General features: G+C 38.9%; 3 protein-coding genes across 3 annotated transcripts; all 3 read right to left on the bottom strand.

Annotated features, from left to right (window-relative positions):
- Positions 1-24,663: 24,663 nt before the first annotated feature.
- Positions 24,664-25,701, bottom strand: LOC137406707 (uncharacterized). Its single transcript, XM_068093324.1, has one exon. The coding sequence runs from the start codon at positions 25,699-25,701 to the stop codon at positions 24,664-24,666; it is 1,038 nt and encodes a 345-aa protein (XP_067949425.1).
- Positions 25,702-25,726: 25 nt separating this feature from the next.
- Positions 25,727-26,245, bottom strand: LOC137406706 (uncharacterized). The gene has a single exon (XM_068093322.1). It carries the CDS (start codon positions 26,243-26,245, stop codon positions 25,727-25,729), a length of 519 nt encoding a protein of 172 aa, XP_067949423.1.
- Positions 26,246-26,372: 127 nt separating this feature from the next.
- Positions 26,373-27,422, bottom strand: LOC137406705 (uncharacterized). The gene has a single exon (XM_068093321.1). It carries the CDS (start codon positions 27,420-27,422, stop codon positions 26,373-26,375), a length of 1,050 nt encoding a protein of 349 aa, XP_067949422.1.
- Positions 27,423-60,948: the final 33,526 nt, after the last annotated feature.

Genomic DNA, 60,948 nt, shown 5'->3' with positions numbered 1-60,948 from the left:
GATGGAGTGTTTTGGTAACCCCACCTCACAGGAGAAAAAAAAATATATCATGGGATATGGAGAAAACATGTGCTTTAATTTCAAATGAAATGAACAAAAGCATTACAACAAAAGATCTGTCTTTAAAGCCCCACAGTATTTAGCTATTTATTGAATTTAGTCTTCAAACACTGAAAATTAAATGAATAAAAAATAATTTTTTGTTACTAACAATTTCTATTTTAAAGCACTGCAAGTTCTGTTACCTTCTGGATATCATCATCACTCTCCTGACTGTATTTATTTCAAAAACAGTAAGAGATTCAGATGTACTTATCCTGCTCCTATTCAGTTTGTGTCTCCAGTGCCAAAAGTCAACAATGATCAGCGCAAGGATGGAACATTGATAACGCGCCACTGCAGAGCGCGTTATATTTGATCTGGTGCACATTGTTTGTTTTGAGAACATGCGTTCATTTGCGCACCACTTATGTGCGCTCCTTAACAGAAATGACATGTAACATATAAGGCTTACTGATAAATTAATTTCCAAAGCATTTTTTACATAATACAAAGGAGAAACCTTTACTTTCAGTGGGAACAGTGCTGTTGGTCCCCCTTTTTAGCCAGCGCATCAAAGTCTGGAGTGAGTTTAGTTGTAGCAATTCTCAGGATGGATCTGAGGTGTTGGTCTGTTAATTGGGATCTGTGGCTGGCCTTGTTGATGTTCATGATGCTGAACGTCTGTTCACACACGTAGGTTGAGCCGAACAACGCCAGCATCTTCTGCGCTGTCCTCCGGAGATTTGGAAATGCGGCTTCATTGAGTGAAGCATAAAAGTCATTCAGTTTCAGAGAGTTGAACTTCTCTTTTAAGACTGGGTCGAACTGAAGGTCAATCAGTTCGAGCTGCAACTCCTCTGGAGCTGTTTCGGGGTCTTGTGACAGGGGACAGGCCACCAATTGAAGTGACTTGTCAATTTTTTCAAAATCAGAAAACCAACGGCAGAATTCTCCGTGCAGCGCATCTAGTGACTCGCTGTATTTCTTCACTTTTGCACCGGCCTCTTTCAGTGTGGCTAGTGTGGGAAAATGTGTGAACTACTTATTTAAAATTTGCCTGGAGAATAAAACCAGCTTGGATTTGAAGGCTTTCACGTTTGTGTACATGTCCTGCACAAACTGATCGTTTGTGTAGTTTCAAACTGATCGAACCCTGTAGTTTCATGTTGAGCTCATTCATGTGTGAAAATACATTCGCAGCAAACGCAAAGTCACACAGCCAGCTTTTGTTGCTCAGCTCAGGAATTTCGTCAGCCTTTTCCTGTAACTCTAAAAATGCAACAATCTCCTCTTTGAGCTCCCGCACTCGTTGAAACACTTTGCCCAAACTTAACCAGCGGACTCGGGAGTGATAAAGCAGGTTCTGGTGATTCGCATCAGTTTCCTCCAGAAACGTAATGAACTGACGGTGCTGAAGTCCCCTTGCGTGAATAAAGTTGACGGATTTCATGACAGGATTCACAACATGATTCAGCTGTAATACCGATTTACATAGAGATTCCTGGTGGATGATGCAGTGGAGAAAAATAACATCCTGGTCAGGATTTTCATCTTTGACTTTATTATTCTGGATTCTCCTCAGCAGGCCAACGTTTTTCCCCGTTAAATTCGGAGATCCATCTGTGGTAACGTTGATAAGCTTACTCCAAGGGAACTTCATATTTTCGATGACAGCAGACACCCGGTCATACAAGCCTTTTCCCCGTGTTTGTCCTTTCAGAGACTTCATTGTCAAAAACTCCTCTGTTATTTCAAAAGTGTCATTAATCCCTCGGATAAAGATGAGGAGCTGAGCAGTGTCTTTGACATCATTGCTTTTATCCAGTGCTAATGAATATAACGTGAATGACTCCGCCTTTTTATTTAAGTTGCTGGTGATATCTTCATCTATTAGTTCCACACGGCGAGTCACTGTTCTGCGCGATAAACTGATTTTTTCCCATTTGTCTTTGCTCTCTGGGCACAAGACACTTGCTGTCTCCACCATACATTCTTTTAAAAACTCGCCTTCAGAAAGAGGTTTGCTGGCCTTTGCCAGTTAGAATGAAAGCATAAAACTGGCCTTGGTACTTGACTCCTGAATGGCAGTTTGGTGGTGAAAAAAGTTTTGTTGAGCCAGTAAATTAGCCGCCAACTTCGGAGCAGTAGCTTCCCGTTCTTTCGTTGATAGCTTGCTAGCATAGTTAGCATGCTTTGTAGTAAAGTGACGGCTAATATTATATTCTTTAAAAACCGCCAGTTTCCTGACGTATCAGGCATACAGCAGACGATCGGTGTTCAGTGAAAAAATATTTAGTTGTCCACTCCTTATTGAACACTCGACATTCTCTGTCCACTTTCCTTTTCTTAGGTCCGCTCATCTTTACAGAAGGACTGAGGGGTCAAAGCAAACGTGGAGTACCGTAATATGCGGAACCTCAACAAAGTCAATGTATCTAGAGTGCACCATCTAGTGGGAACACATTAGAATTGCAGGGTAAATAAAACATTAAACCATAACTGTCACGAACAACTTTTATCGTATTTTCCAGGTAAATCAGACACGCTGATTCCGATTTTGTACTCAAAATAAAGATTAGGCCACTAACCTTCAAAGTCATTTAGGCTTTTTTAAAGCGTTTCAATATCCGTTTCGAAAACAACACAATCGGCATTACAAGCTCCGCCCATTTAGAATTACAAGTCCGATTGAGAATAATAGAGATGGGTGTCTTAAAACACATTATTATCTAAATCTAGCCTGTAAAATAATTTCATTTTTTTATGAAAGGTATATAAACTATTTAAAATTGCTTGTTACATGGCATTTAAATGGGCTGAACACCGAGAAAAATGAGCTCAAGAAGCGCGGTTTTATCACAAGCTAGCGTTGTTATCGCGCTTTTTAAAATATGCAATGCTAAATAGCTTATCTACCTTTCAGAACAGACTGATATTATTTTTAAGGCTGAATTTAGATATTAATGGATTTTAAAACACCCATCTCTATTATTCTAAATCGGTCTAAACATCCCTACGTAACTTCTGTTCCTAAAAAGCTAGGTTACGTCACGTATTTATGGGCGGAGCTTGTTATGGCGATCGTGTTGTTTTCGAGACCGATACTGAAATGCTGTAAAAAAGCCTTCACTACTCTGAAAGTAAGTAGACTAGTCTTTATTTTGAGTACAAAATCGGAATCAGCGTGTTTGATTTACCTAATAAATACGGTAAAAGTTGTTCGTTACAGTTATGGTTTAACAAAGTTTATTTATTTATTTTCTTCAAGTTCGGCGGGCCGGATTAAAAAGTTTAACGGGCCACATGTGTCCCCCGGGCCGAAGTTTGCCCATGCCTGTACTAGAATCTACTAGTAGTTGGTGCGCGTAACTAGCTAGTAATAGAGTAGTATCCCTAACAACGAGAATCTTTGACATCACAGATAACTCATTTTACGAGCGATAACATTTAACATGACCTATATAAAAATTTCATCCTGATGATTGGCTAAAGAAGAGATTTTATATTTATCGCTCGTGGACTCTTTTTACATGTATCACTCATTAATTTCATTAAATCGACCTTTTTGACGCAACCACATTTTTAATGCTTTCATCAGTGAGCTGTGAGGAGAAGCGGTAATGATGTGCAACACATCTGATTTAATCAGACACCGCATCATTTGTAGCCTTTCTCTTGTCAGTTAAATATTTATCAAGGGTACCCCAATAATAACATGTAGTGATTCTAAAGATGGATTTAAATGAGCTCCAAGAAGGAGTTTGAGGTGAAAATGCAGTGAGACTTTTCCAGTCAAGTTCCAAAGAGAACATGCATGTAGAGCCTTGGGAAGAATTGCATCAGGGAGAATCTTTTTTGTTGTTTGACAGCTCATTCCTGAATACGGAAACGGCTTTAACATGTTCATTTTTGTATTCAGGGATTTAACGCTGCTGCTAATCTGTTTCTCAAATTCTAGACTTTTATCTACTTAAATTTCAAGTACTTTTGTGGAGTCTACGATTTTAATGTTGTCGTTTCCAATGACTGGGGTTTGAAGATGACCATGGAAAACTACTAATTCTGTTTTTTGGTAGGTAATTTTTAATTTCTATTTTGTCATCCATTCGTGGATAATAGTGCAATTTTGGTTGCATGTGTTTTGAAGCTATGATGAAGAATGATCTGACATCAGTATGGTACAATCGTCGGCGAATTGCAGACCAGTGCCTTCTACTTGTATTAGCATATCATGTATGTATATAATGAAAAGCAATAGAGACAAAACACTGCCTTGGGGAAGTCCTATTGTACCTTTTGTGGTGTGTGTATCTAGCTGTTTACCTTCAGTTGAATATTGCTTGTGGTGAGAAATGATTCAATGGTCCTCACGAAAGCACCAGAGACCCTAAGGTTAGATAATCTGGATATCATTCCTTGATGCCATACAGTATCGAAGGCCTTTTGAAGGTCAAAGAACATGGCTGCAGTGTGTCGTTTATTTTTAAGGCATTGTTGTGTCTCTGATATCAGTTGAAGAAGGTACATCAAAGGTTCTCTGTTTTTTCTGAAGCCAAAATGTGAGTTAAGTAATAATGTATTATTTTCTGTGTTATCTTTTAATTTGTGTTCTAGAATCCTTTCTAGTGTTTTTCCCACATGGGAGCTGATGGTTTTTAAACGGTATAATCCTACATCAGTGTAGTTTGCTTTACCGGTTTTCCTAAGGAATATTACCCAGTTTGACTGGTCCCATGGACATATTTGTGTATTGATAACAGCATCGAATAAGCAGTGTAAAGCTATGAAAGGAAATGGACTCGATTGTTTTAACATCTTTGGGTGAATGCCATCGAAGTCTGCACTTTTTCTTGATGCTTTCGGCTTTCTAAGAGCAAGTTGTATCTCTGCCATTGTGATGGGTTCATTAAGTGAAACAAGTTTTTCTAAATTTTCAGCTAGAATACCTTGATTTGTTTTTGTTGGGAATGGCATTGCATTCATATTTAGGTGACCACCTCCAAATGTATGGTCAAAGAGATATTTTGCCTTGCGTTCATCACCGTGTAGAATATTGTCATGGTTATCTTTCAGGTCGCCTATTAAACGATCCTCCTGTTGATGGAAAACATTTCTGAATGTTTTCCAAAATTTGGAATTGTCTGCCAAGTTTAGTTCATTAGCTTGTTTTTCAACATAATCATTTTTAGCTTTGTTCAGTTCGAGATTGAATTGCTCCTTAAGACAATCCATTTTTGATCCATTAGCAAAGGAAGAACGATATTTAAATTCTTTCCTTGCTGCTCTCAGCTGTTTGGATAATTCTGACAATGTGGGGTTCCAATACGGTTTATTGTGAGAGTCTGTTTTACCTTTAGGGACCCAATTGTCTTTGCACATCAGTAGTATGTCTTTGAGAGTTTTCCATATTTCATAGAGATTTTCCTCCGTTGTAAAGGCTTGCATACTTTTTTCGCATTCTTTTTCCAGCATACTACCGAATGCATTCCAATCTGTTGTAGTTCATTTTTGATACGCTGAGTTTGATTTAGTCTAGAGAGTTTTAGAACTGTTGCAACTGGTATGTGACCTTTTTGAGGGTCGCCACTGATCAGCTCCATAGTGTCATCGGAATATTGCTTAGAAACCAGTCTGAGTATATTTGTAGGAACAATCATAAGATCGATATATATGCTGTCATTACTACAAAGGAATGTGGGTTTTTTGCTGGCACACTACGTGAGGGTTGTTATGGACTAAGTCAGACTTCCGCACCAGCAGAATTTAGAGAGTGATCCCCAAAGCTCAATGGCATGCTGTGAAATCTCGTACTAGTCTAAGTCCACTTGCATTCATGGTACTTTGCAATTGTTTGAGCTTTTGCATAGCTTGGCATATCTCTTTTAATTGTGCTATGCAATTGGTTGGTAAGCATATTGAGCAGATGATATATTTTTGAATACCAACTCTTACTGTAAAAACCAAAATGTTTGCATTATTAGTTTCAAGATCAGGGTATCGAGTAATTTCAATTTCCCTTCTGACCATTATAGCCACTCCTATTTGTATTGGATTAACTGATTTGAGCTTGAAAATATGTTCAAAATTTGTTAACGTACTTTCAGGTAGCATTTCTGTTTTTGTACACACTATATTTACATTAAGAGGCTGAAAGTATTTATCTAGTACCATTATTGAATGTGATGAGAGCCAATTGACATTGAGTTGTAGTATTTTTATTTTACGCATCTTGTTCATTATGGCGACTGGAAAGGAGATTATATGTGACCTCTCATGAAAATCAACCAAAATGAGGGATTTTCAGATTTTGAGTTAGTAACACAGCCAGATGCAGAATTTTGTGGAGAATTCAAAGCATTTTGAATTTTTGAGTTAGCTTAAGTAGTTCATGAAATATCGTGAATTTTTGGAAGGCATGTCAGCCAAAACTCAAAATCTGAAACGGAGAAAATCGTGAATAAAGATACGACGCACAGAAATAAGTTGTTTACGTTAGGTTCTCTTTGAATACGGCCATTTGTATTTCACTGACTGAGGTGAAACTTTGTCTATAGGGTAAGTAAGCATGCTGAAACAGCTGGTGTACACCATTTTAAGGTCAGGACAACAAAAGACTGGTAAACCCTGCTCTCAAATTGAAAAAAAACTGGACATTTTTACGCATCCATACTTTACACTAACCGCACATTAGGAATAAGATGAGAAGCTCCTAGGTATATCACCACTAATTGATAGGCTTCAGGATTTAACATCACATCTGAAATTCATACTGAGGTTTATTTTGCCAAAACAGTGAGTCTAAAAAACACAAGGGGTACCAGACCCAAAACCACGATTACATTCCTACTCACATCTGACTCAGGAAAAGGCTAAAATTCATGCTATAGTCACGTCGTTTACCATGAGGCTTCGGGCAAACTAAATCCTCACTGCCAGGGCGACAAAATTCTCGAATGTTAGTATACAAGTATTCTTGTCGGTCATAGTCTAAACCTTCAGGTTTTATCACATTCGGCAATCCATTGATACCTTCAAGTCTTACATCATACATCACAGCAGGGGAGTCTAGATACGTTTGAACTTTTACTTTTCCTAAGCAAAACAAAAGCATGGCTGTGCATCAAAGTGACCCTGGTAGCATGGTTAGCAAACAGTACACACAACAATCTATGAGAATAACCTGTCATCGTACCGGGGTAAGCTTGGCTGAATTAAAACTTGTGAAAGCTCTTAATTCCAGTAATCTTTTTAGCACTGGAAGTATAAGGCCCAGTCATAGATGGGTACAATTTTCTCACCACTCTGTGAGCTGACAAGCTGCGCCAAATTAGACAGAGCAGACTTCTCCACTACCTAAAAGTATCAGCCATGTATCTCCAGGCTACAAGTTCTTCTCCCAATATTGTGTGAACGAAAATTAAAAACAGTCCCATAATTATACTCACCTGCATCAAATCATCCAATGATGAAACCATTGTTCGTCGGTAGGTCTTCTTTACGGCACCGAAAAGAGCATCGCAAGCAAACTTTGTGTGGTCCGCAACCAAGAAGTTCATTTTCACCTCTGCATTTAGATTCTGCTGACATCTCCAAGCAAAATAAAACATAAAGTTGTTTTTGTTCTGTCCCCTGAAAAGATAAAGGGAGCTGTGATAATAGGAGTCTGACTCAGTCGAGAGTATTGCCCTCCGGTGGGGAGGTCTCAGGGGCACACTTAGTGAGAGGATAAAAATCATTAATGAAACTTAAAAAGCTTAACAAGAAGTCAAACTAAAGAAAAAGAGCACTTCTACCAATCAGCAGTTGTCAGCATGAAGAATAAGCTTTTTCTCTCCCAGGCCATAATGTTCCAAAAAGTGATGGACATATGAAATAACAGCGTTAGCTCCCTTAGTGGTCAGGGATGTCTCGTCTATTAGATAGTTAACTTGTTGTGGCACCGACTCATTGCGGACTCCAAACAAGCCACACTTTTTTGGGGTTTTAAAATAGATGGGACCCGGTTGCTGGGATCATTAGGGTAGTGGACCTGCAACATGCATGAAAGAAAAAGTTATATTTACTGAATGGAGAGGGTACTCTTTATCAAAGATTCCGCAAGGTGTCACAGTGGGCTCGAAAAGAAAGCTGTTTAAAGCCACTCGTATGTGAGTGCATTTGTATGTCTGACAAACGCTAATCCCAGCAATTAGCCGCTAATCGTGTTTTTAAAAAGCACATAATACACTCCACACCACAGGAAAATCATGAGTAAGCAATACTGGCATTATTAAAAGCGTAATCTCCCATATAGCTACACATGTGCACACAAAGTGGTAGGATAAACCCACGAATGATTATAGAGGCTGAAAGAGTAGGTATTACGCTTGTATGAGAACCATGTACTAAGGAAAATCAAAAAGAGTGACATTACTGACATTAAGGATGGACTGCTATCTAACACGACTACATACTTGCTGAGCAAAGTCTAAACTGTAGTGAGCGATTGCTAGACCAGACAATGATTGGTTGCACCCAAGAACTCTATTAGCAGGAAGTTGACTCTTACAGTCTCGCAAGCACCGATTCATGTATTCTCGAGCAGCCTTAGCATGGCGCAAATGGTCAGAATGATCTTGCAGTAACTTTAGCTTCTCCTCATCAGTGTATGTCACAGATCTAAAAAGTTGGTTCAAAGAATTCAATCACTCTCCTTCAATATTTTGAACTGAGGTTTTTAGAGTGTCAACTGGGCAAGGTGATGTTGGAATCCTTACCTAGAAATGTACGTAAGTGTTGCTTCAATGGCATGTCCAGCAGAGATCTGTACTGGTCTTGGAGATCAAGAGGAATGGAAGAACTTCCACCCACACCTTGCGGAATGTGGTGATACCACGGGCTACTACACCATCTTCAGTACATACTTTTGTATAGTCATCGTGCAAGGAAGTTATAGTAAGACAACTAGGCAGGACTTTGACTTCCTCTTTTTTGAAACCTAAAACAGAATTACCATCCACTTTATTTTGACAGTCAGCTACATGTTCAGACAAGTTAAAATTGCCCTTGGACTGGACGGGAAAAGCCAACATGGATTGGTTACCTACCTGGAACATGGCCTGGTAGAGCCAGAGCGTTAGCCTTCGCTGTGTTATTCAGAAAGTCAACAATACTCTGAGATTCTTCCTGTAAAATGGACCTGTGAGCACCACCTTTGTAAAAAAAGTCTCTTGGAGTCATACCAGGATTCGACTCATAGGCCGCTTTCAGTGCCTTGAATCTACTGCTTTTGATAGAATTTACAAAGAGAAAAAATTCTCTGCACACAACAGTGTCTGAAAAAAAACAACCAGAATGGAACGTATTTTGATGGGGAAAATCTAAAGAATGAGCTAATGAGATGATTGGCAATAGATTCTGACTCTGAGACACCTTTACGAGTAATAGTCTTAGTGGCCTAGTGATCGTGTGACCAAGGGATTGATTGCTCATGCCATAGGGTTGATGTCAGCAGGCAAAAAAATAAACACAAAAGCATTGGCGTATTGAATAATTCATGTAGCAACTGGCAATCAATTATGAGTGAAGACACAGCTAACTCAGGCCAGTGAGTACGACTGATCACTGAGTCGTGTATTGTAAGATGTAATTTTATGACTCAGGGAGGCATACACTGGACCAGCAACTAGTAGGTTACTACACCCTTTCTATTACTACCAAAAATAAGCAGGGTAGATCAGAAAAATTTCAATAAGACTCACCATGATATTTAAAGTTGTATCTTGCCCTTTTTCTAATCTTCTTATGTTTGAAAGGTTTTGTGGTGTTCCCATCATCCACACAAGTAAAAATTCGGCCTATGATAACCAAATCTAACTCTGTCTTTGACATTTCTTTATTGTAAGTCAGCTGACTGGAAATCTGAGTTCTGTCCATTTTGTTGATGCAGTCGCACTTGCAACTGAAGCTAATAGGTTCATCAGACACCATAAGATGAGTTGGTAAGCTGGCAGCAGGTGATTCTGAGTCATTACCTGGAGTACTATACGAGTGAGTAACAGTTAATCCTTCGGTAGGCTCAACATTGTCTTCTTCATCGTCAATAAATTTGGGCATCTGAGCTTGCAGGTCATCAGTAACATGAAAATCTGGATCTCTATACATTGTTTCTCTATATTCTGTATCAATTTCATCGAGCAATGTGCCAAGTTCCTCAGATTCATCCAGATTAAAAAAGTTTTTTGAAGTTTTGGATTCTTTACGAGTCGCCATTTTGATGACGTCACGATCGCATAGCAATGACTTCGATCGCAAAATTTTGGCATAAGGAGCCAATTAAATCACTTTTTGACTTCAGAAATGAATTCCTCTCACTCTGAATAGTCTAGGGTGAAAGTATAAACAAAGTGGCCATGTGCTCCCCAATAAACCTAATGCAAACTGCGAAGCTCCATTACTAACAGTAGTGAATGCCGACTTTTGGTCGATTTTCATGCGAGAAGTCACATATCTATTTATATATGCTTTGCAATTGTTTGTAGCGTTTACTCTGTGTGGAATTTTGCAGTTTTTGCACATTGGATTCTCAGAGCATGTCATATGCGCACTTTCAGCTACGAATTTCTTACAGTAAACACAGGCTTCTTCACTTCTACATTTATTGGCAGCGTGGCTAAGTGTCCAACAATTTTTACATAATCGTATTTATGGTGTCCAGACCAACTTTTCAACACTGACATTGATGAAAGCAGTGCAATTTTATGCCCTCATTGTTTTGTTGAGATCTTCTGATCGTTTAATGTCAATCTTGGCTACACTTAAGTTTTTTTCCTATTTGGACTTTTTGTAAGCCTCTGAAATGTTGCATCAGGGTATGCTTTATGGAGTTCTGTTTCAAAATCTGTGTCCTCCAAATCAAGACGTACAGCTTTGGCTATGCCAATTGAGATGAAAAGATTTTTTGTAGGTTTTCTTATTTTTGATTAACCTAAGATGGTGTTTTTTTAAATTAAGGATGGTTTTATCTTTCATCTCAACTGTTTTGAGCTGTACCATTATCTTAGAAGAGTTTTTACTATAATGCTTAATTAGGTCAATTATAACATTACTTACATTCTTTCCTATCTCTCTTATGAGATCATCTTAGGCTGTATTAAATGTATTAGAAATTTGCTCAATAATAGCAACATTCTCTACATCAAATTGCTTCCCATTTTTGTTCTCAGCATGGTTATTGACCCGCGTCTGAGTATTACTTGTGGCTCTACGTTTGCGTACAGTACTCCATATGCCACCTTCAGAAGTACTGTTTTGCATTTCTGGCATTGTTGGTGGATATTGGTCAAGTGGTGTGTTTGTGTCAGTCATATTGCTTGCAGCATTAGTAGAGCTGGTTTTCTTAAAGCACATACATTTTATAATTTTTTTATTATATAGTTCAATACATCAGAGTCTTGGCTTTCGAATGAGCCTATATTCAATACACAAAGAATAATATAACTATGAAAAACAGGGTGTCAAAAGTATGTCCTGCAATAAAAAAACACTTGGTTGCGGTTCCTACAATGTGATGTCATAATTATCATTTAGCCTTAAATCGTAGATCCCTTTTGCTGTCATTGAGGCTGCGCTCTTCTGTGACAATCGGTGCTGTTAAACACAAAGAGCGCTAATAATAAACTAGGATTATAGATCATCAATAATGCTCGGGGATCATGCTAATGCCCGACCAATACAAACATATGTTCTGGGTTAATAGATTTTGGATGATTTCCACAACTTAGAACCATAAGTTGTGGAAGTAGTTGTTGTTGTAGTAGTAGTTTTATTACCTGAAAAATTCGTATCGCTTTCCATGTTGCTTTCTAAATATAATTATGCTTCAATAAATATACTGTCATCGATAAAGGTAATGAAATCACATCGATTAAATTGTGACCTGCAGTGGCGTAGCTCTAGGACTATATGTAAATTGCACTCTCGCGAGATCACGCAATGCTTAAAATTAAGTAGCCTCAGTCATGCCCCTCAAAATCACAATAAAAAGAGAGGACTAGTGCATAATATCATCGGGAAAACATACTATGGTGCTTGGAATCTGAATTATTTATCATAAAAATAATCTGTACATGGAGAGCTAATGACACTAATTCCTTTGTCATCTTTATTGGTTATCTGGAGTTGTCCTACCTTCGCCTGCCATTAACGTCATTATCGTAGTTGACAAATATAAGCAGTAAGTAATAAAATAAGCGGTAAGAGCACACAACACCAAATATGAAAATTGTGGCGTCACAATTTTCAAGCCTATGCCATTGAAGATTTCTGCGATAGAGCTCTAGGGTAATCCTATAAACACCAACCAATGTTTGTCTCACCATGTCAAACAATGGCTCATTCGAAAGCCAAGATTTTGATGTATTGAAATATATGATAAAAAAATTATGTAATTGATGCGCTTCTAGTATATAGCTTATTTTTGGACCCAGAGTGCATTTGATTTGATGGTTTTCACTACCTGATTTTTCTAGTTCTGTGATGGTATTCTCTTTGTAATCTGTAAACTGATGCTCTATATCTCCTACTTTCTTTTCTAATGCATCAATTTTTGCCAAAATTAGGGAGAGTAAATCTCTGAGATTGTCTTCATATTACGGGGTGTTTGTTTTTGGGCATTTATTCTCTTTTGGTGATTATGTGTTTTGATCAACTACATTATTTTCTGACATTGTTGATTCACTAGGTAGCTCTGCAGTAGTTTGTTTTTTTGCTAATTTTGGTGACCAGCTGCTGTCTCGGATGCTTTGATAGCTGCTGCAAAAGCAACTAGTTGCAGCCGATTGCAACAGTTGCTTTGCAGGTTTTGTGGGGTATATAAAGAGAAGCTATAAACCCCTTTGAAGAGCTTTATAGCTTCTCTGAAAGGTTTTGATCTTCCCTTTGTTGGTAGGTTTCCTTCACACTTCACGCTCCATATTAGAGAATCTGTGTTTTCTGAAGCATATTGAAGTGCCATTATTCCCTGGATGTGTACTGTATACTGTACAGTATCACTATCATACACAATGATATATAGAGACTTATTTGCGTCTCCCAATTGCACCCCAGCATTTGATCTAGGTAGATATTTGGGTACTTGATGCCATTCTGATTTGAGAAGGGAAGTTTATTTAGCCACATATTCTGGATGGCTGTATACTTCAAATCTTCGTGATGCTGCCATGCAATTACTTCTTCGGCAACATTTGTATAGATTTTCCCAATTGCTTTGGAGTCATGCTTGTTTTGATTGATGTCCAACATTGTGAAAATGATTTCGGTGTATACTTTATTAAATAAAGTCATAGCTTTTGTTCATAGTGAATATTGTTCCAATTTGTTTTTATCTGGGTGGAACTTTTCTGCAAGAATGAGAAAGTGTTTTTTACCAGTTTCATATAGTCAACAGTGCTTCTTAGTATTTTTGCTGCTAGAAGTAGTTCAAAGAGGTCAACTTGTGACTCCAAATAGGTGTCCACTTCGTATGATTGGAATCCCTCTTCTGAGATTTCACAGGATCATGTTGTTGAGTAATGTTTAATAATGTAAAAAGATACATCATTTAATTTTAATTTAGTTATTTGGAGCTGTAAAACACAGATGGTTCAACCTAGATACTGCACTATTCACAGCAGTTTAATCATTCTAGTTAGGATGACACGGCACAGAACTCACAGGTGCTCTAGCTCACATGGAGCCAGCCTGCTGTGTAGTATAGCTACCAAAGCAAATTCTGCTACAGGATTGACTCTATTGTAAGAATAAGTATTTAAATATATAATGAATTGATTATCAATTAATTATAAGAGTTTATATAGGAGGCAGAAGGCACTGAGACAAGCTCGCTGCTGAGTTTTTGCTATGCCCTGATGACTGTCGTGTAGCTAATCAATAAGCCTAGACTACTTTTCATAAGAAATTATCAGACAATCTTCATAGAATAAGAGATTGTCAAAAACTCTTATCTGGTTGCGATATAGCCAGAATGATTTTGTCAGTGGATGGCACTGCCTTCTTTGCTTTGGGCAACCATTCAATGTATGCCTTAAGACTAATTGTTAGAAATGCCCCGATTCTAAATTCACCAGCCGATTCAGATACCGATCCGATATACCGATCCGATATACCGATCCTAATTGAAAAATAATCCGATTCAGATATTTTGTGTTGCATAGATGGTTGTTCATTTTATTATGTAAATACAAACATAATGCAAAGAAAACATGAATATTATTGTATTTATTTGTTTGCATTTATGGAAAAAATATATATACATATTCACATACTGACATACCGTGCATGTAGTAACAAAACAGTCCATGTTTCTTGTAATTTGTAAATAAAGGTAATTACTGTTAGTGGTACAGTTCTATCTGTGATAACGAAGTCCCTCTTCTATTGTTGGATGAACTGCTGTGCCTGTACAAGTTTAGAGCAAATCAATGTTTCTTTTAATTACCGTTAGGGATTCAATTATCTCAGTAAGACGTCTCTTTCTTCCATCATTATCATTGTAGCCAAGCGTACTGAAGGGGGATTCACTTGCCACAGATGTTGGAGGACAGGCTACATACTGATACGCCACTGGGGTTACCATTTTTTGTACAATACAAACAATCCATTGTATCGTCAGGATCAAGAGAGTGATAGATAACTTTATGTGTCGACTGTTTAAATTACTTTCGTAATGCTAGTAAATAGAAATATTACTCTGCGTTCTTGTCTCCCATTTTTGTTATCTTGTTTGTGATTGCCTGCAATAAATCCTATCGCTGTAATTGGGAAATACCACACTTTTTGTTTACGTTCTGGCCAAAAAGTTTCCTTCGCTGTGTTGATCAGGCTATAGACATGAAATAAATTGTGTGGCAGGCCTGAAATTCATTAAGTAAAAGTAAAAAGCTTACAGCTGATGATTTTTTATTAGTATAGCAGGCTAAAATACAGTTTTTTGCTAAATGGTTGATCTGTAAAAAGTATCGGAAGGTTCAGATTTTTTAAGAAAAGATCGGCCGATGCCGATTCAGATACTTGACACCCATATCGGCACCGATACCGATTCCGATACCAAAATCGGGGAAACTCTACTAATTGTTGAGTAGTATCTTTGACAGTTGACTCACCATAGTCATTTACATCAGAGACAGTTCGGAGAAGGACTGGACAGATTTCAGGTTGGGGATTGTCTGTATTCAAATCTTCCACTATGATATTTACACGGCTTGAACGTAATAGATAGTCTGACAAGTACATAACTCTGCCTGTTACATGAACTACTTCGTAGTCATACAGCTGCATTCGCATTTTCATCCTCTGTATGCGAGACTTCAGCTCATTTAGAGGCTTTTTGGTAATATTGACCAAAGGAATATGGTCTGATTCAACATGCACAGTACGACCATAGATATACTGATGGAAATGAGTCAGCTCAAACTGAATAGCTAGTAGTTCTTTCTCTATTTGAGCATAAAGAGTCTGTGTCAGTGTTAGTGATTGAGCAGCAGACTATGGATTTGCCCTCGTGAGTCCAACTGCTCCCAGACTATAGGAGCTGGCATCAACATTGACAACCACAGCTTTTGTGGGATCAAAATGAGCCAAAGTTGGTACTAGTCCAGTGCCTGTGATGCTGAATTGTTGAATTTTTTTAGTTTAAGAAACCAAAAGCGGAGCAGGATTTGATTGTTCCAAAAAATAGCTGTAATGTATGTCTTTAGAAATTCATTTTGTCGGAATGGCCAACCTTACCAATACTCAATCAGCATCAAATTTATTGGCGGCGACATTTGCCATTTACACCTGTACTGTGTGCGTGGCAGTCTAAGGTGACCTAAAGGCTTTTAAACAACTATTTAACTTTGTTTTATATACAAGGTGATTATATCAATGTATTTCATACCTAGTCACTGAATTATTAAACAAGTGAATAGATCCATAATGCTATTAAATGTATTTTCTACAGACACAAGGGAGACAACTTCAACAAATAATTGTGGTTTTCATTGAGATTTGATAAATAACAATACATACATATTCATAACTTAATAGAATTTAGCTCTCATCTTCCTCATCATCATCCTCCTCATCCTCTTCCACACCCCTGTTAGTGCATTCTGTATTGGTGCAGGCACAAAGGTCGCAGCATGGTAAGTTGGCCATCTTCCATGAGCATCTTTGGCAGCAGCCATTTTTGTCGCCCTTGCAATGCATCGTCTTGAGAACTTGTGGTGGTATGACAGGCTTCTGATACCAAGTTGTTTTTAGTGTGTCTTCTTTAGTCATGTGCCAGCCATTACCTTGAGGTGGAGGAATGTTGGGCTTGGCATCCAGGCAGCGGAGCCATATTGCAGCTTGGTAGCAGGCCCTTTTGTTGTGCTGTTGAAGACAATCATCATTTGGTGGTAGCATTTATTCAGCATTTCAGCTTTTTGAATAGGTGATAGAGAGCATCATTAACAGTGGGACACTTGGTGTTATACATTAAGCAGACCAGCTTTTCAATTACAGTTATTAGCGTGTTGAGTAGTGTGGTTGTAAGAGTGCTGAAGGTAGCAAGCTATTCGTTATTGTCCTTGACAATTTTACAAGCTTTTTTCTTCCCTTTTCGGAAAAATGCGCTGGTTGAATCACAGCCGGTGACTGCATGTATATATGGTAATGATTTGCAAAACAAATGCCCAAAATATGAATATATAGCTGTTAGATCTACGATCCTTTTGTTATTAGCTGTCCCAGTTGAGCGGCCAACTGTGCAGTTGAACTGACCCATCACTCCTAAAGCTATGATAGCCACATCTGTATCTGGGGATGTGATGATCAATTTCTCAAATTCTCCTCCGAGCCCACGCATCCCATCAGCATGCTTGCAGTGAAGAAGCAGCCTGGTATCAGCCTCTTCTTGGGTGGTTTCTAAATTGGAAATCTCCATTGTGGATTGGGTGGAATGGTGAGAGGGAAGAAGTATACAGCTGTGTTTGTTAGTCACATAAACACTCAGACGTTCAGTGCTCTTCTTTGTGAGTTTGCTATATAGGAATTCCAGCAGTTCTCCTTTATTTGTTGAGTTTGCAAAGTAGGCTGGCATTCCGACAGGTATTTTTTGGGTGCCAGATGTCAACTTGATGTGTTGCTGGGTTGAACCTCGCTTGGCTCTCAACATCTTTGATGCTAAGATTTAGATATGAATCAACAACCCAGTCAACCCTTGAGGCACTATGCAAACTTGCAATGCTGATAATCCTTTCCCAGACCTTATCCCCAAGCTGATCAAATGTCTTTACATCAGTGAATGACAGAGAACGTATTAAAGCCATGGCATCAATGAACACAGCTATATTGCCAGTCAGTTGTAGATTTGGGTATCCTGCTTCTTGTTCCAGGTAGTGCAGCAGTTCAGCTTTATTCGTCTTTACCAGGAAACCGTTTGACGAAGCGATGATGGGGTTTTCTCACTCAATGAATAGCTGAGAATATCTTTGAGATTGATGTTTCTTGATTGGATTGCTACTAAAATTCTAAAAAAGATTTGTTGCTGCTGTGGAGCGGTCATCTCTGCAGCTGCAGCTTTACTTGGTTTGGCCTTGGTTGAGAAGTCTTTGAGATTGATCTTTGGGATTGGCATGAACAAATCCTTGCTGTATTCATTGAGTCGCTCTTTACAGAATGCTTGATACTGTTCAGCTTCTTTTTTATGGGCTGTAATCATATCCGACATTGCGGCAGCAGTAGCCACTGTGTCATTACTGATGTTGAGCAGCTCTGTTCCTTCTATTGTGGGATCGAATGGGTTCATCATTGTGTCAATAGTTGTGAGCAAGCACTTAATATCCTCTTCACTTGAGGTGTAATCAGCGTGTCTTACAGCTTGATCAGGCATAGATAGCCCTGCCATTTCCTCTGCCAACTCTGCAACTGCAGCTTTGTATATCTGAGCCATGATCCATCGTTGAATGGCACCTGTCGAAAAGATTTGTATGCACTGAAAACCAAACATAAAAGGCTTATATCTATGGCAATTTACAAAGTAGGTTTTCATAATATATATCTATAGTTTTCTTACATAAGCAGCATGTTTTTTTCTAGTAACTTGTACCCATATATTATTCTATGTTATACTAATCTTTGTAAGCAATGCATACCTGGGTGTAATGTAATGCCTTTCATTCCACCAGATGTCTTGCAGGATTTGTTTAGGGTCTGCTCAATTGTCTGGTCTACAGCTGTTCCCGAGAAGGGGAGACAAGTTCTCTGAGTTGTGAAAGTAGCTTTTACAATGTCAGTGTCAACATCTGACAATGCCATCATCTCCGCATAATAAGCTGGTAGAAACCTTTAAAATAAGCGGCAAATGGAAATTCATCAGTACAAAAGTCTATGTAAACGCAGCAAAGCCTCTTGAAATAACACTCATGGTTTGCAGGTTAGCAGCATGTACATCAACATCACATTCATACAGACCTGCTATAGTTAGTATGGTTGTAGGCAAAGAACCGCGAGAGCATCTCAGGAATAACAGCCAAGTTGAGGTCTCAGTTGGAGCTTCTAGTTCCTCTGATAAATAGAAGTAGTAGTTGGGTCTTGTTGATGAAGCTGGACCAGAAATTGAAGGTCACACTTTGCTTCCTTCAGTCAGCAACAAAGCTATTGAACTCTACAGCAAACTGTTGTAGGACAACATTGTCAAGCATGCCAGGCTGAGTGAATGTTTCAGACAGTACCTGTCCTAGTTGCCTATATTTGCTGGCTTTATCTTCATCAAGAGTCTCTAAGAATACATTGATTTGTGACCTGGTGAGAGCTTCATAGACAAGTCTGTAGGCTCGAAACGCCCTGTTATAGTGTTTTCCAGATAAAACCCCATTAATTAAGCCAGGGGCAACAACTCCTCCTTCTATAAGCAGATCTGATAGGCCAGCAGCACCAAATCGTTTTCCGATAATTCCCATGTATGACATGGCTGTGTAAAACTCACCAAGCCTCACAATGAATCTCTCAGGATATTCTTTGTTGCGCCAGCGTAGCTCTTGTATTTTGGCATAGGTGGCCTGATCAAACACCAATGTAATTTTGGTAAGCTTTTGCTTGTTTGAAATTTGAAAAGCATTGGTGAAGATAGTGTTAATAGTATTTATTTCTGTGGCTGGGGCCATTATGGGATTTAGGTAATGAATAGCTGTCTTGGAATGTCTTTTTTTAGATGATGAACTTGGCGACTTAGGCATCGACATAGGGTTTACATTTTTGGCTAAGACATAACCAAGATCTAGGAGATTGCCATCTTTCATTATCTGAGTGTTATTTATGGTAGGCTGATAATCTAATCCTGTCAGACCATGACGATCTTTGGTTTTATGTGTTGTTGGAGTGATATTATTTTCTTGTTCAGGCAACTTTTTCACCATCTTGGGAATATTTTTTTGACTAATACTTTCCTCTCTCTGTGTGAAATCTGGGCCTGCATTTTGAATCATGATACCTTGACGAAGTGGCTATTCCTGCACCTGTTTTAGTCTCCTCGCTAAAGTCAAGGTTATCCATGCAGATCACAGTTGGGACATCTTTCCTGAATCCAGATGGTACTTCAACATCTATATTTGCCATAGCTGCAGCAGTTTCTAGACCAACAAGTGTTTTATAACCCGCTGCTTGAACATATCCATAAATGAGATTAGCAGTAGTCGTGCTGATGTTGTAGTGGCGTAGGGTCAAACCACAAAGGTAAGACTTTGGTGTCATAACTTTCCCTTTTGTAGCAGAAGTGGCGATATCCTGGCAGAAAGGAAGAATCTGTTTGTCTTGTTTGAAAGATTGAACTGACACCCGAGTATTAGGCTGAGGAACATCTCTTGTTGCACCAACAATGAGGGCAATGATGTTATACAGGGACTCTGGGACATGTTTTCTTGAAGCATCAACCACCAGCTCTGAAAAAGAGGGTGGCCAGCCCATCATGTTTTGAGGGAGTTGCTTAATGTCATGGCGTATGGTTTGGGCTAGATGATATCATTCTTTCCATCGAGTCACCTAACCTTAGGTTTCTTGAGAGATCAATTTCATCCATATCTGAATTAGAGCTGTCGCTAAAATTCATACTCGCTAGTGGTTGGCTAAACTGAGGCTCAGAATCTGATGCACAAATATAGTGTGACCTTGTTTCATCAATAACCTTGAATCTGAGGTTTGGAATGGATTTGCACAGTCTCTCTTTCAATCTGTTTGACCTAACAAAATGACATTAAGTTACAATCAGACCTCATGACATAGCAATCACTTGCTGTTGTGCTGATAACAACAATGCATTGCCAGCCATAAGCTCATCAGCGTTTTCACCCCGCACAAAAGAGCAAAACATGTTCTGCGGTGGTAGTTAATATTTTGTACTAGCCAAATGATATAAAATGGTCTAGTCATACTAACCTCTGGCATACTTCATCTGGGTAATCATCCATCATTGTGTCATATTCTTCAAATAGATCAGTCCACTTTATCACCATGTGGTTCATGATCACTCGTGTGCGCACAATATCAACAAACTTTTCATATCCTTCTGATTTTGACTGTTCAGAAGGGTGATTCGGGTTGTTTATTTTACTACCAGCTAAACTGCAGAAATAAAGTCTATATATGTGCAATGTTAGTTCATATCATAAACAGCAATGGCATTATATCAAATTCTTAGACAAGCATGTGAAAGCTCTTTATTAGCAGTCATAGGGTGTGTATATATTAGCAGGATAATAATGAATCCATGTTGAAGAATTATATAACACAAATCAACTGTTTTTTCTACTAAGATTACATTGCACTGATAGGTTTATGTTAGAAATGAGTTATTTCCCCCTGCCGAATAATTATGATCCTTAACCATATTAAAGAGTCTCAAATTGAGATTTATTAATAATCTAGTTCAGCGCCACTATGTTTGGGGTTGTTGTTTTGCCTCAAACTACAACTGAAATAGATTGTCAATCTCTATAGCGGAAGGCCACACAAATCACAACATATACCATGCACCTTTTATACCTATTATTCTACACACTCTATACATACCACATCATCTTTCCTGCATAATCTGTTAAATAAAATCGTGCTTTGCAGTGTTGAGTGTTTCACATGACAAACAAATATCAAAGATAGAATACCTGTTCACACAGAGACTATAAAGCACTAACAACAATAATATTCTTAAAAAGAAATAGAATAGGAAATTTACCTCTCGGCATCATATACATATTTATCATAGCAGGATTTATGGTATTTCAGCTCTCGAGCGACAGCATCACTCCAGCTAAACTCCCGCAAAATACGTTCATCTCCAAGGATCTTTGCACAGTCCTAGAGTTTATCTTTGAAAAATAGCACAACCAATGGCACAACTCAAACATACCATAAATCACAGGTTACCTTTAGTAGGTCAAAATCGGATGATATCGCCATAATAATACTATGCCATCAAACCAACTAGATCAAATCAGCCATCACAGGTTATTTAAACATTTTTCACTGACATACCTGGAGTTTTGGACTGGGTTTTTCAGAGTTTATCAATAGTAGTGGTTACACATCCAGTCTTGTACTTGCATTCCTTCTCACACAGAATACATATTGGAGGTAAGATTGGTCGCTGGTTTGCCACTTGTAAGTTCTGAATCTTGGTCTACTAATTTTACTAAATGCCTCTCAACATCAGCTCTGTTGTGATACTCTTCTTTATTGATCAAGCATACGTAGTTTACTGACTCCAGCAACACAATGCTCTTAGCATAACTCATCAACAGCAAAAACAGCTACAAAAACCACAGCATAATTGCTTTATAATAACATACCATAACATACCTTAGGCAAGACTAACTAATGACGAAAACATATCGTGATTACTTTGATAGATGGAGTGTGAGTCAGTGCTAAAACAATTATAAATGACATGCCTAATGACAGACCTAATCCTACTATGCCTATGATTTGTATTCCAATTCACATTCTCCCCTGATCTCTAGATCATATAAATGTACCTGCAACGTCAGTAAAGAACAAAATCATTCAAGTAAGGAGGTAACCTTCTATCCCTCCTTAGGGGTAAAGTATCGTTCTCACGTGAATCACTGTCACTATTGCTCTCACTATTGCCAGTGTCATTGCTGGGCTAACTAACATCAAAGTCACTTATTTGGTCATCACTATTCTCTACGCAATATTCTACAGTTCCATTGGTCACCAGGCAGTCACAACTCTGTGATATTTGCGAGTCAGCTATAACAGGTCTTACATTGACCACGTGTCTATTTATACCCTCCACTTCAACTACATGATCTGCTACCACTCTTGTCACTTTAGCTTGCTTCCATGTCGTATCAGTTCGCATGTTCCTCGGTATCACATAAACCACATCGCCCGCCTGATAGGGATTGGCTTTTGTATCCTGCAATTCTCTTGATAACCCAATAGCCTTGGATGCTCCTAATAGCCTGGCCTCATACTGATAAACATTAGCTGCAGGAATTATATCGTCAAAGTTGGGTGAGTTGTTGTACCAGTAGACCATGTTTTCCACCCGACCACCAGTTCGGGCAACCATTCTTTTAATTGTACGGTGGTTGCGCTCTATTATGCCGTTTCCTGAATGTTTATATGCACAACAGAGCACCTGCATTATCCCCCACTCCTTGAAAAATTAAGTCATCTCAGAGCTTTTGAAGCATGGCCCATTGTCACATAGCACCTCGTCTGGAGCTCCTCGTTCCAAGAATATTCTATGCAACTCCTTGGCTACTACGGAAGCAGTTTCATTTGGCAGTCTTCTCCACATAGCAAAGCGACTTGGTCCACAGTCAATCAGAGTCAGGAAAGCTTTTTTATTAACATACGCAATGTCCATTGCCACCCTCTGCCATACTTTGTCAACCTACAGCCGTCCGTGATTCCATTTAATTGAGACGGAATCCACTCCCCGACACTGATTGCAAGAATCTACCACCTGCTTCACGACCTTCTCATCCACATCTTGTCCACACATCCTCTTGGCCAAATACAGGGTCTTCTTGACTCCCAAATGATGCTTACCGAGAAGCTTTGTTATTTCCTTGGTTTTATCACCGAATGTCACTACAGCTAGGCACGGGCTGTTCAGCCACTTCTGTGGTACCCTGGTTAGCACATCTGCCTTGTTAGATGTTGAAGATACCAACTAAATAGTCATTTTAATGTGACACTCCATTACCAATTGGGAAATGATCCCAAGTCTTCTCTTGATCACCATCTCATTCAGGCCACTGACCTTAGGTCTTTTACTATCCACTAATATTGACCACACACATCCGAACTATCCACTAGATTGATTGCACTGGTTTGCCATTGTAGGTTCACCATTTTCCCATTTCCACTCCATCGTCCACTTTACGACACTAGCAGAATCAGTTATAATTTTCAGTTTAGCAATCCCCCCAGCGCAGGGCAATATTCAGCCCTTTTATCACTGCTTCCAACTCAGCAACATTGATATGTGACCCATCAACTTTCCTGAGCCATGTAGCATCTTCTACGAAACTTCAATCTATTTCCAAACAACAACCAACTGCCAAACTGCTTGCATCACACCACACAACGTTACGGCTTCACTCCCAAATATTCAAAGGAATTCAAACTGATGTCCACTTATGAGATTTATTGAACAACGTGAAAACTAAAATAACATAAAGCGTATTATGAGTAGATATAATGAAAGATTGAATCTCTCAATTAGCACAATATGCATTCTAGACATGAATATAAATGCACTAATAGTAACATTAAACTCAAAAATAGTAAATGATAAAACACAAGATTAATACATGAAATAAAAGTAATCATTGTTACCTTGAACGACCTTCTGGGGATTCCGTAATAACTTGATTCCAAACTTGTATTTGATAAGTATAGAATATGTGAATGTAGATATAATAATAAAGCAGTAGATGCTGCTTAGCAGATATATATTTGAGAGTTCAACAATTTCACATGTTGCTTGTGCAGTAGCTAAATTTAAAGTGATAGTTGTTGGAAGGCAAAAAGATATACCATGAATCAGTTGTTTTGCAAAATTAGGCAGTGAAATCATAAGGCAGCCGGATGGCAACAGCTTGGTTGACAAAGAAAATGATTGTTGCAATTGGCAAACGATGCCATTAGATGCCCATTACCAAATTTTGCCATGCAAACAAGACAGTCATAATGCACCAAAACTGAAGTGGTGAGATCTCACCAATGCCAATCCTACACTCCCACCTGAAATTTCACCCGGTGTTGTCTCATACCAATCTACTAATCTTGATATGCCCTTACCAGTGTAACTAATTTTGATACAGGTCGAATCAGATATTGTCTTTTGTTTTTATCTATAGGGTATTGTTTGCTGGCAACAAGAAGTTTCACAGATCGCACTTGTTGATCATGAGACTTGAAACATTCGGTAACACGAGCCATTTTCCACTCATTCCTAGCTACATCATCATCACACATAATGACTATGTCACTTACATTGATTTCTGGAGTTTTGTTTGGCCATTTTTGGCGTGATTGTAAGTCTAGAAGGTAATGCTTGCGCCAGCATTTCCAAAATTCATTAGCTATTTACTGTACTGCTCTCCAGCGCTTGCGAGAGTAGAAATCAGTATCTGAAAAGTCACTAGGTGGTGGAAGCACCACATCGGACTTCATTGTTAGTAGCATGTTTGGGGATAGAGGAAGATCATCACTGCACACTTGGCGCTCCCAGACACCTCCCATGTTGCTTGAATGAGGAGGGTTAAATTTCATTGTGATATTCATTCTGGTCAGCAAGTTACCTTGAAGGTCTTTTGATGCACCAGTAAAGTTAGTGCCCTGATCACACTGTATAGATTGGATTGGTCCTCGGATGGCAGTTACAGTTCGTATAGCGTTTATGAAACTGTCAGTCGACGTGTCTTCAAGTAGCTCGATATGGACAGCTCTTGAAGCCATACATGTCACAATCAAGCCATAGCGCTTTTGCTCTTTTCTACCATCCTTAACTAAAAAGGGACCAAAGCAATCTAAACCACAATGTGTAAAGGGAGGTGCTTCGTTAACCCTAACAGAAGGTAATGTGGCCATCTGTGGATTACATGGCTGACCACGAATTCTCTTGCATGTGACACAGCCTCGAATTCTAGATGAGACAGCGGATCGTCCATTTGGGATCCAATAACCGTGAGTACAGAGCAGTGCAAGAGTTTTTTCAGCACCTTGATGTGCTGCCTTGCGATGAAAGTAGTCGATTATCAGATTTGTGAGATGGCTTTTTTTTGGAAGAAGTAATGGGTGCCTTTCTCCAAATGATTGAAGCTCACTGCTTTGGAGCCTGCCTCCTACTCTCAGAAAGCCTTTCTGATCTAGAAAAGGGTCAAGTTTGGAGATTGAGCTTTGCATCGCTACACATTTTGCGCCTTTTAGTTTCTGTATGTCAACTGAGAAATTTTCAGACTGAGCAGACTTAACCAGAGCATTAATAGCATCCTGCCTAGACTGTGCTGGTTTCCGTTGGCTTCCCTTTGTGAGGCAACCTTGAATTCTAGAAATGATTCGCACTGCTTGGTCTAGGTGAGAGAAACGAGTTATTCGTTCATCAATGCTCGCATATGCTTGCATATGGTGGGTTGAAAGCGAGATTGCTTTAATCTCTGTCACTCGACGATATCTGACGTTTTGGTTGCCTAGGCAGCTTGATTGGTTCATTCCAGAGGAATTCTGGTCCTGTGAACCAATTACAAGATTGAAGCCTGCATGGATTTAGCCCACGCGATGCATGATCAGCAGGATTTATGTCAGTTGGCACATGGAACCACTGTTCTGACTTGCTATGATCACGGATTCTTTCCACCCTGTTAGCCACGAAAGTGGGGAATCTAGCCTCTGTATTTGTGATATAGCCAAGCACTGCTTCAGAATCAGTGTAATAGTAGGTTTGTGCATTAAGGAGATGAAGCTCGTTGATTACATTTTGTGTGAGTGTTACAGCGCCATGGGCTGCCTGGAGTTCTAATCTGGGTATTGTGATGGACTTAACTGGAGTAACTCGAGCTTTGCTGCTAATTAGCGTCACGTGCACTTTGCTCGCCGCATTCACAGATCTTAGATAGACACACGGGCCATATCCTTTTGTACTGGCATCACCAAATGTGTGTAATTCCATGTGTTTTGGTTTTACAAAATTGGTTTTTATGTAGCACCTAGGGATGCTGATGTTTTTAAGGTCCTTTAAGCTGTTTTTCCATGCTATCCAGCTCTTTAGGGTAGGTCTATCCAGGGCATCATCCCAGTCAAGCTTTTGTCTGCATTTCTTGCAAAATTGACTTGCCGTGCAGTATTACTGGTGACACCAATCCTAGTGGGTCGAATATTGAGGCAACGTTAGATAGAATTACTCTTCTAGTGTTAGGTTTTTCTATCATGTTAACTTCATACTGGAAGCAATCTTGCTCAGAATTCCATAACATTCCAAGCGTTCGCTCAGTGGGTAGAGCTTCGGTATTCAGGTCTAACTTTTGCAAGGAACTAATCTGTTCGGCTTTTGGAAATGCTTCGACTACTTCCCTGCTGTTCGACAGCACTTTGTGGAGGCGAACATTTCCTCCATGACAGATTTCTATAGCTTTGCTAAGAACCTGCATAGCTGTAGTTGGGTCTGCCACACTGAGAATTCCATCATCAACATAAAAGTTGTCTGTGATGAACTCTACAGCATTTTTACTAATCTGGTCTTCTTTGCTAAGTTGATGTGCTATGTACCGAAGACCATAGGTTGCACATGCAGGTGATGACTTGGCTCCAAACAAATGAACTTTCATCTGATGAAGTGCAGTGCTACCTTGATCATTAAACCAAAGAAATCTGAGATAATCCTGGTCTGTGTTCGCTACTCTGAATTGATGAAACATGCTCTCAATGTCGCATGTTATGGCAACCTGATTCTGTCGAAAGCGTAGGAGAATACCTGTAAGACTATTCATAAAGTCAGGGCCCCGCATCAGGTAGTCATTGATGGACTTGCCATCTGTTGTAGCACTTCCATCGAATACTACTCTGATTTTGCCTGGCTTTTTTGGATGCCAAACCTCAAAGTGAGGAATATACCAAGCATCTTGCTTGTTATCTTCTTCCTCTGGAATTATCTCAGCTTCGCCATTCTGTATTAGATTGCTCATAAATTCATGGTATTGCTTCGATAAGTTTGGATCCTTTTGAAGTTTTCTTTGAAGAGTTTTGAATCGTCTCTCTGCAGTTATCAGGCTCTTGTTTATGGGAGGTTTTTCCTTTAGAGGTGGTGGCATGGTAACATAACCATCCAATATGTGTGTTTCCTTTTTCATAATGCTAAGAAACATTTTGTCTTCAGTTGATGCAGCTTCTTCGTTGTCAGCGAAGTCTTTAAAGTCTTGGCTGAATGCTGCAAGTAGTCTGTTTATTTACTTAGAAGTTTCAGTGGTGCATTTGAATGTAACGACCTTTCTCTTTATATCATGTGGGAGTTTAGGTGTATTGTGCATTATTCTGTGTGTTATTAGAGGCTGCATATTGCCTAATATTGACCATCCAAGATCTGTTCTAACAGCATATAGTTCAGAGTCGCTTCCGGTTTCAATTGATCTGGCGCTGTCTGAACATTTTCTGGAAGTCATAGCCTACGAGGAGTCCCACTGGTATATTAGATTCTTTTGGCATTTCTTTAGATACCTGAAGTAGGTGTGGCCAAGATCCAATCATTTCTGGTTTGGCAATGTGAGTCATTTGAGCCGGTATGTTTTCTCTAGTGTAAGCCATGGGTAAATCATATATATGTTTGTCATTGTAGCCTCTTACGGTTAGTCCTGTTACAATGTTGCAATGTACTGCTGCATCGGTTTCATTAATTGTGGTTAGTTCTAGTTTTGTGGGATGCATTTCAGGCTGTAGCTCATCAACAACTAGATCAGAAATAAAAGTTGCATCAGATTGGGTATCCATGAGCGCGTCATGACCAATACCTCTTTGTCTGAGTGTTTACTTGAGACCCATACTGGTATGGTCCATGACAGAGGTATACTGGCTTGTTTGCTTGGAACTGCATGGTTTGCTTTGTTACATACCTTGTTTCCTGTGGTTTGACTTGGTTGTGTGTTTTTGAATCCGAAGTATTGTCAGACTGCTGGATTGTTGGGCTTGGTGTCAGATTTTTTGTTGATCTCAGAGACATCTTTATCTTTGTGTTTTCCATGCAAAACTGTGGCATGGGCTAGCTTGCACTCTTTGCAAACAGCTTTGGAAGGGCATGACTTGAATCTATGTCCAGTCTCAAAACAGCCAAAGCACAACAATTTTTCAGTTATGAAGTCTTGTATTTCTTTGTGTGTCAATTTTGCTAGAAAGAAACATTCTGCGGTTGGATGTTTAAACCTCTTGCTTTCTTTTGAAATGCAGTATTGACATTGGAGCTCATTGGTGTTTGACTTTGCTTTACAACTGTTAGTAGTAGAAGTTTGTGTTTTTGATTCTGCCTTAAGTGAAACATGCATTTGGTTGTTTACTTTAGTTTATCCTGTGATTGTAACCTTTTGTTCAGAGTTGTCTTGCTTATGGACTTTTGGGTGGCTGTTGTATTCCGCAGATTGCTGCAGGCATACTTAGCTACTTTAGAAATGAACTCTGCATATTTTTGAATTTTGGGAAGGAGCCGGTTTGAGCTTGGGTATCTTCTGCATGTCGTACCCAACTGTCTGAAAGCCAGTCTGGGAGAGCTCGAATAATGTTCCTGTTCTCTCGCTTTTGGTTGAGAGCGTTGAGACCCGGTATACTGTTCATTGCAGTAACACATGCATTCAGGAAATAGCTAGAGTACTTGAGAGCAGAAGAATCTCTTCCTAAAATCTTTGGCCATTGTTCAAGACGGTCTCTAAATTTTTCCTTGACCATCTCGTCTGCTCCATATTCTAAATGAAGCATATCAAGAGCTTCTTGATAAGCATCATTGGAATTGAGGGAGAAAAAGCTGCTTATGGCTTCTCTTGCCTCACCACTGACAAATTCCTTTAGCAATTGCAGCTTTTCTATGGCAGAGTATGGTTTCATATCTATAAGAGCTGCAAAGGATATTCGCCAGTCATTGTATTTCAAAGGACCTCCGTCAAACACCTCTGGTTTAGTGATATGAGCCCTCTCCATTGTCATGGCTTTGGCCTTGGATTCACCGACTGCTTTGGCTATCGTGGTAGACAGATCAACGGTCGGTGAGATGTCTGGCTTTTCTTCAAGCTTGATTGGCTGGTTGGTCAGTGATTGAGTTAGCATTGGTATTCTGCTTACTTGAGCCTGTGATGCTACATCTGGACTTGAACCCAGCACTCATAATTGTGATGCTTTGGATGGAGGATGCAGCAGAGAGTTTCGCATATATGTCTCCTGCTCTTGCTCTAAAGCGTTTTCATAAGCTCTCTGTTGAGCCTTTCCAGCTTCAACCTCGGCCTGAAGCTTCAATTCAGCTATGTGGCGTCTTTTGAGGATCATGTCCTCCTTTTGCTTCAGCTCAAACAAGGCCAGGTCTTCTTCCATTCGCCTGGCTTCAAGTTCAATTTGAAGCTTTGCTTTGGCAGCAGCCACTTTGGCTGCAGCCTTAGTTGTCTGTGCTCTGTAGTATGAAGAGCTGCGTGATCTGTTGGTTTGAGCTGTGTAAAGTGTGTTAGATGATTGTGATTCAGATACACAAGATGGTGACTTGTGAATCTGAGACATGTGGGTCTCAGATCTAAGAGACTGTGGTTTGATTGTGTAAGTTAACTGTGGCTCCAAGATTTGTGAATGAGAAGTGATCAATTTTGACTCATGACTGTACTTAGATGATTTCATTGACTCAGGTTCACCTGCACCAATGGGGTGCAGGGGTAGCTCTGTAGAGTGACCAGTAGATGATTGCACCAAGGGTTGTTTGCCCTTGCGTGACCTACTATCGCAACTACCTTTGCTACTTACTAAGTCAATGCTGTGATCAATTGTGTACTTGATATGGCTATGTGATTCCAACAAATCATGCGCAATGCTTGACATGCTTGCCTGCCTATGGGCATCTTGTCTATCAACACCTGATTGTCTGACAGATGATTGATCTTTGACCTCTGACATGTTACTCAGCAATTGCTCCACTTGTGTAACTATTTTTTCACAATCACCATTCACACGGTCAATCTCTTTCACCAACTTCTTGAGCTTTTGACTACTTGTACCACACTGCCTCACACTTTCAAAATCTTCATTTGCTCGTCTCAAATTGCTACTTTCCACTAATTGTTGCTGTAGTTCTACAAGGCGTGCTCTGCTTACACCAGCTTCAATTTCTCTTAGAATCAGTAAATGAAATTCAGACTGTATTTCAACAGCTACTTCAACATCATTGATTAATAGTTGTGCTCTCACGCGCTGTGACACACGTCTATCATCAGTAGCTGGCAAAGAATTATCAATTTGCTCAGAACTAGTCATGGTTAAAAATAGTTTTTACAAGGACTGGTAAAGCCACTCAGAGCTGTTTCGTAATATGAAATGACAGCACAGATAGCCCATCAGTGAATAGGGAAAGTGCAAGCGCACTGATGACCCGTGACCTCAGCTTCGGCGATATGACTGTCTTGGCATAGTTGAAACTGCAGTGTTTTGAGCAATAACAACAAGCCAAATTTGAGTAAAATAATGAACTTTGCTAATGACTTTGTGAATGGTTTGCGTCACACTGCAATGCAGATGCCTAGGCTATTAATAGGTCGCAAATATTTGGTCACTCAGGCTGCCTTGTATGATATCACTGTCACAATTATACAATAAAGGCTAAAATAATATACTCGTAAAAATATGACTGAAGAATGTAGGAAAGTAAAACACTGAAGTATAACAGCAGTTCACTATTAGTATGAAACAATGATCAGACTGTTCTAGAAATAACAATACAAATTCTAAAGTTGCTGCTTTGGTCCAAATTTCTAAACTCTGTTGAGATCTGACAAGAACTCCTTGTAGGAAATGATGTTGATGTTGTTGCTATTACTATTCTAAACTGTTTGACTCACGAAACCAAAACTGATGCTCCTTAGCTTTGTTTGACTTCATCTGTGCATAGGTGTGGCAACATCTTGTTCCTCATCTAGTCACAAGTTTTCACTGTTACGGCTTCACCTCCAGATATTCGAAGGAATTCAAACTGATGTCCACTTATGAGATTTATTGAACAGCGTGAAAACTAAAATAACATAAAGCGTACTATGAGTAGATATAATGAAAGGTTGAATCTCTCAATTAGCACAATAAGCATTCTAGACATGAATATAAATGCACTAATAGTAACATTAAACTCAAAAATAGTAAATGATAAAACACAAGATTAATACATGAAATAAAAGTAATCGTTGTTACCTTGAACGACCTTCTGGGGATTCCGTAATAGCTTGATTCCAAACTTGTATTTGATAAGTATAGAATATGTGAATGTAGATATAATAATAAAGCAGTAGATGCTGCTTAGCAGATATATATTCGAGAGTTCAACAATTTCACATGTTGCTTGTGCAGTAGCTAAAGTTGAAGTGATAGTTGTTGGAAAGCAAAAAGAAATACCATGAATAAGTTGTTTTGCAAAATTAGGGAGTGAAATCATATGGCAGCCGGATGGCAACAGCTTGGTTTACAAAGTAAATGAATGTTGCAATTGGCAAACGATGCCATTAGATGCCCATTACCAAATTTTGTCATGCAAACAAGACAGTCATAATGCACCAAAACTGAAGTGGTGAGATTTCACCAATGCCGATCCTACACAACACCTTTTAAAACGTTGCTCACACTCCAACGCCCAGTGACTGGATCATGCTGCGAGATTCTGTTCATGACTTCCTTGGCAAACGCTCTGACAGGAACTGGAATCTCTTCATCCTATCTCATTAGTTAGTCGTTTCAGGTAACTGCAGGCAGGTCTCAGCCATCCTGCCACTGGGTAATGAATGACCAATCAACTTCCCAAACACAGAGAATAACTCACATTTTGTTGGAATCTTCTGTAATATGGGAACTACACCATCTCTGTACCATTTGTACTGGTTATCTGGGTCTTTGATTACTCTCAGGCCTAGCACACGGGAGTTGGTCAATGGCACAGGCTCTTTTGTCTTCAAGCCATACTTTGACAAGAGCCGTCTTACTTCTTCAGCTGTAACGACACTTTCATCCACCCAAATGTCATCTATATAGTGATCAGTTCCCTCTGATATGCGGCTGTCTTGGGCGAGAACCTTCGCAATTATCCTTGACATTACTTTAGGGACAACACTCAAGCCAAATCCCATTCTTTTCATCACATAGAGTTGTCCTTTGAACTTCACAAGTTGAAATCTTTGCAATTGTTCTGACACGTGTATTTGTAGCTATGCTTTCCTCAAGTCCAAAATTGAAGCCTGATTGTCTCTTTTACACCATGTCCGTAGTTTTTCTTGGCACACTGCCACATCAATTCCAGGGTTACTCTTTATAAAAGTGTTGAGCTATCGATAATCCTTGACCGATCTGACTTTTTTGGCTTGTTTGGCTGCGGTGCAGCCATTAACGGTATAACACCATCTGCTTTGCCATGAACATAGGGGTTAAAATTTTCAAGCCATTCATTGCTTATCCATTGACTCACTTCCTTATCAAATATCTCTCTACAATCGTTGGGTACTGCATATTCACAACACTAGTTTGCCATTGTAGGTTCACCATTTTCCCATTTCCACTCCATCGTCCACTTTACACCATCAAACACAGCTGTAAAGTCACTTTCATAAATTTTCAATTGCTCTGGATCATTTTCTATCACTGCACCTGCTGCACAGTGTGTCCTCCAAACCGCACATCACTATTATTTCCAACATACACTCCTCCCAGCATGGTTATAATGTCCATTCCAATAATCATCTGGGCATCACACACAAGCTGTGGGGCAACCAGGCATCTAGCTGTTACATTTGTATTATTCACCAACAAATTTACTAATGCTTCACCACAGCATCTTGTACTTTCACCATTTAGCATTTTTACTACCTTTTTTGGTCCGCGTTTTGACAAGCCCAACTCTTGACAAAGCTGACTTATAAGCACAGACTGTTGAAATCCAGTGTCCACTAGAGTTTTTATCATGCAATCGTATATTTTGATGGTGATAAATGGCAGCACCTGACTGATTACTGACGTTGTGGAAGAACATCCGGTGCTGACGCTCCCCCCTGACCATTTCCCTGTTGTGCAGTCTCCTTGCCAACTGCACAGTGCTTTGCCAGATGGCCTGACTCACCACATGTATAACATACCCGGGGCTTTCTTATCTGTTGCCTAGGAGTAGTATTACCAGGACAATCTCGAGCAAAAGGATTTGGGCCTCTACAAGTAAAACAACCTCGTTTGTGTTTCATCATCGCACCTGCTGCACATGCCATCTCAGATGCTTTGGTACTCAGCATCATTCTTCCTCGAGCTACAAGTTCACTCAAGCCTAATTTTTCTACTGATGCCATGGATATTAGCTGAATATAAATATTTATTGGCAGCCCTGCCATGAAAGCACATTTCATAATTGGTTCTGCATCCTTTTTCCCCCACTAACACTACTTACTTTCTGAAGTCAGCCAGATAAACATCAACTGGCTCACCCTCTTGCAGCACTCTTTTTTGCATTTGCTCAACAATTTGCAAGCTGCATAACAATTAACTCCAAAAGCCATCAGCAATGCAAATTTTAGCTTATCAAAATCTTCTTTTTCACTGTCCGGCAGTAGTTTATACACTGCGAAGGCTGGTCCAGCGAGAAACAGGGGCAGAAATGTTTGAAGATCCGTAATCTTTTGTAATTTTCCAACCAGTGCTAGCTTATCTAACCACCCACTGAATTCTCTACTGGAGCTGTCCTCATACTTAGTGATTATATCTGACAGCTTTACTGATGCCATTGTTGAGCCGAAATAGCTTCTAAGTTCTGAATCTTGGTCTACTAATCTTACTAAATGTCTCTCAACTTCAGTTCTGTTGTGACACTCTCCTTTATTGATCAAGCATACGTAGCTTACTGATTCCAGCAACACAATGCTCCTAGCATAACTCATCAACAGCAAAAACAGCTACGAAAACCACAGCATAATTGCTTTATAATAACATACCATAACATACCTTAGGCAAAACTAACTAATGACGAAAGCATATCGTGATTACTTTAAATATGTGGTTGCGTCAAAAAATTCAATTTAATGAAGTTAAGACCCATAAAAGGCTAAAACATCAGCTACAATTTGATGCCATTTTTGTCTTTGTAGACCAACCCTGTCCAGAGATATATGCGTTTGAATGAGGACCTCTTTTAAAAAGCTCACGTTCCAGCGGGTGCTTTTTCCGTGACGTCACAAGCAATACATCTGAAAAGAAACCACGAGCGATAAATATGAGGTCGCTTCCTTAGCCAATCATCGGCGCGAAATTTTTATATAGGCCGTAATAAATGTTATCACTCGTAAAACGCGTTGTCTGTAATCTCAATTTTAGGGATTTTATTCTATTATTAAATCGCACAGACATCGATATTTACTAAATTAATTAACATCGCTACTTTAATGAATTAGTCGATTGACACGTTTTATTGGCGAACAACATAATTGTAAAAATTGTTGCGAAGGTGACTCCGAGTTTTCTTGGCATCAGGTAGTCAAAGTTCTACGGAGGAAGATCGGAGAATGGAGGTAAATTTATCTTTTACTTTGAGTCTCCTATAAAGTTTCCTGTTGAGTTTACATTCAGATTATATTTCCCTGTTTGAGGCTAAAATGTAATTTCCTGCGCGTGCGAGATACATATGTACAGTGAGTTCTTGACGGCTTCTTTTTAATCTTTAGCATCTAGCAATACAATATCTTAGATTGATGAATATACTAAAGGTAATATTTTTGTACTCATTAATAGATGTAGTAATTGATAAAATTACAACTTTTGCTATCACTAATCATCGTTTTATATTTTTTTATCGGTTCACCTAGCTACATTTGCTTCAAGTTTTCTGTGGCAGTTTTATCTAGTAAATTAGATTTATGATTTGACTTTAGATGTTCACTTTTCAATTATAGAAAGTGAAGAAAATCGATTGATCAATGCAAATCTTTAACTTCCAGAACCAAAGCTTCGAATCGTTGGCTTGGCGTACTTGTGCCTTTGTTAAACATTTATTTGTTTTTAAAATTACACTCGCAATCTATCAAACTCCCACTTTGAAAGCTTTCAGTAGATACGCTTTAGAATGACATATCTATGAATGACATATATTTATTGCATATGTTTTACTGATTACACGATGTTTATGTCATCCCACCAACCGAAGCAGCTTTGTCAGTTTGGAAACTGCCATAAATGGGAAAGAGAGACTTGAATGTGTGCTGCATAAACCATGATGTTTTGTTTGAGTTTGTTGCAGTAGATGAATTTGTCTTATTGTATCAGCTAAAACTATGTGAGTGGTCACGACTTGATGAATATTTTTAAGAAAAGCTTTATGCCGAGATGAAAATCTTTTTGCTTGTAAAAATTATATAATAAAATTATATTGTTGAAGATAATGCAGAACAATGTAGGCAATGTAGGTGTTGAAGCCCAATTTGGCTGAAACAGAGTCTGATGGCCCCGCAGAAGAAACTCTGTTCTGCGAGAACCTCAAGATCGGTAGTGTCCACAACCATCCAGGATGGTCAGCTACTATAGAAGTTGATAAGACACCAGTGAAATTCAAGCTCGATTCTGGCGCAGATGCTTCAGATATGAAAATTACGGAACCCATGGTTCAGAGGGTCAATCTAGACCAAGCCCGGTCTCGTCTTCGTGGTCCAGGAAATCACAGCATTAATTGCTTAGGGACTTTTACAGCATGCCTCAGATATGGCAGAAAATCCACCAACGAGACTATATATGTGATAGCTAACCAGAACACCAACCTACTGAGTAGGGAGGCCTGCAAAAACTTCGGGCTGCTAACATGCAATGTGTACCAGGTTGAGACAGACAGAGACAATATATCAGCAATACCCTACAGTCTTCAATGGACTGAGTTTTGTCAAGGGCTACTCTTAGGAAATAAGTCTCAAAGAAGATACTCGACCTATGTGTATATACACCGCCCGCTCTGTACCACAGCCTCTGTTACCGAAGGTTAAAGATAAACTCCAGGAGATTGTAAAAATGGGCGTTATATCCCCGGTAAAGGAAGCCACGGAATGGTGTAGTGGAATGGTGCCAGTACCAAAACCAGATGGATCCGTGCACATATGTGTAGATCTGTCCCACCTAAATCAATCAGTTAGGCGAGAGATTTACCCAACTGCTTGTGTCGAGGACAGCCTGGCCAAACTTGGCAGAGTAAGGTTTTTTCTCGTCTGGGTGCCAATTCTGGGTATCATCAAATCAACCTTACGAAACACTCGATTGCTGACCACTTTCCTTACACCGTCTGGTAGTTATGTATTCAACAGACTGCCATTTGGAATTTCAGCCGCACCAGAGGTTTTTCAGCGATATATGAATGAACTACTAAGTGATATCGAGGGCGTAATAATTCACATGAATGATATTCTGATCCATGCCGCTACTAGGGAAATCCACGACAACCGTTTCAGAAAGGTTCTTAATCGTATCGCTCACTCAGGCATGACTCTAAATAGAAAAAAGTGTCTATTTAGGCAGACATCGGTCAAATTTCTTGGACATATCATAGATGGGGAGGATATACACCCTGACACAGAGAAAACCAAGGCCATTTTAAAATTTCCTGAACCTCAGAACCAATCAGACATCAGACGTTTAAACGGTATGTTGAATCAGCTAATGAAAATGAAATTCATCCCTAATCTAGAGGAGCTCACGGCACCGATTCATCAGTTACTCCAAGAAAACCGAGAGTGGGTCTGGGGCACGGCTCAGCAGGATGCATTCGCAAGACTGAAAGGAATACTGGCTTCTGACAAAGCTCTTGCTCCGTATGACCCAAAACTTGAGACAGTACTTGCCACAGATGCGTGTAACAGCGGAGTAGGAGCAGCCTTGTTTCAGATTCAAACTGATGGTACACGACGACCAGTCAGCTTTGCTTCAAGATCGTTAACGGAGGTTGAAGGAAAATATGCAGTCATCGAGAAAGAGGCTCGGGCCCTTTCTCGCCTCCTAGCGTGGGGCTGTGAACTATTCAACCAGTACTTACACGGGCTAATGTTCACCGTAGAGGTAGACCACAAGCCTCTAGTCACGCTGCTCAATTCAAGGAATCTTGCGGATATGCCGGCTCGTGTTCTTCAATTTCGTCTTCGTCTGATGAAGTATTCTCCCACAGTTACCTATATTCCAGGGTCAAAACACCATGTAGCAGACTATCTATCAAGGGCCAATGGAGTGCCGACTACTGTTAGCGAAGTGCAGTTCATTGATGAAGTGGAATACTTCAATAAGGTGTTCATACCAAAGCACTCATCTGTGAATCGCATATGGGATGCTCAAAATGATGACCGAATCCTGCGGAAGGTAATAGAATTCTGTCAACGTGGCTGGCCAGCATACAAAAGTGAACATCCATCACTTACACCTTATTTTGATCATTAGGGTCATCTGACTGTAGATAAGGAAGTGTTGCTCTTTGATGGGAGACTTGTGATACCTGGCGGTCTTCAGCTGGAGATGCTCAATCTCGTACACGAGGGCCATCAGGGCATAGCGAGATGTAGAGAGAGCAAGGAGAGATATATGGTGGCCAGGTATGAGTGGTGACATAGAAGCGGTAGTTCGTCAATGCAACATCTGCCAACAAGTTCTTCCTACTCCAAGAGAAACACTGGCACCCAGTTCCTTCCCTGATCGCCCATGGGAGAGACTCGGGATGGATCTGTTTGGATTAGATGGGAAGATCTACCTTCTGATTGTAGACTACTATAGTTGTTGGATTGAAGTTCATGAAACCACGAAGAACCAGACTTCTGCTAACACAGTAGCCATCCTAGACAAAGTCTTTGCAACACATGGGTTCCCAGACTACATCGTATCAGACAATGGTCTTCAGTTTACATCACAAAGTTTTGAGCGATATGCAAGAGACAACAATTTTACACTCATTACTTCATCACCCCGCTATCCACAAGCTTACGGTGAGGCTGAACGCGCAGTGGGCACCATGAAATGCCTCATGGTTAAGACAGGGGACCTCTCCACAGCTCTGTTGAATTATCGATCAACCCCCCCTGGAAAATGGATCCTTTCCCTCACAGCTTCTGATGAGCCAACGCCTCAAAACGCGTATACCGGTCCTTCTGGATCACCTTATGCCTGCTCTTGCCAATCAACAAGAGATTTGCAGCCGAGAGAAGAACAGACGAAAGTATGCAGCGGAGCATCACAATAAACGTCATCATGCTAAAGACCTTCCAGAGATGAAACCAGGTCAACAGGTATACATCCGGGATCAGAAAGCCACATGAGTAGTCTTACTACAAGTAGCTCCTCGTTCCTACACTATAACTAATGAAGCAGACAACACAGTATGCCGAAACAGATCAGCCCTCATTTCAATGACTGCCCCCTCAGATACTCAGATGATCACACCAGCTAAGCTACAGTGTAGACCAGTGGATATACCAGAAAAGGGGCAAGACATTCAGTCTCCAAACATTAGCATTAGACCGCGACGTGATCGCAAGCCACCGCCATATCTTGTAAAAAACTACCAAACATCCCTCGAATAATCATGACATATATATCCTATGATGTACTTTTTTGTACTGAGATGAATCTTACTGATAATCATTTTTGTTGTATATCCTATCTTTTGCCGTACACACTTTAAGTTGCATTTGTTGCTTGTTTCAAATCCCAGAAGGGGAGATGTAGTGGAACTGGGCTGGCTATACTCTAAGTGTTGTCTTTCCTTGCTTATGTTATGTTACGTGGTTTTTGACCTTGACATCGGTGATCATTCTGAGCGCAAGTTAACGCAATAAACTCCGAATAAAACCGCAATTCTTCAATTCTACCTTTAGCCAAACGCAATAATATTACAGCTTTCTTTTAAGATCAACTCAAATTTGACGCAACCACATCTTTAATAGATGATGGAGTGTAAAGCAGCGCTAAAACAATTATAAATGACATACCTAACGACCGACCTAGTCCTACTACGCATATGATAGGTATTCCAATTCACACCACTCGTTTTCTCTTAGCAGGCCTAGGTGTCTCCCCTATACCCTCATTTTCCAATTGAGATTCATTAATATTGACAGTTGGGCATGTCTTAGCCTGTCTTGACAAACTGTTGTTTTTGCGGAGTTGTCCCCCGTCGAGCAGGCGAGCAACAACAGCTTGTCACAAGACGTACTGCAGCTGACGTATCAGCTGCACTTATAGGGAGTTGTTCTCTTCCGTCTATGTGGCTTGGTTGCGATGTTATGTCAGTCGCTCCATTGGTAATCATAACGGATTTCGTGCAGAAATTTATGTAGAAAGATTAAGATAAAAACGTTTAACTAGCGACTCGTCTCTGCAGTAAACTTTAGTAGAATTTGAGAACTTACGCAACAACAGCGATTAAACATGTCGTTATTTGTGCGCTCAGTCATTTTATTTCTATTTTTGTATCAGTCAGTTTTATTTGTTCTTATTGATTTTGTTTTCAATTTATTTTATTCTCAAGTTCTACTAAAGTTTACCGCAGAGACTGGTCTTTGGTTAAATGTTGTAATTTTTTTTTCTACATAAATTTTTGCGTGAAATCCGTTATGATTACTAATGGAGCGACCGACATAACATTGCAACCAAGCCACATAGACGGAAGAGAACTACTCCCTATAAGTGCAGCTGATGCATCAGCTGCAGTACGTCTTGTGACAAGCTGTTGTTGCTCGCCCGCTCGACGGGGGACAACTCCGCAAAAACAACAGTTTGTCAAGACAGGCTAGGTCTGTCTCTGGCTGTGGTGATATTACGCAAAGTGTGCAAACTTACTTTCATTTTTGAAAAAAATAGGTTTCTATTATGATGGGATGAAAGGCCAAGCCGGAATGGCCGGTTCTCAACCAAGTAACTTGATAACACTGAGCCAGACCATTTTACACATACACACTAGACTTTTGTGTACTCTGCATAAAACAGTTGCATCTTATATATACATAAGCCTTAATCCTTTTGCGATACTGACGCTGGTTGGCAGAGCGACTATCATGTCACAACGCGAACGTTTTTTATAAACTGACTTCTGGTTAGTTTGTCTTTTTTTATTTAATTTTTTACCAATAGTAAACTACAATAGGTTGGTCGCTGGTAGCAACAAAAAAAGAAGCCGTTTTGAAAAACAAAAACGATCATTTTTGTAATGCTGAATGAACGAAAAATCCGAAATAAAAATGTATTTAAGGTTAGAAGGCACCCTCAAAATAGTTTTTTTTTCAAAAAAATTATTTTCAAGAAAAACATGTTTCCTATATAATTTAAGTGTGCTCTTTCCATTGCTGCCACCAAGGATGTACAGCCCCCAAGGATAGCCGACGGCTATCACAAGGGCGGGGTTTAATGATGGAGCTCTGTCAGGATTGTGCTAGCCTTGGTTTCGGAGCAAACAACTCTCGCGGGGCAGTTGCGTTGCCTTGTTAGGTTTTGGAAAACACGACTCGCTGTTATCGTTTCATTAGCTCATTCAGTCAGTAGACCCCGCGGTTCACAATAGCAAACTTTGAATTTCTACAATGTAGGGGTGATACCTAATCAAAATAATGAATCCATGCAAAATAAAACATTTCAAATTACTTACTTTTAGTAATTTTTAAATTGGAAAAAGTCGTGGTATATGCCTAAAGTTGAATATAATTTACCCGAAATTACCCGAACAGCCTTTTTTTCCAAGTTTTTGATTAATATTTTGCCACCCCTAATATAAAATGACAAAGTCTTTCATCGTTCTCACATTGTTTTACTTGGCTAATTAGATGGGACAGCAGGCAAAGTTGTGCAGTGTAGTTTTCATACTCAAAATCTAAATACCAAACCGAATTTGAGCTATTTTACGATTGTGACTATTAATATCACGAATGCTTGCAAATGGCAACTGACTAATCATAATGGTGACATTATTGGGATACTATATTTATTTGACAACAAAATGAATTCAACAGATAAGTAAAATGACCACTATAGTTCATAATACAGTCAAACATGGATAACTCGTCCACGGATAGCTCGAACACATGGTTAATTCGAACATTTCCTTTGGTCCGTTCCCACGTAATGATAAATTGCTATAGATAACTCGAACTCAACACTGTTAATTCGAACTGTTTTTTTGCCCAACAGCTACCGAAACTGTTGTTTTCGCTTTAGAAAATCACTTTATTCAAAGTCATAGAGGTAAACTTCATCTTTTCGTAATTCATAAGCGTCGTTATTACCACAATCGGCAAAATATTTTTGTCAACGACTTTTCTAAAAGTTTGGTGAAATTTGATTTATACTGCGATACGATGAATAGCACGGGCTAGCCGGGTCACGCGCGCAAGAATTTTCGCCACGCACATACAAAACAAAAATCGCATGTTGTTTTGTATGTGCGTGGCGAAAATCCTTGAGTGCGTGACTCGGCTAGCCCGTGATGAATAGTTTTCCGACGTTGATTCCGTGTTGAATCAACGTCGGAATGTTGAATGTTTAAAACGTCTTAAAAAATGTTGTAATTAAACGTATACGTTGTCTGAGCTACAAAAAACTATTCATCGTTTGACCTAAACACAGAATACGTGTGTACATTCAATAAGTATCTATTAAAAAAACGTGAGTGATATAGAATGTACAGTAAAACCTCGTAAAACTTCTAATTGAACTGCCTCGGAGTGTTGCTCTTAACGAATCCCAGGTAAAGTAAGGTAATCTGCATAAACTTCAAGAAAAAACGGCAAAATTGATCGTGGGTAAAACCCCAAAAGAAAAAACTGTCTTTTCTTTTGAGCATTTCAACAACGATCAAGTTTTGCCAATGTCAATCTGAAAAACGTCCTGGCAATAACATCACCTCAAACAACAAACCAATCTCAAGTGATAGAAAAATCTCTATACTTTTTCATGAAAACGTTTTAAACTTTACATTAGAAGCATTTAATTTGAAACAAGCCATTTGTGCTTTTGATTTATATTATAGTTTGTATATGTACATGTATCTACTAATAAATAAGTAAATATATGGACTAGTGACAGTGCTCTGATAACTTGAATGCTCTGATAATTCGAACACTTTTGCTCGGTCCCTTGAAGTTCGAGTTATCCATGTTTGACTGTATTTGTAAATTTACAAGGGGCTTTATTCAGCATATTTGTTTGTTCGGGTGCCGTGTTTGGGTTCATCCCAACAGAGCTCCATCATTAAACCCTGCCCATATGAGAGCCGTCGGCTATCCTTGGGGGCCTGTATATTATTGCTGCCACTAACAAGTATGTCAAACCACTTTAAAACACTTATAACCTGGACTGAATGTTGGCCACTTCCAGAGATAATATGCCCGAGATATTGATCACTGCTGGGTGGTACGTGGAAACAAGGCAGCTGAACCTGTGGTAATTGCTGCTAGGAAGGCAAACAGAAGGTCAACTGCACCATATGATAATACATATTCAAGTGGAGGGTTTTAATAATACATATTCAAGTGGAGGGTTTTAAAAGTGTATGAGACAATCCAGCTGCCCATAACTATAAAGAAATCATCCGTTTTCTACTCCTAAACATTAGGCAGCGTTTTCTCATTATTTGCTTTTTTTCAGTGTTTTCAATCTTCAAAACGCTGTCATTTTGTCAATTTTAAAGATATCGACTTGAAATTTTGTATGGCTAATCCTTGAAACCTAACTAATGTATTTATGGTCTCAAAATTTTTCTTCTCTGTGTAGGGTTCCGACCCAATATCCAAACTCCAACCTGATTTCGCATATATGACCTTTTGTCTCTTTTTACCTGAATAAAAATGGTAATTGAAAATTCTGCTCCCATATTGTCATCATATACACTGTTAGGCACTATAATAACCACTTTTAAAGTGGATACACTGCATGAGAAGCATGACTTCGAAAATACATTCTAATTCATAAAATGAGAACCATTTGTCTGGTGAACAAACCAAGTATACCATTGGATTTGTCTCCAAAAACTACACCATAACATGAACTTTTCAAGTTTGTAACACTACATATAGAAGGGGGTCTTTCCGAAGGTGCCTTCTAACCTTAAATAAAATTTGAAATTTTGTTTTGTAGTTTGTTTCTGCTTTTGTTTCTGCTTTCTGAATGTATTCCCAGAGTGGCACAATTTTATTTTACTTTCATGGCGTCTTCCTAAGGCTATAAGCAAAGGCAAGACTAGAGAAACAACTATGCGCATAGTGTCAAGACTGCGGTGTAGACCTTTGCAAGGGCAAATGCTTCCAAAAGTACCATAGCTAGAGAAACAGTTATATGAGGAATTGACTTGAAAAATGTTGATTTGTATTTACCTGCGCCATAAAAACATAATACACATATACAATATCATAAATAAGAGTGTATCAATGATTTTTTAATGGATTTGTGAAAAATTAATTTTCCCAGAGGATCTCAAATAGCCCAAAAAACTCGCCCGCAGAAGGTTTAACTAAAACAACAACCATCTGATCCTCTTCTAGTGCAGCAAAACTTACTAAACTGTGCCAGATTGTTGTATGAGATAGTATTACTCACCTCAGTTCTCCTTTGAGCTGATTGTAATGTTTTCTTGTGAGTGAAATGGCTGTAGCATTTCTCATGGCAGCTAAGAGTGATATCTTGAGTTGTGTTGGTAGTGGTAGAAGATGATGGTGCTGCTAGTCTCTTAGAAGATCGTTGCAAATAGAGTCTGGATAAATTCCTTACTGGCTCAAGATAATAGTTAATATATTGCTGAGCATATGACTCAGCAGTGCCGAGCTGCTTTGATTATAAAACAATCATGTTACAGTTGTCATTTTCTGATTTCAGATAGTGAAAAGCACATGAGGTAGCAGCCCTTTTCTCCATTTCAACTTGCAAACATGCATGCGGTTTGCACACTACTTTCTTTAATAATGACAAACCGGATTAATCATAGTAAAGCACATTGTTTAACATAGCGTAGTAATTATAAAATCATGACTGCGCGTTGTGAAATAGTGCAACTATATTTTGTAACATTTTTACTAGAAATGGCAAGTTTTCAGATTCCAAGAGCTTTATTTCAGCTAACTTATGCTACATTAACCATTTTAAAATGATCAAAAAACTTCTGCTGGCCGTTTTCTGATATTTTACGATTCAGCATCACAGGCACTGGACTACACCTTACTGACCACCCAGGGCTGATACTTTGAAAGAAACACCCACCTGGATAGGCCCAGACTTTTATATTGTACCCCCAATCACCTGGTTGGTCAATTTGGATATTGTACTCCCAATCACCTGGTTGGCCAATTTGGATATTGTATCCCCACTCACCTGGTTGGTCAATTTGAAATACACCCCCTAAACACTGGGCGTTCCCTCGAGGGCGCGCAGGTTCCACGCCCCGCTAAACATCCAATATGGTTTATGCAATAATAAAGCAGATAAACGCTACAAACAAAATTCACAATTTTATTTAAATACGTTTTTATTTCAGATTTTTCGTTTGTTTAGTATTGCAAAAATGATCGTTTATTCGTCTGCAAACGGCTTATTTTTTGAGACCCACATTTTGTAGTATTGGTAAAAAATTAGACAGAAAAAGGCAATTAGCTAACCATAAATCAATTTAAATAAACCGTTCGTGTGGCGACATAATAGTCGCTCTGCCCACTAACGTCAGTATCGCAAAACAACAAAATGTCGCCATGCCTGCAAAAGGATTAACAAAGCTGATTTCAAACATCAACCATCATATCATCATTTTCATTTACAAAAGAAAACATAATGAATATCACTGAAATAAATATCATATCATTCATTCTGAGTATGTTGCTAAAGGGTTGCTAAGATGATGCAGTGTCGACTGTCTCTTTTCCCTTAATTTCCCATCAGCAAGCAGCAGCATTGCTGCTGCTTAGCATAGCTGCTGCATAGCAATCTGCATTAAAAAAAAGACTGGAATTTCGGTGCAATTTCTTGGTATTACTGTGCCTGAATAAAACCTTAATGAGCATGGGCCCTTTTACTGGCTTGGTTGTGGAAACCCCCCTAAAGTAGCAAACTCGCTGACAGTGCCCCATGATCTGAAAAAAAACCCTAAAACGTGATTTTGGGCCAAACCTAATGAACCTTTTAAAGGGGGAGTATCAGCCCTGGGACTGACCATACTTTTCACATTGTTGGAAGCCTTTTTTTGAGCCTCATCCAAGTAAAATTCTACATTGTTCTTGGTCAACTATTTTAGAAGTTTTCTGACCTCTGACAAGTTTGAACAAAACTTGGCTAAGTAGGTCACCAAGCCAAGAAGTGACCTTACCTCACCTCACCTTTATTACTGGGTGCAACTGTTTCTTGTATAGCTTTTACCTTGGCAGGTGATAGATTGATGCCGTCTTTTGACACTGTGGCCCAGAAATTGAGCAGCATGTTTGCTGAAATGACACTTCAGGTTTAGCTTGTGACCAGTTTCCTTTAATTTAGTTAGAACTTAACTCAATATGGTATCATGCAACTCCTTAATAGGTGCATGTACCAGCATGTCATCCATATAGATCTCTAACCCTGATATAGACACCTACCATCCCTACCACGATCTTACGAAAGAATTCAGGAGCACTTGTAACTACAAAAGGGAGGTGTTTATATTTGTATTTTCTAAAAGGTGTCAAGAAAGTTGTAACTCTAGAGGACTCTTCGTCAATGTGTATTTGATGAAAGCCAGAGCTCGCACCTAGTGTGGAGAATAGTTTGGAGCCAGACAGTCTAAAATATATGTCCGACACTTTTAGAAGTGTGTGCCTGTCACGCACTGTTGCCCTATTCAAATCCTACGGATCTAAACAAATCCTCAAGGACCCATCTAGTTTAAGCACAGGCACTTTGTGATTTAAATACTCACTATTTTCATTAGTTTTAGCAACAGCATCTAGAGATACTAATCTGTCAAGCTCATTTTTGAGTTTGTTTCTTATGGCATAAGGCACAGTCGTAGTTGAACAAGCAAGAGGCACAGCATTTGGCCCAAGTCTGATTTTGTAAATAGTTTGTAACTTGCCTAGCCCTGTAAACACTTCTGGGAATTGTTTTGCTATCTCCGATTTGTGACAGTCTGGGTCATCTTTGTTAACTAGTGATACAGCAGCCCTTAGTAACCCTAGTTGTTTGATAGAAGGAAAGCCTAGCAAAGTTTTTGTTTTAAACCCCTGTTTTAGCATAAGAAATGGTATTGTATAAGATTTTCCATTGTATCTCAGCTCAATATGCGCCACTCCTATAACGGGCAGTGTGTGACCCGAGTATGCAGTCAAATGGGTTGAACTAGGTGTAATAGATTAGCTATTCACTATCAACACTAGAGACATCACAATCATCATCTTGCAAAAAGCCATTTACAAACGCACTCCTATTAAAACTGCTCAATTGCATGTACTGTATTACTAGACTGTATAAAAATTTATCTGAATATTCGAAATGTTCTCTATCTACGGTTACATCATCCATTTGTTTGAGCTGCTTGCAAACAGCTGCAAAATGATTGGGTTTTTCTTACAGTTTACCATTTTTCCAAGCGTGATACATGAGCAAGGAGCATGTGATCAACCACAATATTGTCAATCACGTATTATGCCTCTTGTCTTCTTATAAGTGCCAGCTTTATTGGATTTTGACATTGATGAACCCAGCTTAGCAACAGCTGTTTTAGTTTCATTTTTCATTTGCATTGAAATAGTTTTCTTAGCTCTAATTTTAGAGGTGACTGTGGCTCGTGAAACATCTTCATTAAGTTAAAGTTCAGAGCTCAATGATGTATCTATCATTTCAGAGAGGAGCCTATCTTTGAACATGTCCGTTTGTGTAAACCGTGTACTAAATCTACATTTACATGCTAAAGCTTGTATGACCCTAATGTACTCTTCAGCGATTTCATCAGCGCCTTGCCTAGGTTGATAAAATTGAGTTCCATAGTGCAAAACATTCCTCCATGCCTGGAAGTACTGAGTAAATGCTTCTGTAACTACGTCGAATGTGCTCTTTTCTTCTTCATCAAACTCTAACTGATCATATGTCATCACTCTCCCGCCCCATAATGTACAAAAGGGTGTCAACCTGCACTTCATTACTTTGATCTGCTAACTCGCCTATATTGCAAAACCTCTTGAAGCGTCTGAGCCAGTCAGACCATTCAGTACCAGCATTAGCAAAATCAAGAGACTTGGGATTATCAACCTTAATTCTCAGTGGAGAAACTGTAGGCTGCTGCACCACTGGTGAGTCAGTTTGTGCCTCTTTCAACCTGTTTGAAAAGCTCCTTACAATAAAAAGCAAAAAGAAAATTTGCCAATATCACAAATAAAATATTCACTAAATATAATGCATCTATAAGCCACGCAACTAAACAGCATCATAGATTCACATTGTCACAATGATATATCAGAGATCGTGAAACAGATAAGTCGGTTATATCTGTCTGCATCTATAATAGCCTTTGTCCGCTTCACAAAATATAGCAGCAGTTGCAGCAGCATGTGCAGGCCTATCAAATAACTACCATATCATCGGATCGCATAGTTGACACAGCAATTCTGGCCTTGGGTTCAGTGCTTTGACACCATGTTATATGTTAGCTTGTTAGATGTTATAGTTATAGGTTGGTTATACATTTGTTAAACAACACAAGCATACTAAAAAGAATAACCATTTTTCTAGCACATGTTTGCATGAATGCGTTTGCGCATGTCATGCACACACCTGTTTGCCAACTAAACGGAAAGCGAAACTAACTAAATGTAACCTAGATATAACGGGGTCAGCGCTTTCTCTTATTCAAGATTCTTCTTACTGGTAAGTGACCAGTAGGAATACAACAGCTATCATAGGCCAACTTGGTTTGTGGAGAACGGTGAATTCAGGGAAAGGGATAGTGGTTGAAAGTGTTAATGGAGGTTAGTGCTCAAACCATCTTGTGGACGCTCGAGTGAGGTTTAAGAGTTAGTGCTTGTGTGTTCCTCTTTTGCGAGGAGCGAGTGGAAGTGTTTTGATTACTTTTGTGCAGTAATCGAGGTAGAGGCATTTGTTAATCTTATATGATGATCGCATTCAGGTTTAATGTCAAGGACTTTCCCAGGTTAGTTATTGACTCTAAGGATGCAGCTAACTTTTGAAAGTCTTCGCTATCAGATTTTAATCCATGTGTAGAACTTACTACTATGCAAATTGGTGAGGCTGAAGGAGGTCAGGCTAACTTTACCGGTCGTATTAAACTGCTTGTGCGGTTAAATGTTATAAATAAGGATGGCTGTGAGGCTTTACAGTCTGTAAGATTTAGTTTAGAGTCACATGATTCGACTTATGCATAGGCCGTGGAACACCTAAATAAAATTTATGGCGGGGATGAAACAGTATACGTTAGGACTTTAAAATTCGTTGCTTGTTTTCAAGCATGTGATGAAAATTATTATATGTTAAGAGTTGAGAAACTCAGCAGGAATTTAAATTTTGGTGCCGATGATAACAGGAAAAATTTTGCTCTTGCGATAGCTGTTAATGGACATTCAACTTTACGTAGGCAATTGATGCAGGAAAGGGATTTAGATTGGACAAGGTTGTCAGGTACTTTTAGAGCTAGGCAACTTGCTCGAGATTCAGAAGCTATTTTAGGAGCTAAAGGTAAGGTTTTGAGCAAAAGTACTGCAGCTATTGAGTCCAATGGTACTAATAGTTGTAGTTCTGAGGACTCGAAGGATGTTAATAAGATTAAAAGAAAACATAAGAATAGGCAAAAAACAAGTGATAAAGCCCACTATGAACGATATTCTAGGGACCGTAGTAGGTCATAAGGTGATTCCAGTGATGGTAGGCATTCACCAGAATGGCGCCGAAGGAATCGGTCAACTGATCTGTATGACCATTGGAATAGACAAGGCCATAAATATGAGCATAAGCATGTTAACAGGAAACTTGATAGGCACTCCTCATTTAGGAGGTAGTCTACATGTTATCAGTGTAAGAAATCAGGTCATAGAATACGTGATTGCCTTAAAGCTAGATGTTATATATGTCATAGGAAAGGGCATACCACTCAGGATCGCAAGTACAACAGGCATACTAGATCTAGTAGCAGGAGTAGCTATAGTAGCCATAGTAGCTCTCGCCAGTCTAAACTATCATTTTCAGCTCTAACCTGCGATTCCTGAGCACATACTTAATGATTATGACTACTAGCTTATGATTAGCATCAGTATCATAAGAAAATTTACAAGACAATGTAACAAAAAATAATCAGAATTATTAACAAAACATATATTATTTTGTTGAAAATATAATGCTTAAAATGATCTATGTACAATATCGCTAATGTACATCAGAATATATAAAGATCAGTGCAACCGACTGCTACAGCATATTGTGTATGTTCTTCATCGTCTTTTGCGTCTTGCTTGTATATTGCTTGTTGTCAGATGACTCTGTTGCTGAGATGACATCCGCTGACCATTTTTTTTTCAATAACAGGCTTGCCTTTACGAACTTGATGCATGTCACAATTCTTGAAGGGATTTCCATCTCAGTGAAATAGTAGGCTTTTTCAGCTGCATGTTTTCCAGGTGCTCGATGGTAGAACTCTTCAGTCTCGAGCTGGGTCATAGAGGTGAATCCATCATTGTTAAAACTGTTAGTATATGTACTCAATAATAGTTCTGCAGCCACTCATCTACAATTAGTGACACTGACGTGTTGTCGGTCATGTCAAAGCCTCTGGCCGTCAGCGGGACAACGCTGTCAATGCCATCACAATGCTGGGTGCTGTCAACTACATCTTGCCTAAACCATAACTGTCACATACAACTTTAATCTCATTTTATAGGTAAATCAGACACGCTGATTCTGATTTTGTATTCAAAATAAAGGTTGGTCCACTAACCTTCAAAGTCATTTAGGCTTTTTTAAAGCGTTTCAATATCCTTCTCGAAAAAGCCACAATCAGCATTACAAGCTTCGCCCATAAATATGTGACGAAACCTAGCTTTTTCAGGAACGGAAGTTAGAGATGTTTAGTCCGATTTAGAATATCAGAGATGGGTGTCTTAAAACCCATTATTATCTAAATCCAGCCTGTAAAATAATCTAAGTCTTTAATGAAAGGTATATAAACTATTTAAAATTGCTCGTAGCTTGTTACATGATGTTTAAATAACCTGAATGCCAAGAAAAATGAGCTCAAAAAACCTGGTTTTATTACAAGCTAGCATAGTTATCGCGCTTTTTTGAGCTCATTTTAAAATATGCAATGTTAAATAGCTTATCTACCTTTCAGAAAAGACATTATTTTAAAGGCTGAATTTAGATAATAATGGATTTTAAAACACCCGTCTGTATTATTCTAAATCGGTCTAAACATCCCTAACTTCCATTCCTAAAAAGCTAGGTTACATCACATATTTATGGGCGGAGCTTGTTGTGCCGATCGTGTTGTTTTTGAGACCGATATTAAAACGCTGTAAAAAGACTTCATTTCTCTGAAAGTTAGTGGACCAATCTGTATTTTGAGTACAAAATCGGAATCAATGTGTCTGATTTACCTAGTAAATACGATAAAAGTTGTACGTGACAGTTATGGTTTAATGTTCACCGAGCGTGCTGAAAAAAAGTTGAAAGGTAACTTGTATTTAGTATGGATTGAGGTTCTGCCATTAGAGACCCAGACATTTAGAGAAGTGGTTTATGTCAGGAAGGAAGTGTTCCATAGGTTTGGAATCCCACAATGCATTAGATATGACAATAGTGCATGTTACGACAGTCAAGGGTTTATGGATGTCGCTAGGAAACAGGGGTTCAGATTGGCTACTAGCTGCCCCAGGAATCCATTCTCAAATGGCTTAGCTGGAAGTGCAGTAAAAATAAGTCTTTGTGGCGGAAAACCCATGATAAAAGTACTGCTTTGTCAGCCTATAGGACTACTCCATGGCCATCAGGATATTCACCTAGTGAACTCATGTTTAGAAGGCCAATAAGGTCGTTGTTAGGCATAACCTATGAAAGTGATGTAGACGATGACCAATTCGAAGCATGCAAAACATCACGTAGGCATAAGATTAATTCCAAATGGGCTAAGAAATACAGGGCAAAGCGCTTCCCCAAACTGTTGCCGGGCAAGTTGTATATGCTAAGGCTCCTACTGAAATAGGAACTAAAGGTACTGTACTAAGGCAGGACACTTCCGATAGTTACTGGGTTAGGGTGGAACAGATCGCGATCCGGAAAAACAAAAAACACCTTTTTCGTGTTATTCCCTGATTCGTCGGACAGCTGTGACACATCCGAGGATGGTGAGAGCCAACCGGCAGGAGGAGAGAGGCACCCCAAGAAAACCAAAAGGTCTTCCAAGGCGGGTAAAGATGACAGAAACGCGTCGGGCAGAAAGGTGTATGGTCAGCCAGGCACTAAGCGTTGCTTTTTTTACCAGGCTTTCAGAGACCAAGTTGCAGCTATCTACCCTAACAATGTCTGTAACAAGTGTGGCATGCGTGGACACTGGGTCAAAGAGTGCATAGCACAGATCTGTGATTAGTGTGCTCAAAACGGACATACAATGGCCATATGCTCAAACGGAGGTAAAGAATACCTTGCAGGGAGCAAGAAGGAAAAAGGGGCATGTCATATATGCGTCTATGCATATTATAGCTTTCAAGGCTACGGGGTCTCGCCTTAACCCGGATCAAGATTAGGACGTCACATTACGTAAAAGGGCTAGATCCCACTATATAGCGGGAGACCAGGCGCAGCGCTTTCTCTTATTCAAGATTCTTCTTAAAACTTGAGAGTGGTTTATTGTGGAACCGGAGTATTATATTGCCGATTTAAGAGTGGCGTCTTGTGGAATTGAATGGTATATTGTTGAGTGATATATTTTATACTCATTCCGCTACTAGCCTGAGGTGAGTAGTTGATTAGTACAGCCTTATAAATAGTAAATTGATGAAACAACAACCACTACTGCGTCACTACCTTGTATATAAACCCCTGTTTGGCGTGCATTTTTTATTTTATTTCGAAACATATGTGTTAATATACTAAAGATGCATCCCTTTTTTTCCTTGTTAATGTTACCACTTTTTGTGTGACAGGCTGATTGTGGTAGCAAACTTTCGATTGTGACTGCGCACAGGTTAGCTCAAATTCCCGTTATCAATAACCAAAACAGGCCTAGCCAAAAGCAGCGAAAAATATTATTCTTAGCCAAAAGTGAGTACAATGTATCAGTAGTTTAGCAATATTTATACCCTGTCCAACACTACCGATTTTCTGTAAACAACGGTGGCTATACCTTCTTACTTGTCAGTAGTATTTTTTAGAACAGATGGCATCGGTCAGTAAATATGCAATAGGCCTAAATATTTCTTAGGAGTAGTTGGAGCCAATTACCAGTATTATTGCTTAAACTACCATTACAGCACCTATGTCGTTTGTTTACTGTTTGAGAGTGGTGGCTAATCTATTATGATGTGCATTGTACATACATTCGGCAATTTAGGCGATCTCCAAGAATACATAGAAGAATATGAGCTGAGACACAAGGTGAAATTTGTGGTCAAGCAGCAAGACAAGAGCTTTACTGCTCCATTGAATGTCGATACGCTCTGAAACTGCAGTTAATTGCAATTTAAAATATGTATACACATATATGTAGTGTTCAATCAGGCCTACCTGGGCTAGCTTGAGTCTTGACTAACAGGTTTTATTGCATGTATAGCAAGCGTGATTGATCAGCCATTTGTTTTTGTTTAGTGATATTACACTAGGTTTTTCAGTTTAGATATCAATGGTGTATGACTCATCGCACCATTAAAAGATTACACAAATTATATATAAACTTTGCTTCTGTTTGGGTGCTCCAATTTTTTTTGTTTAATTGATATTTTTATTGCAGAAAGTTTTGCAAAGAAGTCGAGACGTTTCATCAGAAAGATCCCAAGTACGATTGTTGAATTGAAGATAATGTTATGCAAACATGGCCAAGATACCAACAAAAAAAAGAAACAGCAATCCAAAGACAAAGTGCAAGCAAGTGACATAGCGGTATCTTCGCATATAAGGGGATGACGTACTGCACTCATGATAGATGTCAATAGCAATGTTAATTTCCTGCATATATCAGACTAGTCTGTTATTCTTGTCAAAATTATAATATGCATTTAGTTAAAGGTTGACTTGCAACAAAATTCACATTATAGTTATTTAGTATCAAAAGATTCACCATGTTTTGCTCTGTTGTGTTGTAGGTGCCAAATATGTGGAAATGTGATTACAAGCTCTTAAAAGCTCAAAAACAAAAAGCCACCATAGATTGGAATCTGTTTATTTATCTGACGTAGTCATTACAGTTTGGTTATTGTCTTGTCACGTGATGTTATCACGTGAATTGAAAGACCAATAAAAAGCTCAATATAAAACTTATCGTAGCACTAGTTTATGACAAACACTTCGGGTTTTGCCGAAGACCCCGTATCAAATATAGATGCTCGCTACTTTACAGTTTCGTTTCGGCTTGATCTAATCGTCAAGTCGTAATCTGATCATATGACCCAATACTTCGCAAATAATTTTTGCAGCACTTTTCGATTATCACAGGTTACCAACAGGCTCATCATGATTATCAGACAATGATATGTATTCCTTCGAGCTAAGGTTAAAAAATTAAATGAATTTTTACGGTAAGTTATAAGATATCAGTGCTAAAAGTAACAGCATTACAATGACGATAAAACAGACGCATAAAAACAATTGACATGGTTTTATTAAATGCGTGAAGTATATTTGTGAAAATATTTCGACGAATAAGGTTGCATGAGAGTGTAAACAGAAACCTTCTACCGCAACTACATCACATTTGAGCCGTTTTGGAAAGAGAATTCAAACTACGGCGGTCTCGTGTGGCTGCGATTAACTGTTTGTTTTTTAGCTTTTAAGAGCTTGTAATCACATTCCCACATATTTGGCTCCTACAACACAACAGAGTAAGGCATGGTGAATCTTTTGATACCAAATAACTGTAATGTGAATTTTGTTGCAAGTCAACCTTTAAGATAGGCAATGAGTTACTACTTTTTGATGTTTCTTCGTAACGTTTGTATTTGCTTTGCTCAGTAAATTCATGCTTCTTTGTGTCAAATAGAATATCTATTTAACTGTAAAATGAGATTACTTCTGATCATTTATCAGTGAAAAAATGGTGAAATCTGGTTCAGGACTCGAGAAAGATGGGTTGCCCTGCCAGGTTGACAATAAAAAGAATAGTCGGGTATCCCGATTTCAAGGTTGTGTTTCAAAGTTGTCCAACATGTTAGATTTTGGTTTTGATGTGACAATTCCAGTATAAATCTCTCGTAACTATACACTACCCTAGACAACATTGAAATAAATTACATGCTATTTCTTTAACATTCTAGTTGTTGTCCTATATCAGTTGTATACACATGCATCAAATTTTTCCCACAATCCTAATGATATTGAACATTTAGTTTGTCTAGTTGGTCTGATCAGTGTCATTTATGCAGTTATCAATAATGACATTTATACCAGCAACAACTATTATATAATTATAAGCTGAAGTTGATGTCTGTCAAAAACATTACTGTCAAAACACAGAAGACTAAGATGCTGAAAAGCAACGATGCCTGGCCAATGAAAGTAGAGGAGTGTTTCTTACTCAGTTTACCCAAAGTTGAATGCCATAGAAATCCCCCAGTTGGCAAAGTATGTTAAAAGTATCGCTCTTACAATTAATGTCTTTGGGTATATTTGTATGATTGGCTCTCATAATATATAGAATAACCATGCAATTGTCCGTTGTTATCAAAAAAGCGGATCAAAGTGTGATTGCTCCTTTCCACTGGGCAATTAAATCTGTGAAAAGTAATAATTATTCAGTGTGCTTGCGCTGTGAATAATGGAATATGTTATGAAATATGTTATGTTATGGAATACTGCATGTTATGAATAAATTTTCGCTTTACTTGCGCATTACACATGTTATTTTCTATCTGACACATTGTCAAGTTGAGACACCTATTGCCTTATTGTATTTCTTTTTCCCAAGCAGGTATGCTTCAAAATGTCGATTATGGAATCGAGCATCACATTCATTTTATGGTGTCTCAGGGGGTTAATTTTCTATCTGAGATGAGGCTACATGTGCTAGAACATCTTAAAACCAAGATCAAGGATGTCTTTCCTGACAGATCTAATAGAAGATATTGGCCTACAGATCGTGACATCGTCAATCACATGCATTCTCCATTCTCTTCCATGATGTCAGTATTGAATTTAAGTAGTATTCATTTCACAGCTGAGATTATCATTTGATGTTTGCATGGATTTTTCTTGACAATGCCTAAAAAACACTTGACCGATAATTTTCTCACTGCATTTGCTCATGATCAAATTGATTTGTGCTGATAATAACTAGGCGTAATACATGTATATATGTGGTGTATGCAATTTTTTACCAGTTACTATCATCCTTATAGGGGTAGCGGCAGTGACAAAGATAACTGTGCCACACATTGACCACACTTCCACCATTCTGGTGGAAGGCTGGTCAAAGAGACATATTGAAGATTGATTTGATTTCAGGCCGTATGTACGAGATGCACAGCGCTTTCTGTTTATTCACCAGACCAATGATCAGCGTCATCTACAAAAGTGCTATAGCGACGAGCTACGCTGCTTGGATGCAACATATAAAACAACAAAGTTTGCTGTATATCTCTTCTTCGTTGTGGTGAAGACCAATGCTGGCTACCCGGTAACAATAATCGTATAAACCATACCAGTAAATGTTGAAATGGGTATCATGTAGGTGACAGATCTTATTAAAGTTTTGTTTCTCCTGATGGTTCTTCATTGTCTACAGCCAGATTTCCACTCTTTATTGCAGCATCTCACCGCGCAGAAAAGCTTATCTACACATGCACACTAATTGAACATCTTTGACAATGAAGAAACTCAGGGCACATGTTGTGACCTGCCTCCAGCAGAGTGAATGGACAGTTTCTTCCATTACAACTGCCATCAAAGGTCAGACGGACCAGGGTCCACACCATTCGTGACAAGGTGAGAAATCATTGATACAATAACGCGAATAATCACACAATTCTTTCGCATGTCAACAAACCTCTTGGTGTCAATAAGAAAATTTATAAAACACACCTTGGGGTTCACAAAACACCCTGGGGGTGTTACAATTATCCTGCAAAATGTCCAGTAAACAGTTTTCTCCTAGTTAAAACTTAGTGGAGGTAGTGTTTCAATTAGACTTTCTGCAAACTTTCCGCTCTTCAAAAATTTTATATACACAATGCATTGGTTTAAAGAAAAGTTAACATCTGGTCTTGAGTTGCCGCTATCAGTTTTAGTTTGCGGAAAATGAGAAAATAACGGAACTTCTTCATTTATTGAAACACATTAGCTGGTGGCATTTTATTATTCATAGTAAATGGTCAATTCACCGAAAAAATATTTCGATGATGGAAAAAATATTTATATTAGAATTTCCATATTTTCTGTTAACAAGCCAGTCTATGTTCATTTTAGCTATTCTGCTCATGTCGAAGGCCTCATGACAACACTGATTTAGATGCATTTGGTGGAGAGATGATATTGTGTGGCAGTTGCAACGAATAGTTTCATCGTTGGTGCATCATTATCAAACCTAAAAATTTGGAGCCTTTCACTAGAGCTGTGGATCATGAATGGCAATGTAGAAAGTGTGATCCTCTAGGTTAGGCTATTACTTATTTACATACACGATGCAAGGTTAATGTTATGGCATATGTATAAAGATGTATAAACTTGTTCTACATGTATATGCTCATGATGGAGTTTTAAATATGCTTATGTCAACAGCCACTGTTTCCGTTTATATTTTGTTATTTTGTAATGTCTCAATTATATGTTGAGAGAGGTGCTTTTTTCTGTTTTCCATTATAGCCAATTAGCACCACAAGTCATCTGGGTGGAATGTTTTTATGTGTTTCTAGTATGTACATGTTGAGAGATATGTACATGTCAAAGAGACATCTTGAAGATCGATTTCACTTCAGGCCGTATGTAAGAGACTCACAGCTTTTTTGTTTCTATCTGGCAGGGCAATTCGTTTATATTGTGCCCTGAACCAGATTGCTTTTTCCGTCTTCTCACTGATGGAGTGATGGTTGATTAGAATTAATCTCTTTCTACAACACCGTTAAATAGATACAATGACACAATTTTGCGTGAATTTACTGAATGATGTAGATACTAAGATTACAAAGTACAACAAAGTAGCAATTCATTACCTATATTAACAAAATACATAATTTTGGCAAGAACCACAGACTAGTCTGATACTTGTAGAAAATTAGTATTGCTATTGACATCTGTCGTGAGTGCAGTACGTCATCCCCTTATACACGAAGATACCGTTTTGTCACTCACTTGAACTTTGTATGGCTGTTTCTTCCTCTGTTGATATCATGGCCATGTTTGCATAACATTATTTTCAAATGAACAATACTTAGGATCTTTCCAATGAAACGCCTCGACTTCTTTGAAAAACTTTCTATATATATATAGTACTTTATTGGCAATAATTTCATTTCACAAATAGAAATGTTTTTCAAATTAGGCCATACAACAATAGTACAACAAAACTGAAACTGAACTGAAAAGATTTATTAATCAAAAAGTTAGAGCACCCAAACAAGCAAAATTGGTTTATATATACTTATATATATATATCGGTTTGTATATATCTATAGCTTGCGTCATCTTTCAAGGGTCTAATGATTCATACGCTGTTAGTACCTAAACTGAAAACCCTAGTGCAATATCATTAAATAAAAATGGAAAGCTGATCAATCACGCTTGCTATACATGCAATAAAATCTGTCACTCAAGACTCATTGCTAGCTCAAGTAGGCCTGATTGACCAATATATATGTGTGTATATGTGGTTAAATTGTTGTCAGTTTAGTAGGCATAAACAATCAGCTAGTTTGTCATCATTCTTTTATTGCTCTCTCTCTCAGCGATGTGAACCTAAAGAAGGGCCTTTCTTCAGATCTAGATTTGAAGCCTTGCTTTTTCCTTTCCTTTAAGCTCTCAGCTTTTCCTGGCCCATAGCAGTGTCTTAACCTGAAAAACTCCTGACATCCTGGTTAAGTTCCCGATGGTCCATCACTGATCGCACTTTCTTTTTTTAGTTTATTTGGCTATGCGGCCGCCATCAGAGGTATTATGCCACTAATATTTCCATGCACACTACTATCATATGCCTGCAATCATTCATCTTCTATGAGTTCTATTCATCATTTTACCTCGTTACAGAACTCCTTTCGCTGTTCTATGGAAGCAGAATATTCTGGAAACGTATTTCTCAACTCTGGTTCTCCATCCTTCCATCTCCACTCTACGACCTACATTCCACCATCAAATACAGCTGTAAAATTCTTGTCTTCAACTCTCAGAGCTCCGTTTCTACCTGAGGTCACCATCCCTGCTGCACAACAACGATAGCCCCAGATCACGGTGCTGTTTCTACCAATCAACATGCCTTCCCACTTAGTGATAATATCCATCCCCAAGATAAAGTGAGCTCTACACAACAGTGCTGGTGCTACCAGGCATCTATTTGTTTGTTACCTCCAGTTCATCAACAAATAGGTCTACATCTGCCTCACCAATGCACAGTGTTTTCTCACCATTCAGCATTGTCACAATTTGTGGTGGTCCTAATGCAACAATGTCATTATCTGCACACCTTTTTAGTAACCACCAATTTCTGACACCCCGAATCAACTAAAGCTTTTAGTGGCCTTTGATTTGTTGACATGATAGTGATCAATGGTAACACCTCGTCAGCTATTGTTGACTGGGAGAGGCATCCGGTGCTGATACCCCTTTTTCCATGTTTTCCGTCTGACCTTCGTTTGGTATAAGTTTCTAGGGGTAACTTCTCACTATGTGGGACTGATCACCACAGATGTAACATGCTCGGAATTTACGGAGATTAGCACCACCATTCGGTTTCACCTCCTTTTCGGTGAACAGTCTCGGACGAGAGGAGAACCTCTGCATATATAATAACTTAGTTTTAGTCTGTGTGTATATTGGCTGTAGCCCACAGCACAGGTTTGACTACCTGATCTACTGAACAACATCAGTCTTGCGTGTGCGACCAAATCAGTCAACTTCAGGGTTTCTACCGAAGCCATCGATTTCAGTTGAACAGATATGTCCAATGGAAGGCCAGTTTTAAACGCACACTTCAGCAAGAGGTCCGCATCTATCTGTTCAATTAGATTAGCCAGCTTTCTCAAATCAGATAGATATACATCTATGGTCGTAAGCAGCATAACAGTTGACACCAAATGCCTGGGGCATCGCAGGCTTCAGCTTCGCATTAACATTTTTAGTCTGATCTCCCGGCTGCTTATAAATAGCAAATACTGACCCATTCAGAAACAAAGGCAAGAATGCTGTTAGATCGTCGATTTTCTGTGTCTTTGCTACCAGCTCAACTTTCTCTAGCCAGTCAGCAAAATCTCCAGTCGTTTGTGAATCCTCATATCTTGAAATTACATCCGTTAATTTCAGTGTGGCCATTATTATTGCCGAAATACTTTGTGGTTAAATTGTTGTTGCTTTAGTATTAATAAGCAATCAGATAGTTTGTTGTTATACTTTCATTGCACTCTCTCAGTAATCCAATTAACTCGCAGCCAAAAATGTGCACAATGAAAAAACGTGCCCGCTAGATCATGTCCAATGTGCATGTCTCAACAGGTCAAGGTTGACAGCACAGTATCGTGACAGCCTTATGTAAAAGTACATGTATAAAACAACACTTCACCACAGTATACATGTTTAAACTTGTAAGTAACCATAGTTTCAGAGTGCACCGGCATCGAGTGGAACAGTAAAGCTCTTGTCTTGCTGTTTGACCACATATTTCACTGCGCTTCTCAGCTCATATTCTTTTATGTATTTTGAGATCATGTAAATTGCCGAATGTACATGCAGTATAAATTGTAATGGAGTAGCCACTGTCTTTAAGCTGTAAACAAACAACATGAGTTCTGCAACAGAATTTTAGGAAGTAATAGCGGTAACTGGTTCCGACTGCTACTAAGAAACATCTAGGCCTACTGCATATCTACTGACCAATGCCATCTTGTTCTAAAGAGTGATGCTAACATGAAAAAAAGCATAAGGTACAGCTGCAGTTGTTTCAAGTAAATTGGTAATGCTGTGCACGGTATAAATATAATACACTGTACTCACTTTTAGCTAAGAATAATATTATTCCTTGCTCTTGGACAGGCCTGTTCTAATTAACGATTGCCTTAGATTTAAGCTAACCTTCTGTCTTATCAAATCTAGGCAGTCTTAATCAACAGTTTTCTATCGCACTCAACCTCTCACACAACAAATGGCAATATTTACAAAGAGATAAAGGGGTGGGGTTTGGGAAATTAACGCAAATATTTCGTAACAAAATAATTTTTGGAGTAAATAATCCTAATAAACAAGAACACCCAGAAGAAAGCAGCCATCACAGAAGAAGAACACAAAGTTTAATAACAATTGTTGCTGAACTTTGTGTTCTTTTTTTGGGATGTA

Source organism: Watersipora subatra, chromosome 10 (genome assembly GCF_963576615.1).
Source record: "Watersipora subatra chromosome 10, tzWatSuba1.1, whole genome shotgun sequence".
NCBI classification, from domain to species: Eukaryota; Metazoa; Bryozoa; class Gymnolaemata; order Cheilostomatida; family Watersiporidae; genus Watersipora; species Watersipora subatra.
This window is presented reverse-complemented; position numbering and strand designations above follow the sequence as displayed.

Coding starts and splice junctions, on each gene's coding strand:
- LOC137406706 (XM_068093322.1), bottom strand. CDS start 26,245: ATGGAATTACACACATTTGGTGATGCCAGTACAAAAGGATATGGCCCG.
- LOC137406705 (XM_068093321.1), bottom strand. CDS start 27,422: ATGAAAAAGGAAACACACATATTGGATGGTTATGTTACCATGCCACCA.
- LOC137406707 (XM_068093324.1), bottom strand. CDS start 25,701: ATGCAAGCATATGCGAGCATTGATGAACGAATAACTCGTTTCTCTCAC.